Source organism: Haliotis cracherodii, unplaced genomic scaffold (assembly GCF_022045235.1).
Source record: "Haliotis cracherodii isolate W230 unplaced genomic scaffold, xgHalCrac1.p SCAF_28, whole genome shotgun sequence".
NCBI lineage: Eukaryota > Metazoa > Mollusca > Gastropoda > Lepetellida > Haliotidae > Haliotis > Haliotis cracherodii.
Window position 1 is genome coordinate 3,511,416 of NW_027266284.1, and position 72,089 is coordinate 3,583,504.

At 40.3% G+C, this 72,089-nt stretch overlaps 4 protein-coding genes and 2 pseudogenes across 5 annotated transcripts in view; 2 read left to right on the top strand and 4 right to left on the bottom strand.

Annotated features, from left to right (window-relative positions):
• Nucleotides 1-8,676: 8,676 nt before the first annotated feature.
• On the bottom strand, nucleotides 8,677-21,600 carry LOC139473356 (vacuolar-sorting protein SNF8-like). Of its 2 annotated transcripts, none has more exons than XM_071255892.1 (8): nucleotides 21,475-21,600; nucleotides 17,304-17,354; nucleotides 15,549-15,687; nucleotides 14,987-15,091; nucleotides 14,371-14,443; nucleotides 12,931-13,072; nucleotides 11,116-11,190; nucleotides 8,677-9,673 (listed from the first exon to the last, which is right to left on the bottom strand). In XM_071255892.1, exons 1-8 carry the CDS (start codon nucleotides 21,526-21,528, stop codon nucleotides 9,641-9,643), a joined length of 672 nt encoding a protein of 223 aa, XP_071111993.1. In that variant the 5' UTR covers nucleotides 21,529-21,600; the 3' UTR covers nucleotides 8,677-9,640. The 2 variants fall into 2 exon arrangements, with proteins under 2 accessions (XP_071111993.1, XP_071111992.1); XM_071255891.1 differs by having other exon boundaries at nucleotides 8,677-10,143.
• Nucleotides 15,841-17,028, bottom strand: LOC139473302 (uncharacterized; annotated as a pseudogene).
• Nucleotides 21,601-22,768: 1,168 nt separating the features above from the next.
• On the top strand, nucleotides 22,769-25,635 carry LOC139473359 (uncharacterized). The gene is made up of 5 exons (XM_071255895.1): nucleotides 22,769-22,926; nucleotides 23,169-23,268; nucleotides 23,716-23,824; nucleotides 24,811-24,978; nucleotides 25,433-25,635. Exons 1-5 carry the CDS (start codon nucleotides 22,769-22,771, stop codon nucleotides 25,633-25,635), a joined length of 738 nt encoding a protein of 245 aa, XP_071111996.1.
• Nucleotides 25,636-34,568: 8,933 nt separating this feature from the next.
• Nucleotides 34,569-37,679, top strand: LOC139473411 (uncharacterized). The gene is made up of 2 exons (XM_071255974.1): nucleotides 34,569-35,259; nucleotides 37,204-37,679. Exons 1-2 carry the CDS (start codon nucleotides 34,569-34,571, stop codon nucleotides 37,677-37,679), a joined length of 1,167 nt encoding a protein of 388 aa, XP_071112075.1.
• A 4,061-nt stretch (nucleotides 37,680-41,740) lies between these two features.
• On the bottom strand, nucleotides 41,741-43,100 carry LOC139473401 (uncharacterized; annotated as a pseudogene).
• A 17,171-nt stretch (nucleotides 43,101-60,271) lies between these two features.
• Nucleotides 60,272-72,089, bottom strand: part of LOC139473347 (sorcin-like) — a 15,857-nt gene continuing 4,039 nt past the window's right edge. Inside the window, exons 2-10 of the mRNA XM_071255875.1 lie at nucleotides 68,739-68,813; nucleotides 68,436-68,511; nucleotides 67,551-67,575; nucleotides 67,028-67,049; nucleotides 66,379-66,529; nucleotides 65,686-65,814; nucleotides 63,959-64,029; nucleotides 62,772-62,839; nucleotides 60,272-61,178 (exon numbers count right to left, since the gene is read on the bottom strand). Coding sequence (XP_071111976.1) covers nucleotides 62,813-62,839; nucleotides 63,959-64,029; nucleotides 65,686-65,814; nucleotides 66,379-66,529; nucleotides 67,028-67,049; nucleotides 67,551-67,575; nucleotides 68,436-68,511; nucleotides 68,739-68,813 — 576 coding nt within the window. The 3' untranslated portion in view covers nucleotides 60,272-61,178; nucleotides 62,772-62,812. The remainder of the gene's footprint in view (nucleotides 61,179-62,771; nucleotides 62,840-63,958; nucleotides 64,030-65,685; nucleotides 65,815-66,378; nucleotides 66,530-67,027; nucleotides 67,050-67,550; nucleotides 67,576-68,435; nucleotides 68,512-68,738; nucleotides 68,814-72,089) is intronic.

The window sequence follows — 72,089 nt, forward strand, 5'->3', positions numbered from 1 at the left end:
GAGGTTGTACTTGTTTAGCGTGGCGTTCAACGTTGAAAGACGATTTGTGGCACGAATCAACATTTACGAGAAGAATATGTTGACAGGTTTCAGGGAGGCAATAATGTTTTCTTCACGAGGTCACGTCACGATTAGAACTATGAAACATAAACCTCGTGTTTGCTACTTGCTTGCTCTTGCTCGCTCATGTCCGCTTACCTTGGTTTCAGCACTATTGTGTGGTAAATGAGGACACACGCATGTAGCAAGGCAACAAACATGCAATGAAAAGACTGTATATCCTTATATTTGAAATTTATCCTAAACTGATGATGCTAATGTTGCAGACTGCTTGTTAGTAAGTGTAAGCTCCTATACTGATGTGAAAATGGCTTCAGTGTGTATGGTTCTTATGCTGAAATATCACAACGGGGGACACCAGAAATGGGCTACACCCTTGTGAGTAGCAAACCCCGTATAATCCATGCATGGGATATAACTTTGTGTCATATTGTCGTATCAAGCGTATTCCTTGTATAAGCTACGCGTGTCATATCAATAATATTCATTGTAAAGCCCTAATCGTGTGATATCAATCAAATTCATTCTTGGTATAGCCTAAGTATCTGATACCAATCCTATTCCTGGTATAGTCTAAACATGTTGTTTCAATCCTTTTCATGTTATAGCCTATGTAAGTAATATCAATCCTAATTATGGTATAGCAGACTAATATGATCTCCACCCATTGGGCCATGCCTGGAATAACCTTGCGATGCGGCCATGTGGGAATTTGACCCATGAGACCTAAACCCCTATTTCGTATTCACACATCGTGGATGAAATACACCATCTTAGCAAATCATACATCATCTCCGAAAATATATCATGATTTTTCTTAGAGTCACAGTCATACGACTTAACAAACTGAAATAAAAAGTAATAAGAATTTAAAATCGTAAGTCGAACATCAGGACTAATATGTAAACTAAATAGATATTAAGTGGACAAATCAATGGGGAGAAGGTGGTTTGTTTAAGTTATGACATGGATACGAGCAAACCGCAGGGTGGGGGGTCGGGGGTGGGGGGGTCAGTTCAGCGTTGACTGCTCTGTTCATACGTGCTATTGATTAGCCCAATTGATCAGCCACCACGTAAACCATCATTCAACCTGACAATTCGTATAAAGAGTTTCTAACGCTGTCCATATAGAAACAGTTCACACTCGGCTAAAGCACAATTCCATATTCCCCTTGCGTTTCAACCCAATTTCCTCAAAATCAAAATCATACTGATTTGAAGATGCCGTGATCGAACTTACAGATGATTCAATTATATCAACTCTCTTGCATCACACAGGCCGCCTTGAAACGCTTCCCTACACTTTAATTAAAAATCTCAATTATCAAACAAAAATGTCAAGACCCTGTCTTTGGAGTTTGATGGGTCATCACTGGTTTATTTCACCTGTCAATAGCTTCTGCTTGATGTGATAACACCAGTGAAAAATTATACTGTCAGTTGGCCACCTCACGACTGTAAAACCGCTCTGGCTAATATCAGTTGTGGGGATAATAGGATTAGTTGTGCTTCTTATATTAGCAATTTCCCATTCAATTTCATTGTATTCTCCACTACCCTTTCATTAATGTTTTTTCATTGAGAAAATGATCATGGCTTCCTGTAAACAGCATCATTAATAGTATTTGTGTGTTTAATCATTAAAACACTTCTAGTATCCTTCATCATAATGTAGAGCATCACTGTTATGACGTTATGGACAAGGGATACAGTGTTTTATAGTTTATAGTGTTTTATACTACACAGAGTGAGTGAGTAGAAAGACACACTGTGGACAGAATAAAACCCACCTACAGAAAGTGGGTGAATAGGACAAAATCCACCTCCAGAGACTGGGTGAATAAGATTAAACAGATCTCCAGAGAGTGAGCGAATAGGATAAAACCAACTTTCAGAGAGTGAGTGAATGGGATAAAAACCACTTCCAGAGGGTGAGTGGATAAGATAAAATCACATCTAGTGAGTGAGTTAATGGGATAAAATCCACTTCCAGTGAGTGAATGAGTGGAATAAAACCAACCTCCAGAGAGTGGGTGAATGGGATAAAACCACCTCCAGAGGGGGTGTGAGTAGAATAATGAAACCTCCAGAGGTTGAGTGAGTGGGTGGAATAAAACATACCTCCAGAGAGTGAGCGAATAGGATAAAATCACGTCCAGAGGTTGAGTGAGTAGAATAATGAAACCTCCAGAGGTTGTGTGAGTAGAATAATGAAACCTCAAGAGGGTGTGTGAGTAGAATAATGAAACCTCCAGAGGTTGAGTGAGTGGGTGGAATAAAACATACCTCCAGAGAGTGAGCGAATAGGATAAAATCACGTCCAGAGGTTGAGTGAGTAGAATAATGAAACCTCCAGAGGTTGAGTGAGTAGAATAATGAAACCTCCAGAGGGTGTGTGAGTAGAATAATGAAACCTCCAGAGGGTGTGTGAGTAGAATAATGAAACCTCCAGAGGGTGAGTGAGTAGAATAATGAAACCTCCAGAGGTTGAGTGAGTAGAATAATGAAACCTCCAGAGGGTGTGTGAGTAGAATAATGAAACCTCCAGAGGTTGAGTGAGTGAGTGGGATAAAACATACCTCCAGAGAGTGGGTGAATGGGATAAAACCACCTCCAGAGGGTGTGTGAGTAGAATAATGAAACCTCCAGAGGGTGTGTGAGTAGAATAATGAAACCTCCAATGGGTGAGTGAGTAGAATAATGAAACCTCCAGAGGTTGAGTGAGTGAGTGGGATAAAACATACCTCCAGAGAGTGGGTGAATGGGATAAAACCACCTCCAGAGGGGGTGTGAGTAGAATAATGAAACCTCCAGAGGGTGAGTGAGTAGAATAATGAAACCTCCAGAGGGTGTGTGAGTAGAATAATGAAACCTCAAGAGGGTGTGTGAGTAGAATAATGAAACCTCCAGAGGTTGAGTGAGTGGGTGGAATAAAACATACCTCCAGAGAGTGAGCGAATAGGATAAAATCACGTCCAGAGGGTGATTGAGTGGGACAAACCCCAGTTCCAGAGAGTGAGTGGGATAAAAGCCACCTTCAAAAACTTGGTGAGTAGGATAAAACACCCCAAGCGATTGTGAATGCTATAAAAGCCAACCTTCTAGGTGTGAATAAGATAAAACATCACCTCAAGCGGAATGGTGTCAATTCGATTCCCGTGGAAGCATTTGGCACGTGACAACCAGAAGCAGGGTTATCACATTCACATGGTGACAGCGGCGTAAAGCAACTTCACTCACACAAAGTTGCTCACTTGGGGTAACCAAACAAAATTCTAACGTCGCTGTGTGGCGAGAGGTTGTCGCGTACTCCCTAGAGGTACCCAAACAACATTCACTCACTCACTCACTCACACGAACGTCGCTGTGTGGCGAGAGGTTGTCGCGTACTCCTTAGAGGTAACCAAATAACATTCACTCACTCACTCGCACGAACGTCGCTGTGTGGTGAGAGGTTGTCGCGTACCCGCTAGTGGTAACCAAACAACATTCACTCACTCACTCACTCGCACGAACGTCGCTGTGTGGCGAGAGGTTGTCGCGTACTCCCTAGAGGTAACCAAACAACATTCACTCACTCACTTACTCACTAACACGAACGTCGCTATGTGGCGAGAGGTTATCGAGTACTCCCTAGAAGTAACCAAACAATATTCACTCACTCACACGAAGATGTTCCCTAGGGGTAACCAAACAGCATTCATTCACTCACTCACTCACTAACACGAACGTCGCTATGTGGCGAGAGGTTATCGAGTACTCCCTAGAAGTAACCAAACAACATTCACTCACTCACACGAAGATGTTCCCTAGGGGTAACCAAACAGCATTCGAATGTCGCTGTGTGGTGAGAGGTTATCGCGTACTCCCTAGAGGGAACCAAACAACTTTCACTCACTCACTCACACGAACGTCGCTGTGTGGCGAGAGGTAATTGCGTACTCCCTAGAGGTAACCAAACAACATTCACTCACTCACTCACACGAACGTCGCTGTGTGGCGAGAGGTAATCGCGTACTCCCTAGGGGTAACCAAACGACATAAAGACGATTACATTCAGTGACCTTGACAATACCAGTGTGACAGATACTCATGGTTGACTTACCAGGCATTTAACGACAGCTTTGAGAGACGTGTTCGATGTCGTTAAATCCAAACCTTAAGGAGCCATAACACTGAACCCTGAACAAGTTCACATCGGTAACTCCTCATTAAATGGCCGAGTACAAGACTAGGTGGACAGAACCCTCATTGCCTCCCCAGCTTTAATGCTAAAAACACAAGTGGGGTTTCGGGTAAGAATATTGGTGTGTGCGGGTCATTTACTTGTCCAACGTCACCTATGCCTGGTATGGCCAGTGCATGTGATATCATTCCTGTCCTGGTATGGCCAGTGCATGTGATATCATTCCTGTCCTGGTATGGCCCGTGTATGTGATATCATTCCTGTCCTGGTATGGCCCGTGTATGTGATATCATTCCTGTCCTGGTATGGCCAGAGCATGTGATATCATTCCTGTTCTGGTATGGCCAGTGCATACGATATCATTCCTCTCCTGGTTTGGCAAGGGTATGTGATATCATTCCTGTCCTGGTATGACCAGTGCATGTGATATCATTCCTGTCCTGGTATGGCTAGTGTATCGGATATCATTCCTGTCCTGGTATGGCCCGTGTATGTGACATCATTCCTGTCCTGGTTTGGCCAGGGTAAGTGATATCATTCCTGTCCTTGTATGGCCCGTGTATGTGATATCATTCCTGTCCTGGTATGGCCAGTGCATGTGATATCATTCCTGTCCTGGTTTGGCCAGGGTATGTGATATCATTCCTGTCCTGGTATGACCAGTGCATGTGATATCATTCCTGTCCTGGTTTGGCCAGGGTATGTGATATCATTCCTGTTCTAGTATGGCCACTGTATGTGATATCGTTCCTGTCCTGGTTTGGCCAGGGTATGTGATATCATTCCTGTCCTGGTATGGCCACTGTATGTGATATCATTCCTGTCCTGGTATGGCCCACCTAGCTCTTGCCTAGAGGTGAAACACACAGTTTGTAAGGGATAACACAGTGCATAGATGTGACCACCTCATCCCTTGAGGTGAAACACACAGTTTGTTAGGCATACAGTGTTTAGATGTGACCACTTCATCCCAAGTGGTGAAAAACACAGTTTGTGAGGGATACAGTGTATAGATGTGATCCCAGTCTTTCCTTAGTGCATCGCCCTCAAGGGCCATTACTGGTCTGCTACGCAAGTCAGACTTTTGTATGAGAACAATCAGTGTTTTGATGAGCACATTGGGACGTGAATGTCATCACCAGTGTACTAACAGTTGACAATAGCCAGGGATGAAACTACCTTGATTGCATCTCGCAATGACTGTCACCGATAAACCTAGGTACACAACTGGGTGTCTCCATATTGCTTTCTCAGCGAGTCCTTTGTAGATGGACCTCATTCTGTGACCGCCTCATCCTGTACCTTGACTACAAACACCGCGGGTTTAAAACAAGAACACTTTCTCTCACTTCGGCTCGTTGTAACAAAACGGAGGCGCGAGTTGTCTCAGATCTGGAAATGACGACGGCGTGGAAGGAAAGCATCCATCAACTTTAGATGGGGATGCTGACACAGCGCTTCCTGCCAGGTGCATTATATCTTCATTCCGTCTTAGGATAAATACCTGGACCCATTCGCTACCATATCTGCATAGCCCTCTTCGGTAACCCCCCTCAAGGTTTCCCTCGCTCATGAGTCGACTAGTGAGGATCAGGTGGTACAACCTGACTGAATGTCATTCACTCATTCCAATAAAATGTGGATTCGGTGGTCACAATGGTGACAAGGTACGGCCACTGGTGAGGTGAAGGTCCAGCTTAAAAGTATCCAGCGTGGTGACTGGATGTACTGAAGCGGTTTACCTCATAAATACAGCTTGTGTGTCGTCGACAATTTCCCTGCTTATGTCAGTGTTACACAGTTTAACGCAATATTTAAGTCATGAGGCGCTGAAGAACTTATGTTCCTTCAAATCCTGTAAACCATTGTATTTTTTCATCTGAATATTCTACAATTGTATCTAGCATTATTTACGTATGTCACCTTCGCAGCGTTCAGAATAATTTTCTTTCTGAAAGGCGCTTGCAGACAGGGTGTATTAACGTGCTGAAGTCTGAGGTCTATGATGTCTTGACTATAGACGTACCTATATGATGGAATGTGATAGAGGAGTTGCGTGTCGCCAGTACATTCTCTGGCTCCAACTCTGTTACAACTGCAGTATAGAAGGAGGTATTGAGGGCTGATACCCAAGACCTACTGCCGAGCTCGATTAAGATAGAATAGGAGATATCGTGAACCCTGAGTGTGGTAACGCTCACCTTAACAACCCCCCTTCCCCTTCCCTCCTCCCATGCCGTCTAGGACCCACACATCACTTCAACAGAACACCATGAGTGACACAGGACTCTCTAGGGCGCGCCTTACAGAGACATACTGTGTTTAATTACATGCTGCAGAACATACACAGTGCGTGCACTGTAGCTGTGCACTGACACGTAAGTCAACAGCTTAAACTGCATTGTTTTTGTTCCTGGAAAAAAGTTCGAGTTATTCGGGGTTCGAGACATGAAGGGAATCGTATGCTTAATGTAGATATTTGGGACTCCCAAATGAGTTCGAGACAACAGGGAATTCGACACATTCAAGTTTCACACCACGAACGAAGTTCGACTGTATATGGAGCTTTTTCGTAATTTGGTGAAAATCCCGTTAGTCGCTGTGGACGTGGCCGAGTGAGTGTTATCGTGCCCCGATTGCTAAGGGTGTTGCTCATGTGTTCAATCATAGGTTGTCCTTGCCCAAGTTCGGTCATTTACGGGACGATGTCATCGCTGAATTCAGCGAGAAACCACTATGCTGTGTCACATGTGACAAGCAGCATTCACTGACTCCAAGTTATAGACATCTAAAACGTTATAAATTTATTGTCTAAAACTAGTTTGGGTTCCCAGAATACATGTACATTAGATGTATTTCATGACAAATAAAAAAAGAACAAACTTGAAAATTACTGAAACGAAAAACTCGTTCTTCCAATATTGAATAATCTCCTTAAAAGACACTTCAGCGTGATACAATCGATCCCCTCATGGCCCAAGCCAACGTGGGTTTAACTTCAGTTTTGTTCTCTTTGGCTGTGCTTGGGTCTAGATTGACAATGTTATATAAGAAATCAATTTCCGTTCGAAGTTTCATTCAGTATCAAGCATTCCCTTCTCAAAGCGAGCGATTGAACATCTGGTGCCCCGAGGTCTTTTTGCAAGTTCACTTTTGACATAAGCCAATCCTTATCAAAGCTATGACCTAAAACTAATAAGACCAAAGTTGTTAAAATAGGTACTTCGCGATCTCAGGCTGACTCTATTTTTGAAAAAGATAGTGGCAAGGTTCACAACTTTTGTTCAAGTATTAGGCACATGGAAATCGAAGATACGCGTCATGGTGACGGAGATTTCAAATTTTTCTGATGGCGATGCTGACGCAGCTATGTGTTTGTATGGTGGTAAAGATGTTGGTTCCACGACTGAGGTGGTATCACTTGGCGTGTTCGAGTAGAATGTTGATTCATTTCATCTGCTCAGCACACACTCTTTTAATGCTGAACAGCATTGCCCCGGTGTCCCTTGGTTCTAGCAATGAGCAGTTCAACCCCAGACAGGAACAGTGTTGCCCCGGTGTCCCTTGGTTCTAGCAATGAGCAGTTCAACCCCAGACAGGAACAGCATTGTCCCGGTGTCCCTTGGTTCTAGCAATGAGCAGTTCCACCCCAGACAGGAACAGCATTGCCCCTGTGTCCCTTGGTTCTAGCAATGAGCAGTTCAACCCCAGACAGGAACAGCATTGCCCCGGTGTCCCTTGGTTCTAGCAATGAGCAGGTCAACTGGTACCAGTTTCTCAGTCATATTTGCTAAAATCTTATTTGTTAGAGATTGTACCGAAGCGTAAACTCAGGCCTCACGCCAAACTAAACCGAGAAGCAAAAGAAACCATACCATTAGTTGATTTTATCATATGTATGATTTTCATTTGAAAATATCCTAAGTTGTGGATGTTATATAAAGATGAACTATAATAGCGTTTGGTCAGCTCTCAAATAATACTTCTACGTCTTGTTCTAAATATGATTTTGTTTAAAACTTTTAAAATTTCACAAAATAATTCGGGGGTGGGGGTGAAACGCAGTCCGCCAAATCAAGCATCGAGACCCCACTACCTCAGACGGGGCATCATGAGTAGGAAGTGGAGCCAGCAGCTATAGACCCATTTTCACACTGATAAGGGTTACTATGTTCTCAGATCGTATATCTGAGGTGAACTCTTTGGACCCAGTGGTCTGTCGAAGTTGCTTTCCTTATCGGTGCACGGATCCGCTGGATTTGGGTACAGAGTTCCCCTGACTGAGGTCTGTCTTCCCCGCACATTAAACCGAAGCGACATACAACATTCACACTATGTAACATTGTCCTCCTCACACGGGCAGTGATGAGTCATCTTCGTACACCAGACGTCAGGGGAAAGATAACACAATATATTTCATAGCTGTGTAATAAATAATTTATTACTTAATCATGGGAGAAACCAACACAGGGTGTCATGTAACTGTCACAACAAGCTTCAGTGAATGACTAGATATTCTACACTGGGACATCTTTGCCCCTTCTGATATTCAGACGATAATTATTTTCTTTACCCAGATTAAGGCGCCGGTCCCCCTGATGAAAGTAAAACATTCGACGAATATACACCGTAAGGGCATATATGACATTTATCGTACCAACAAACTTTACTCAAATAACTCAAAATATACTCTAACAACATCTACACGGAAATACAGTGCGAAAACATTTATTTTATTAGAAGTACACCAAAAACCTCAACACTTATTCCACGTTCATGATTAGGCGGCAAATGTATACTCACTCAAGTACATAATTAACCCTTGAAACACTGAATACCAAGTCTCCATGTACAGTTGAATCACAGTACGTGCGAGACATATTTTACAGGCGCTTCAGGTTCTAATAAGTCGATCTCCACAAGCATGGCTTTTGTTATTCCCGTGGTATTAAGGGGTTACATTGCATTAGAAGTTGGACCATAAGGTCTTTGAATCATGGTAAACAGATAATATATAGCATGAACTGAAATTCCGAAAATACTCAATTTTGCTTTCAGTACAAACAGAAACTGTGGTCAGCTTAATACCAGACAGTATGTTTGTTTGAGAATTATCTTCGTCTTCACTGCAAGGGAATAGGCAGGGGAATACTCGTACAACTCAACACATAAAATAAATCATTAACTATCCATCTAAAAAATAAAATACTGAAAGTTAAACACAACTGAGATGTATTCTTCGTCAGGCAAGGGAGTTTACTGACTGTAAAAGTCCAGTTTCCACCCTTGTCAAACTTGGCTGGAATTTCTGGGCTTGATCGGCTGTTATGAGTTATGTCCCTTCTATGTCCCTCCTACTGACAAATCAGATTCCACCACACTGGCATATACTTCAAACAAAATTGCGGCGCCTGGTCAAGACGATCTGATCGAAAATCAAAATACAAATTGTGATAAAACTTATATTGCGAAGTGCATCAAATCATGCGGACACCTTGATTAAAAACATGCAAGGATATTGAAAAATATCTGTTGACATCGAGAACTGGATGATGATTACGCAAATTTGACTGGACTATGCATAGACTCGTAAGTCCAGCCGCAACATAACTCCCTAATTCCAGCCTAGTTTTATAGTCAATTGCTGGGCAGGTTGCACTCTTGTCTGTCTGTCTGTCTGTCTGTCTGTCTGGTTTCCAACAAAGACTCAACATTCTGCATACACTTAAGAGATCCAAGTGTCAGTTTTCTATTTGTAACATGGCACGTTTCCTCCACATCTTCAATTTGTGATCATGTGGCAGTGCACGCTGGGAAGAGACTAGGAAACCAGAAGTGGCGCTCGCCCCCAGGGAAATCATCCACCCAGGCCAACCCCTCCTTCACCATGAAGTCCTGTCACAGAAAAAAGGAGGGGCACTGTTTAGTCAATTAGGAGATTAAAAGTTGATCACTTTTCAGAAATGCAGATGTAATTGAGTACTCAGGGCCTGGACTTCTGGACAGAGTTTCAAATGCAAAACTATTTGATTTTTGCAAATCTGAAAACCCATAATATTTGTTGTCCTTGAACATACAGAAAGGTACCAGTAACCTTCCATATCACTCTTTTTCTACATGTACTAAAACAGTTGGAATGCTATGACATCACTGTATTAGCATTGCTTATGTTTCATGACAATTGCATCAACAAAATGGGGGTCTTTGATAAATAGGATTAAACTAAAATATTACAATGATTATGATGAGTATATTATAAAGCCTTGCAAAATGTCATTTATGAACATGTCTACAGTAATAGGGTTATGTGGTACAACAGTCACACTGGTTTACAGTACCAGGAATCTGCAGGGCCACAGTCACACAGGTTCACAGTAATAGGGTTCTTTGGTGCCACAGTCACACAGGTTCACAATAATAGGGTTCTTTGGGGCCACAGTCACACAGGTTCACAATAATAGGGTTCTTTGGGGCCACAGTCACACAGGTTCACAGTAATAGCAGTCTTTGGGGCCACAGTTACACAGGTTCACAGTAATAGGAGTTTGTTGGGCCACAGTCACACAGGTTCACAGTAATAGCAGTCTTTGGGGCCACAGTCAAAGGATTCTTTGGGGCCACAGTCACACAGGTTCACAGTAATAGGGTTCTTTGGGGCCACAGTCACACAGGTTCACAGTAATAGGGTTCTTTGGGGCCACAGTGACACAGGTTCACAGTAATAGGGTTCTTTGGGGCCACAGTGACACGGGTTCACAGTAATAGGGTTCTTTGGGCCACAGTCACACAGTAACATTAGACTGTGGGATCAAAATTAAAGGTTTCCGGCCACTCCCGTTAATCACCCCCTGCTACCCACATACATACCAGCGCCCGCCGAGCTCGTTCCTCCTCCCACTTCAACTCCTTCTCCAGCTGACTCTTGGTCACGTAGCCTCTTGTCTGCAACATCACAGTGACACAGGTGACAGTCATATAGCTGGGTTAATAGAGATACACAAAACGGACAATTCGATATCATGAATAAAGTATTTGCGCTGCCACCATAGATCACATCCTTGTCAACATCCTAGAAAAGAAGCCAATGACATACTGACTGTAGATTCCTTAAAGGGCAAGTTCACACGAAAACAAACCTATTTTTCTTGTACTTTTTCATCATGAAAAGTATTTACCTAGTAGTTTCAGAGGCCAAACAATAAAAATATCACAAGTATCTAATTTATTTTATTCACAAAATCGGTTCATATTTTTCACATTTCCCGAGAGTTCTATTTCCATAATAAACACACCATGGCTTATGCCCCTTGCAATATGACGTCATTGGTGCCAATTGATAAAGGAATGATGTCATAAGACTTTATTAGACTCGTTTCACGTGGTGTATGTAGAGGTGTGTGGTTCTATCTTCTCAGATTTGCAGCCTATTGTTTTGTACGGTGTTCAAGATACAACAGGTGATGTGGGTCCTCTCTTGTTTCCACTTGATTTTCATTGTTTCCATACCGAGAAGCTTGCTCGTTTTGGTTCAAAAGCGTATGGTTTTGCAATTTCTTGAAGGTGTCAAGGGAACTTCTTCGGACCAGGCAATGTATCGGATGCCATGTTGTCTCACCATAAACTGGTACTTGATATCTTTTGCGTTATGACAAGACAGGGACCCAGTTAAAATGGCACCAATTACGTCATAATCTAAGGGGGATAACTCAGGCCTGTCTCAATGGAGACCTTTGTCTTCAACAGGAGGAGCTGACATAGTCGGTTTGTCACATTCTACCACCATCAACCAAGAAGTCAGGGGTGTTGTGACATCAATGGAGACCTTTGTCTTCAAAAGGAGGAGCCGACATAGTCGATTTGTCGACATTCTACCACCACCAACCAAGAAGTCAGGGGTGTTGTGACATCAGTGGAGACCTTAGTCTTCAAAAGGAGGAGCTGACATAGTCGGTTTGTCACATTCTACCACCACCAACCAAGAAGTCAGGGGTGTTGTGACATCAGTGGAGACCTTAGTCTTCAACAGGAGGAGCCGACATAGCTTGTTTGTCACATTCTACCACCACCAACCAAGAAGTCAGGGGTGTTGTGACATCAGTGGAGACCTTAGTCTTCAAAAGGAGGAGCCGACATAGTCGGTTTGTCAACATTCTACCACCACCAACCAAGAAGTCAGGGGTGTTGTGACATCAGTGGAGACCTATGTTTTCAACAGGAGGAGCCGACATAGCTTGTTTGTCACATTCTACCACCATCAACCAAGAAGTCAGGGGTGTTGTGACATCAAAGGAGACCTATGTCTTCAACAGGAGGAGCTGACATAGCTTGTTTGTCACATTCTACCACCACCAACCAAGAAGGCAGTGAGGACCTATGTCATGAAATCCTGTCTTGAATATATTGCTTCACAAGTTGACACTAAGCAACACATAAGTCAAATTAGTATTTGAAGTTGCCTACCAGTTGGACTTGAGAAAGAAGCATATTTTCTTTAGTTATGATGAGGTCATCAATTAAATCATGGTTTAAAGTTGAATAAAAAGAAAAAAGTTTAAATTACAATGTTTTTTAAAAATCATGGTCTAAGTGTAGAATTGATACCCCTGGACAATCAATCAGAATGCAGGATTCTTAAAGGTCATGTAATAGCAACAATAACTACTTAACAATCAATATATGTACCTGGGCTTGTGTGAGGAGAGTGGTGTGATCCATGGTTAGCTCCCCTGGCACAGACTGAATCATGAACGTTGTGCCCATCGGAATTACAGTGAAACCATTGCCCAAGATCTTCAGTTTCTTGATGGCTCTCAGGAGGTCATCTCTACAACATACCATGGATGTCAGTCAGACCTGGATGTCAGACCCTGGATGTCAGACACTGGATGTCAGACACTGGATGTCAGGCTCTGACAGGCTCTCAATGTATTTACAGCAGAAAAACATCACAAATATTACCTAAATAGATTATTATTATTATCATTATCATGATAATAAAAAAAACCTAAAAACATACCCCAAAACACTGAAACCTCTTGAAATTTGCTCTCAACTGCAGTGTGATAGTTTTCAATAGTAATGTGACCTGTGACTACTGTAACATTAAGAGACTTGGTTGGCTGCTCACCCTGAATTGACATGCGACTATTATCAAAGAGAACTGAAAGTGAATTGTAGGGCTGCAACGAATAAACTATGAGGCGAATACGATACGTATCACTAATATAGGGTAACGAATATGAATATTTATTCATGAATACAGCAACAGGACATCATGTTGAGTAATTATGTATTATATTCACTGAAACAATAACAAAATAAATTATCTGACATGGTTTGACTTTGTTATCATATTATACATTTATATACTGCACTTATCCAGGTACTAGTATCTGCTAAAATGCAACAATTACCAGTGACCTAATTACTGTCAAATTAAATATTTAACAGTCGTGTCTTTGAAGAAATCTATGTATGCATAGAATTAGTTCTTATGGGTATTTTAAGTAAAAACCACTTTTTTATGTTTTTTTGTAATATTTGATTTTTGTGACCAGGAATAATGAATTCAATTCATGAAGTAATAGGGTTCAATTCATCGAATACATGAGTGAATCATAACAGCCCTAGTGAATTGATCTGTTTAGGTGATTACCTAACTGTTTAGCTGATTATCTATCATTTGAAATTGACCACAGAACAATAGATTTAAATCCATGAAATACTTCACAAGTTTCTTAAGCTACAATAAAACATGCATGAAATACTTATACCCCTGCCATTATAACATGTCCGGTTTTGTGCAAGGCAAGAAATATTGTACGGTTTTTAAGATCTGCTCCGGAAACAAACACTACATATGTTCTGTGACTATGTGTTTAACATATCCACAAACACATATATCCATAACACCAAGCCAAAGTTCCCCTTCCTGTGATACTGATGGAAGTGATAATAGTTGCCCCACACCATGCTCACTCCTCACTCCTCACTCCTGTGTGTGTGTGTGTGAGTGTGTGAGTGTGCGTGTGCGTGTGTTCATGTGTGTTCGTGCGTATGCCTGTTTGTGGTTGTGCGGATTTGTGTGAACTTACTCTGTGAACTCTGTGTGTGTGAACTTACATACTAATGTCTTGTGTGTGTCGTCCTCGTGATGCTTCCACCCTCTCACGCAGTTCCTCGATGCTCACCAGGCCTGGAAAATATGGTACACAACAGAGATCACTTTGGCGCCTCTCTCTCACATTGATAAGCAAACGTTACACCTCATTACATCTACATCATCAAATTTCAAATAGCAGTGTTTGAAGTCTTGAATCAAAGTTACTTGGACAACAAATTAGCCAAAGCCTTGCCCCCTTTAATTATTTCAATTGGTTATGACTTTGGCAGCCATGGACACACTCATCAAATTATGACATAAAATCTTTCTCATTATCATGATTATTGTGTGGTCATCTACATCACCATCTTCATGCTGTCTAAACGATAATGTTTGGTTTGTCTGGTTAATAAATATTTCTTTATATTATTTATTAGTTTTAGGAACGTCAATTTGTTCTTATTCTATTGGGAGAGGTATCTTTCCTTGCCTACAACATATGCCATGGATGATCGCAAGTTTTCCATCTTTTGCTAAAAATTGAATTTGTAACTTTGAACATCAGACTGACAAGACATATTGGACAAGACATATGGATCACATTGCTCTCATATTCAGGTTGATAAATTGACTCACCCCCATTTCTGTGACTTGTGGCCAAACAGACTTCAACAATCTGCACCCCCAGTTCATAATAGAAATCTCCGACGCCCAGCATCTCTGCCCAGAAACCCTTGCTGGCTGTAATGTGACAAACATGTCAGATATACTCACTATAGCCCCACACAGACTGACACTATACATCATGACATACACAAACCCTTGCTGGCTGTAATGTGACAAACATGTCAGATATACTCACAATAGCCCCACACAGACTGACACTATACATCATGACATACACAAACCCTTGCTGGCTGTGATGTGACAAACATGTCAGATATACTCACAATAGCCCCACACAGACTGACACTATACATCATGACATACACAAACCCTTGCTGGCTGTAATGTGACAAACATGTCAGATATACTCACAATAGCCCCACACAGACTGACACTATACATCATGACATACACAAACCCTTGCTGGCTGTGATGTGACAAACATGTCAGATATACTCACAATAGCCTGGAACTGTAGACTGAACCCGCTCACTCACTCACTCACTCACTCACACAGCAAGCTAGTACTCACATGCCAGAGGGTCAACACCTATAGAGGCACACATCTCCTGGAACTGTAGACGGAACTCAGGGTCCTTCTTGATGTCACCTTTGTGCTTCGTGGCAAAGTCCTCCAGATTCTTTTTGAACATTTCCATTTGACTTGCCATCTGACATATACAGGGTATGTGAGGACATATTTCAATTTCTTTAAGCTTTACTATATTTATCATAAACTTCATTTGAAACATTCAGGGTTGTAGTGAAAGTTTCATGTCACCAAGAAAGTTGTTTCATGAATATTTAATTCAGACATTCATAATTCAGGTCATAATCATATTGCAGGGTCTAGTCATCATGTTGCAGGGTCTAGTCATCATGTTGCAGGGTCTGGTCATCATGTTGCAGGGTCTAGTCATCATGCTGCAGGGTCTAGTCATCATGTTGCAGGGTCTAGTCATCATGTTGCAGGGTCTAGTCATCATGTTGCAGGGTCTAGCCATCATGTTGCAGGGTCTAGCCATCATGTTGCAGGGTCTAGTCATCATGTTGCAGGGTCTAGTCATCATGTTGCAGGGTCTAGCCATCATGCTGCAGGGTCTAGTCATCATGTTGCAGGGTCTAGTCATCATGTTGCAGGGTCTACTCATCATGTTGCAGGGTCTAGCCATCATGTTGCAGGGTCTAGTCATCATGTTGCAGGGTCTAGTCATCATGTTGCAGGGTCTAGCCATCATTCTGCAGGGTCTAGCCATCATGTTGCAGGGTCTAGCCATCATGTTGCAGGGTCTACTCATCATGTTGCAGGGTCTAGCCACCATGTTGCAGGGTCTACTCATTATGTTGCAGGGTCTAGCCATCATGTTGCAGGGTCTAGTCATTATGTTTCAGGGTCTAGTTATCATGTTACAGGGTCTGGTCATCATGTTGCAGGGTCTGGTCATCATGTTGCAGGGTCTGGTCATCATGCTGCAGGGTCTACTCATTATGTTGCAGGGTCTAGCCATCATGTTGCAGGGTCTAGTCATCATGTTACAGGGTCTGGTCATCATGTTGCAGGGTCTGGTCATCATGTTGCAGGGTCTGGTCATCATGTTGCAGGGTCTAGTCATCATGTTGCAGGGTCTGGTCATCATGTTGCAGGGTCTACTCATCATGTTGCAGGGTCTTGTCATCATGTTGCAGGGTCTAGTCATCATGTTGCAGGGTCTGGTCATCATGTTGCAGGGTCTAGTCATCATGTTGCAGGGTCTGGTCATCATGTTGCAGGGTCTGGTCATCATGTTGCAGGGTCTGGTCATCATGTTGCAGGTTCTCCTCATCATGTTGCAGGGCCTACTCATCATGTTGCAGGGTCTAGCCATCATGTTGCAGGGTCTAGTCATCATATTGCAGGGTCTAGTTATCATGTTGCAGGGTCTAGTCATCATGTTGCAGGGTCTAGTCATCATCTTGCAGGGTCTAGTCATCATCTTGCAGGGTCTAGTCATTATGTTGCAGGGCCTACTCATCGTGCTTCTTGTTCTATTGCATACTGATCGTACAAATGGTGAACATAAGTACTGTCACAGTTTCACAATATTAAATGCTTTAATTAATAAATGTTCAACAAGTCTGTTGCCATGTGACATGAACATGGACATAACCATGATAACTCGTGCTGACATCTGCTATTAACAGACTGCTGTCTATAATGGTCTAACATCGTCTAAAACTAGACTATATGCATAAAACCATCACCCACAAAGAAACTGGTTTAGACAGATTCTGCTGTAGGACAACATACCTGAACAACCTGGTCCTCAGCCAGCACGGACCCCTTGTCTTTGTACCTCGCCTGGGGAGAGTAAGGGAACCTGTGTCATGACATTGTCTGTGGTTATCATGGCCATAACTTATCTACCCCACTTATACATCACATTGTCTGTGGTTATCATGGCCATAACTTATCTACCCCACTTATACATCACATTGTCTGTGGTTATCATGGCCATAACTTATCTACCCCACTTATACATCACATTGTCTGTGGTTATCATGGCCATAACTTATCTACCCCACTTATACATCACATTGTCTGTGGTTATCATGGCCATAACTTATCTACCCCACTTATACATCACATTGTCTGTGGTTATCATGGCCATAACTTATCTACCCCACTTATACATCACATTGTCTGTGGTTATCATGGCCATAACTTATCTACCCCACTTATACATCACATTGTCTGTGGTTATCATGGCCATAACTTATCTACCCCACTTATACATCACATTGTCTGTGGTTATCATGGCCATAACCTATCTACCCCACTTATACATCACATTGTCTGTGGTTATCATGGCCATAACCTATCTTTCCCACTTATACATCACATTGTCTGTGGTTATCATGGCCATAACCTATCTACCCCACTTACCGGTATACATCACATTGTCTGTGGTTATCATGGCCATAACTTATCTATCCCACTTATACATCACATTGTCTGTGGTTATCATGGCCATAACCTATCTATCCCACTTATACATCACATTGTCTGTGGTTATCATGGCCATAACCTATCTATCCCACTTATATATCACATCGTCTGTGGTTATCATGGCCATAACCTATCTTTCCCACTTATACATCACATTGTCTGTGGTTATCATGGCCATAACCTATCTATCCCAATTATACATCACATTGTCTGTGGTTATCATGGCCATAACCTATCTACCCCACTTATACATCACATTGTCTGTGGTTATCATGGCCATAACTTATCTACCCCACTTATACATCACATTGTCTGTGGTTATCATGGCCATAACCTATCTATCCCACTTATACATCACATTGTCTGTGGTTATCATGGCCATAACCTATCTATCCCACTTATACATCACATTGTCTGTGGTTATCATGGCCATAACTTATCTACCCCACTTATACATCACATCGTCTGTGGTTATCATGGCCATAACCTATCTACCCCACTTATACATCACATTGTCTGTGGTTATCATGGCCATAACCTATCTTTCCCACTTATACATCACATCGTCTGTGGTTATCATGGCCATAACCTATCTACCCCACTTATACATCACATCGTCTGTGGTTATCATGGCCATAACCTATCTTTCCCACTTATACATCACATTGTCTGTGGTTATCATGGCCATAACCTATCTACCCCACTTATACATCACATTGTCTGTGGTTATCATGGCCATAACCTATCTATCCCACTTATACATCACATTGTCTGTGGTTATCATGGCCATGACCTATCTACCCCACTTATACATCACATTGTCTGTGGTTATCATGGCCATAACCTATCTTTCCCACTTATACACAACACAGGGTACAAGTTTCAGGGTTTTACACACAAATGTAAAGAATAAACACAGAAAACAAATATACCATATTCTTTGTACCTATAGCTCGTCAAGAGCAGTTCTGGGTGTCTGTTATTTCACCCATCAATCATGACCACTGTCCACATGATCACTGATTCATTCCAGACTCTAAAGTAATTATCTTAACGTACAGTACACTACACCATGTCCTTACTTTGCAGGACCCTCATATCAACTGCGAGGAACCTTAACATCAATTACTGGGGGCCCTCTGGATGGACCCCTACTTTTGTCTGTCATGGTAAAACCCTGTAATCTAGTGACAACTCACTGTTCCAGCAAGTTGGATTTACATAATTCAAGCATATGTTTTTAAATTAACCAGTTAATGATTATTCTAACACATTTACAGAGAGACAATGACTCAGGTTCTCAAATGTCCGTAGTGGGAATGTCTAGATCTACACAGGAAATGGTCACCAGTCAGTGAAGGGTATTTCCTCCCTACAAAGTTCATAAACAACTTACTGTTTTGAAAAAACAAACAGCATTAGCATGACGAATATTACATACAATCACTAAGAAGTATGATACAATATCGGACACATAACTAGGATAACACTGAGGAGTGAGTTTTAGGGATTAAATTCTGATTGACTTAGTTGGAATTAGCATTCACAACACATCAGGGTCATGTGGGAGGCCAGCCCGAAGTAATGCAGGCTAGACGTTAGATGTTTAGCATGTTGTACTTGGCGTACCCATGGACACAGGTATGGAGTGAACAAACAAAGTTTCACAGCAAATCTCACATTCTACCCATATATCATCTATTCCGGGCATGTCTAGATAATGCAGCTCTGCAAATAAGGTGACTCAGATATAACACTATTTCAGGTACATGACCCAGTGCTGCTGATGACAGCCTTATGTAGAAAGAAAGCCAAAAGTTTAGAACATTAAATCACTACTTCAGTGAAAGATAGATGTGGACACTGGTACAGTGATGATGCTTGGCGACGTATTAATGATGATAATCAGGTTGAGGACAGGAAACCCACGACTTTGCACAAGCGCCTAAACATGCCTCTGTATATCCTGGCAGCTGAGGGATGCTATTGTGCAAATCAGCATAAAGGAGTAGTGCAATTAACCAGATGCACTTTTTCAGGTTTCAGTTAGATTCGTGTGAAGGATTGAACTGACGTTACCAGCTTAAATTTATGCTTGGCAAATGAGTTCATCCAAATATCTAGAAACTTTACCAAGGGACCATAGCCGCCATCACAAATAGGGCCTAAGGACAGTAGAGGGAGGGGAAAGGGGGTGTTTGAGTTTGATTGGCAAGTGGTGCCCAATACTAAGGATCTGCATTTGATTAGCAAGTGGTGCCCAACCCTAAGGGTCGGTGTTTGATTGGCAAGTGGTGCCCAACCCTAAGGGTCGGTGTTTGATTAGCAAGTGGTGCCCAACCCTAAGGGTCTGTGTTTGATTAGCAAGTGGTGCCCAACCCTAAGGGTCTGTGTTTGATTAGCAAGTGGTGCCCAACCCTAAGGGTCTGTGTTTGATTGGCAAGTGGTGCCCAACATGAAGGGTCTGTGTTTGATTGGCAAGTGGTGCCCAACCCTAAGGGTCTGTGTTTGATTGGCAAGTGGTGCCCAACCCTAAGGGTCTGTGTTTGATTGGCAAGTGGTGCCCAACACTAAGGATCTGTGTTTGATCAGAAGGGGGGTCTAACCCTAACATAAAGGGGTGCTTGATATGAAAGGGGGATCCAAGGGCTAAGGATAGAGTTGAGGGTAACCTACCCTCATCCTAACACAATTATACCTTCGATGAGGAACATGATCTGTTAAGCGAGAGCCACAGTCAGCAGCCGGAGCTAACTAGTGCTAAATAGCAGGTAGGGAAAACCTAATTCATTAAACGTTATTGACTCTTTCAATTTGCCTCAACTTGATATTTCACGTTAAGATGTGTTATTTCGCAAGAGTTGTGTTATATTGAATTTGCAAATAAATTACATGTTTTCTTTTTCTTCTTGTGAATCATTATTACTCGTTACCCCATATTCTATATCAAAACCGGGAATACTATGTTGTAAATTTGGGGAACACAATATCAACCAAAGCCTGCGATGGTTCGTCTGACAAGTTGCTACCAAGTTTATATGTTACGTACAATAATGAGACACAGTCCTAGTTTATACATTCAAAAACATAAACTTGACAATGATATGGTTAAAATCACTATGACATTGATAAGTAAGAATTGAATCTTTATGAATTATGAACTAATGTACACGATAATTATCCTTGATTGTGAAATTGGTGGAAAAAAATTAACTGTGATCTGTGAAAAAGGTGGTCTGAATTACATGTGAACAATTATTGTGCAGCAGCATTCCCTGCCCTCTATATAAGCTGCGCTTGGTCAACTGCATTGCTGCCACATAGACAATTTGATAAATGAGTGAACTTAGGGTTCTGAAAAATGTTCAATGTTGAACAACACTCATCAGAAAAATGTAAATTCTGAGGCCTATCACAGTGTGTAATGTGACATCTAAACCTCGAAATATACTGTAGTGTACTCATGGATTACCTCTGCGAGGTTTTTGTTTTTGATGGCAGCTATTCCGGGTCCCCGCCGACGCATGGTTACAGTGGAAATTGGTTTCTAATGACGGAAAAATTGTTCTGTCAGTGCTGCAGCCAGCAGTCAATCTTTGCTACCGGAAAAAGGAAGCAACTGATTTATCAAAGGTAGACAACTCTGGTTCGTCGCAGATTCCGCTGTGGGCATGTACTTGCGGCTTCGATTTTAGGCGTTCGAATCATCATATCAGAGATACATTTCATATCCATATTATAAACAAATAGGCCTATTTGCAAATAGATTTTCCCTGTTCTGGTTGAATATACTTCACGCCTTTCATTTGGAATCACTCTATTTTGGGGCGTATGGCAATGAAATTAATAAACTTTGAAAGACTTGTTTGTACATCAGACCCGATAGTATTATAGAAGTAGGTTCAGTTTTGTTCATAAACGACCACTTCTGAACTCAAAAACTTCTTTTTTAATTGCCCTACACAATCCACTTAATCATATATAACTTTTTGATTGTCATTCTAGAAGTTGGTTGTTGTCACTCCATCTTGATAACGGTGTAAGAATCTACATTGAAACGTCGCTATATGTAATAAACCAGAAGTTATTATCCATAAATGTGTATTTTCATACAAATTTTATTTGGATAAATCAACTGGAAAACATAATACATTTTATAAAATTATCTCATATAAGGCTACATATAACTGGAAATAAATGGTGGCGTAAAATCTTAGCGGCCAAACAAAGAGCCCAGGTTAAAATTGGTCCCAAGGAAGCCACGCTTGTCGTTGAGGAGACTGTATGTAATGTAATGTAATGTGTTGAATCGTAACGCGACATCTTTGGACGTTGCTCATAATGTCAACCACCTGTTTGTTTTACAGGCAATCCGTGAAGATCCGGGTTACAATAGGTCTTCAGAAACCCATGCTTGCCGTAAAATGCGACTATGCTTGTCGTAAGAGGCGACTAACGGGATCGGGTGGTCAGGCTCGCTGACTGGGTTGATGCATTGTCGTATTCCAATTGCGTGGATCGATGCTCATGATGTCAATCACTAGACTGTCGGATCCAGACTCGATTACATACAGACCGCCGTCATTTAGCTGGAATATTGCTGAGTGCGCCGTAAAACAACAAAAAACAAACAAATCTCACACATGATCCGAATACATCTGTCAACATAGATTCGGAGCGATTGTCCTACATTTTCTTTGTGACGTCATATCATGTTATGTTTTCTCTGGACGATGACGTCACGAAAACGGCATACATCATCCAAGATGGATGCCAATCATAAGGGGCCACCGATACTAGCCCGTACAAAGGCGCTGACTGACAGGGAGGTTTACTGGATGAGTGATGTCTTCTACAGATCGGCCTTTTATGTGGTTCTCCTGTCATGGGTTATATGTTTATCGGGCCCGCTTTTTATGTTTGGGTAAGTTCACGTAGCGTGAAATCAAATTTCGTGTTTTCCTATTTTTGTAGCAAATTATCACAAACATATATAATATATAATTTATGCTGCTCGCTGGAAACTATTTCGATATTGACTTGTCGCTATACACGTTTATAAAGCAAACTCGTTTATAGGGAGCAGCACAACAATACGGTTACAGTACATCTGAAGTTAACATTGAAAGTTTGTCAAGATGTATATTCCCTTTCTTTTCTGTTCAGCATTCCTAAATTGTTCATGACAAGTACAGATACTCAGACCAGCGAGCACGCTGAATATACTGGGGACAATGGAAACAGGAAAGAATGGATTTATCGTCACGTGCGTATTTTCAGGGTGTCTCTCCTGGTATAGTTGAAGAGGTCGCCTCTGGATGTTGATATAGTCAAAGTGAAATAAACGACAATAAGGTATTAAAAGAGACCGGTTTTGGTCCCACATATCCAGTTATAATTATAAACATTATAATATAAACATTTCTACAAGTGCATGTTTGGGACCTATGACAAATGCACAGATAGGCTAAAATGTGTCAGAAAGGCTTATGTTAGAGGTTTCAAATAAATTCCTTATCCTTCCTCGTCTTACTGACATTTCCTGATTATTAGCTAGATTTCAATGTACATGATCCGGTTACCGTTCTTGTTAGAATACGACATTTCACAAGACGGGTTTATTGAACAATAATGTGCTAGGTAGTATACATATATCATATAGACTTCCTCAGTCTCCCTGCTCAAACAGTATACCTGCATTTCCTTATCCCAGCTACGGAAGATGGAGATGAGAGATACCGCATCAGCTTTCATTATGGTGGCCTGTGTGTTGAGAATGTGGCCCCGTACCTTCTGTCGTATACAGCTCTACTCATATGCAGGTATTGTCTTGGCAGTATTACTAATGCATGACTGTATATTACATGCAAAATATGGGCCCGTGAAGATCCGGGGTAGAATAGGTCTTCAGCAATCCATGCTTGCCGTAAAAGGCGAATATGCTTGTCGTAAAAGGCGACTAACGGGATCGGGTGGTCAGGCTCGCTGACTGGGTTGATGCATGTCATCGTATTCCAATTGCGTGGGTCGATGCTCATGTTATCAATCACTGGATTGTCTGGTCCAGACTCGATTACTTACATACCGCCGTCATATAGTTGGAATATTGCTGAGTGCGGCGTTAAACAACAAACAAACAAAAAATATTAATAACAGTGTAGTTGTAAGGATATGGTTGTTTGAAATAATAACGCAGTTTCTGAGATATATTCTTTCAAATATTTATGTCGTTTCGCGCCCTGAATGCACATTAAAACAGCGTGTTATGTTCGTTGTTGTCATATTGGAGATGCGGTGAGCATTGGGCACTGTATATACTAACATTTAGTCCCAGGAATAGAGTTCTCTTATTTAAAAATACATATCTACAAAATAAAATAATATAATCCAAATACAGCACAGAATAATCCTAGAATTGCAAAATCATTCTAGACTTGAAATATTGCTGAGTGCGGCGTCAAACAACAAACAAACAAATTACATGCAAAATAGCAGGTAAAAAACTTCCGTGATGAGTGAGATGGACACGGTGACGTCACTTCCGAAACAAAGATATGTAGGCCATTGGGACAAGGGTATTTATCACAAAAATGGACTATACCCTGGAAATACTCTGGGCATTTTAGGATGCGACCAACAAGGCGATCATAGCGCTGAGACGATCGGAACTCATATACTTTAATCTACAGGTCACCAAGCATATCGCAAAGATCGCGGGCCAAGCTCTGGTACAAGAGATTCTCCGAGCTCTTACTGTGGAGGGTACATAATCAGTAAACCCCGGCTCTTTAACGTTCTATATTTGCAGGCCGGGTAATAAGAAGACGTAACCGTGTCGCTCAAACCACAGGTCCCTACTTGAAGAAATTTCGCCAGGGTTTGCGCCATCTGGCGGATGTTACGGAAATTCTTCGTCTGGAGAAGGAGAAGCTCACTCGCAGGAGGAAGAAGGTCTACACGAAGTACAGCATGGCAGGTATGGTTAAATACCTTTATCAGGAAAGTTCACAAATGTAAAGATTGTGTACATAATGTAGAGACGTTCGTATGAAGTCATCGAGTCAATGTTACCAACTACTAAATGGACTACTAATGCCATAACTATTGCTACTACTACTGCTGTTTTTCAGATTAAATTGTACACTGTAAGTTGTATGAATATTTCTTCTACAACTATTTCCTTTTCTACTACTACTACTACTACTACTACTACTACTACTACTACCACTACTACTACTACCACTACAGTAACTATTGTTGCTGTCATCTATGTTCATGCTGGTGTGCGGATGATGTTGTTAATAAAAGCAACTTTGTATAATGACATACTCCGATGCTAATCCAACTGCTGCAGCTTCTGGTTGCTCCTATTCAGTCACAAGTAACCCAAGCATGTTAAAATCTGTTGCATGTCTCCTTCGTGTTTTCAGAGGAGACAATACTTCGTGATATACGCAGTAAGGAAAGGCTTATCGGATTCCTGAGGACGCAGATGCAATGCCAGACACTTGGGTTGAAGGAAGTAACGTCATCGGTGAAAGTCTCGCGAGACCGTCTCGAAGTACAACGAGACGAAAACAAGTCTATTATAGACCAATTAGAATACTTTGCCCAAATAGCACAGTTTCGTTAGTAGTGACAATTAAACGAACACGTAACAAGTTTTATTCTGTATTGGACAAGTATTGGGCTGAATGCGGCCCAGCAGACACAAGATGTTGTGTGTGAGGAAGGGTTCTATACCGTGTCAAACAGTCAACAAGGCAGAAGCTAAAAACACGACCCAGGAAAGATTGGATACTTTATATCATAAAATTGAAACCATTTTGGACAGTTCTTAAGCTGATATATCCGGCAAATAAATAGGGATCGGGCTTGTTAACGTGCATCATTTTGTCTTTGATAACCAAAATATACACATACTTACGTAAACAGATATATAAGTACAAATTTTGTCATATCAAGGCAGTATCCAATCTTGTGACGTGAAAAGAAGGTGAATTGGTGCACACATTCTCATAGACTTGTTTACACGTTGTGATATAAACGAGGAAAGGCTTTGCAAAGTGAAAGAATCGAAATAGGAAGCTTCCTATTATTTTTTTTCTACGAGGGCAAACATATCGGGGTTCATAGAAATCGTATGTGCCCAAGGGCACATATTCTCTCACGAAGCAGTCCTCGAACTGCGATTGGCTAATCACTTCTGCCAACCATCTCGTTGTGCATGTAAATATAGATAAGCCAAGAAATCCGTACCGTAATAAATACAACCGTCATGTTTCGCGTCATGTTATACCATGTTCACGACACGTGCCAAAATTCTGGTCTCGTTTTGGAAATACCAGATTTTAGGCATTCGTTGCTAAACATAGTATGACATGGACACGGACAATGGTAAGGTGAAATTGGGTTTAACGTCACGTCCAAGATTATTGCACTTATATAGCGACGTGCATGCACGTGTGTGTGTGTGGCTGCTTGTACTAGTCCGGACTGATGCCGATTTATAGTGCTAGCCCACTTAGATACCATGCTGCAGTTTAACATGAATACCCCACTCAGTCCAGTCCTTGTTTTAGCCCCTTAATGCCGAGCGCCAGACAGGGTAACAACAAGTACCATCTTTTAACGTCTTTTGGTATGAGGCGGCCGGGGATCGAACCCTGGACCTTCCGCTCTACCCCTTGACCACTGAGGCGGTCCGACACGGACAATGTCCTCTATATATTAGTCCTGCTGAGCTTACTTCTCTATGCATTAATCAACAGGGACATGTCTCTACCTACAATATGTATTCATGCAGGAACATACTTTTGATTGATAATAAATCCGTATAAAATATTAACTGACCACACACCGGCAAACCGCACCCCAAACACACCGCACCCAATATGTGTCTGTAATATATGTACCATGAAAAGAAAATCACTTTCAACCTAGGTGTGTCTTTTTGTCTCAAGCCCTGTACACACATTTATACCTGAACACGACACCCTATTCTAATAATGTAGAAAGTCTATTTAGATGTTATGATTAACATGCAGTTCATCGTTATACATGGCAGTGCCCTATCTAATGAAAGCCGGTGGCATATGGGCTCGATAATGAGCCGATACCGGTCTCGTTGTAATAACAACGTGTTTCAGTTGTCGATAAACGAGTATTTTACTTACAAATAATCCTAATTCTATTCTTGTTGATAGTGTTGATATTAAAAGCAAATCGCTGTTGTCATTGTTTTGATTATGTTCAGGAACCTGGTGTCAGGATGCCAGCTGTAGTCCCGCTAAGTGTGTCCTCTCGATGGAAGTACTTCAGTACGTGCATATAATAAAGTGTGTTATTTATCGATTAAATTAATTTTGCCCGGCCTAAGATGAGGATTAAACGTGCTTACTGTTGTACTCAGTGGTGGAACGTGATTCTACACAGTGAGTGAGAGAGGTTTTCCACTGCTTTCAACGGTAGCTCAGTAGGGGACCATGGTAGGACGCCCAATGCAGGTCCTAGACGTTTAACATTGTAATGAAACCAAGGAGTATGGTCATGGTTCTGAACCTTGGATTCGAACCCATAGCGCCTAATGGATGAAGCTCTTCACAGTGAATGTCAAGGTCATTCTGTAACCTGGTTACAGGGGGGACGGATCCTTTGAGATCCTGTGACTATATCAGTATGTCCAACAGCATGCTTCGTATGTTAGTTTGTTGGGGTTTCTGGCCAGCTGTGTGGAGAGTAGAAGGACAGCTTTGACCTTTACCGCGTGCTAACCTCATTTGCTTATTGTTATTTCAAACAGCCATATCCTTACAATATATACAAAAAGTATGGATATTTTCATGTTTGACTACACTGTTATTAATATATTTTGTTTGTTTGTTGTTGAACGGCGCACTTCGCAATATTCCAGCTATATGACAACAGTCTGTAAATAATCGAGTCTGGACAAGACAATCCAGTTATTGACATCATGAGCATCGATCTACGCAACTGGGATACGATGACATGCATCAACCAAGTCAGTGAGCCTGACCACCCGATCCTCTCGCCTCTCACGACAAGCATAATCTCTACCCGAAGCAACACTGTTGTACGACTTCCAAATTAAAAATTCATTATGACCACAGAAACTCTTACATAAACAAATGTGCTTTTAAATAGGGATGTCAAAATGTGATGACCTGATTTAACGGCTATGGCCATTGGTCAAAATATCGAAATAAACTATATGTATCCCACTTGTTTCAACAAAATAAAAACTATTAAAGTACGATAAAAAAAATACCACAACTGACATATGCTGTTGTCTACAGAGAATTAATAACGCGCTGCAACGAAGACTAACGTCATCCATATTTTTTTAATGTTTCTTGGCGAGCGGAAGATAGGAAACACAGAAAAAAATCAGGACAGCCTTGGACTGATACCTGGCAGAATGTCCTACGATATCACGTGATTGCCGGCCGTTTTGTTCAACTTCCGATATCTGCGAGACTTTATACATAATGTCATATTTGCTGATTTGTTGTCGCCCATAGGACAAAATACAAGAACTGTGGACTCGGCGTATTAACTATAGCCCTGTTTATACGGCCAAATGTTACTCACATAAGCATATTTACTCCAGGAGTATATTTGCTTACAAGTAAATATACTTTTGCACGACCTCTTGAGGTGAAGTAAATTACTCCTGGAGTATATTTGCTTACGTAAGCAAATGCGTTTACACGACCACTTTTACTTTTACGTACGTATATTTACTTATATAAGTAAACGTGGTCGTGTAAACGGGGCTTTAGTCATATACTGTTAAATACTATTTGTTGTAGAATTGAAGATATAGAAATTTTCCGAGGTGTGTTATCGTCAATGTCTACTTCAGTCAGACTCAATCACTTTCCAAAATGACTAACTTTAGACATTAACTATAACATATATTCATTAACTTGGACTAAATTTTACCAAAGGTCATGAAAATATAATTTAACAATCAGTGACGATCAAGCCAGCACGTCATGCGCACTGTAATTGAGAAACACTAGCCGTGACGTAATGTACACTATCGAATGTGTATGTACACCCCGCGGCATATGTTAGCGAACACATATGATCAATCTGATCATCAGAGCCCGCGGGAGTACACCCTTGAAACAACATGTTTATTACACGCTTATCAGTCCCGGCACATCTGTGGAATACAATATACGCCGGTCTCACTTTCAGCCCGAATAACCAACGCACTGAAATTATTTTGTACCTGGTTCTGGAACCAGTTTAGCGGTTTCGAAAACCAACATTTATCGATTAGTTTAAATCATCAAAAATGACAAATATGTAGAAGTGTCAGATACGTTGTTTCCAAGACATAAAAAGAAAAAAACCGATATGAATTGACAGTTTATTCCCATGAAGAGAGTTAAGAAGTTTCGATTCTCTACAGTGCCTAATCTGTCTCCAAGACCCTAGACAGAAAATAAATTAAAAGGTAGTCCAACTCAAGTCTAGAATGATTTGGCAATTCTAGGATTGTTCTGTGCTCCATTTGGATTATATTATTTTATTTTGTAGATATGTATTTTTAAATAAGAAAACTCTATTTCTGAGACTAAATGTAAGTGCATGTATATAGTGCCCAATGCTCACCACATCTTCAATATGACAACAACGACCATAACACGCTGTTTAAATGTGCATTCATGCCGCGAAACAACATAAATATTTGAAAGAATATATCTCAGAAACTGCGTTATTATTTCAAACAGCCATATCCTTACAACTACACTGTTATTATTTTTTTTTATTTTTTTTTGTTTAACGCCGCACTCAGCAATATTCCAGATCTTATGACGGCGGTCTGTAAATAATCGAATCAATCCAGAGATTCACATCATGAGCATCGACCCACGCAATTCGGATACGATGACATGCATCAACCAAGTCAGCGAGCCTGACCAACCGTTCCGTTAGTCGCATCTTACGACAAGCATGGGTTGCTGAAGACCAATTCTAACCCGGAGTGTTCACAGGATGCCATTAATATGTGTGCATGTCATTTGTCGTGCTCCGACATTATGGATTGTTGCTCATTCCATCAACCACTGATCTGCCAAGTCTAGACACGAATACAGCTAGCTAGGACGTCGTGATCAAGCCGGAATATCGTTGACCTCGGCGTAAAACAATTGTCACTCAATAGTTGGTGAAAATGGAATTACAATTTACAAAAGGGGAGGTAAGCAGTAGAGGTGGGAATGCACGTTAACAAGACAATGCTACCATCTGATTGGCTCTACCCTTAGGCAAAGTTCAGCGAAATATACCTCTGACGGACACACGGGACAGGGACAAGTCTGTCTGATGACAGCCACGATGGGTGAACAGAAAGTAACACGATAGCAGGTAAGGGTTGTTTTCTTAAAGTTGTTGATATATTTGGAAATGTATACTTAGAGGTTTCGGCAGTTTGGTCTTAACTATAACTATTTCCCCAATTTCATGAATATACTAACGGTGTGTTGAGATATGTGCGACAATGTAGATTGTGATGTAGCGTGTCTTTTGGGTGACGTAGACGTCCTTTGGGTGTACTACTTAATTGGAGGAATTAGCGGTCACGACTGGCTATCACTTTGAAGAACAGATTAGGCTGTTTGAAGAACAGAGAAGGCTGCTGGGTTGATGACGTTTATTCGATGGAAGTAGAGTGAAAAGTACATTTAATTAGAATAACAAGATATTATGATACGTGTGCAACATATATATATATATATATATATATATATATATATTCATATAATCGTATACACATAATTATAATAATTCGATACGTGTACACAACACGTATGATCATAATAATATAATCGGTATACAACGGATACCGACATGACTCTATAGATGTACAATACGTATGATCATAATAATATAATCGGTATACAACGGATACCGACATGACTCTATAGATGTACAATACGTATGATCATAATAATATAATCGGTATACAACGGATACCGACATGACTCTATAGATGTACAATACGTATTTTAAGGTTTAACAGATGGTTATTAAAAAGACATTTACTACGAGAAAATATGTCTTGTAGAAAACAGTACATGGGCTCCCGCTGTCATGCGTGGATATTTAACAACATACTGTTATAACAGACAATATAATATAATGTTAACCGACTCAATTTTTCATTGCTCCTAAGTTGCAGGCAAATCATTGTTATGAGTATGTGTCACTGAATGTAGGAACGTACAAGTTATTGACATCGGTATACTAGTATACTAATATACAAAAATATACGTTCTGTATTGATCTCATCGTATACAATGGCATCTATTACATACATCTGTATATACACTCTCAAATGCTCCTAAGAATATTGATCACGTTTCCGAATTAATCATAAATATATGAAGTATTAAAGTAAGGTCGCACGTGTTCGAGAGACTTACCCCTACCCCCCTTCTTAGCCCCCTCATTTTTGGTACGAAAAACTCGCCTTATACACAGCGATATACGGTACCTAATTTGTTTTAGGCCATTATTTGAAGAACTAGACGCCTCTATTATCATCTATACCCTGTACATTCTCATTACGGTATGCCATAGTGTCATTGAAATAGTGTTATATTCTTCATTTATAATCCAACACGGATGCCGTCGAGTCTATCTGGCGTTGTTACCGAATGGGTTTACGAATGATAGTTTTCAGTAAACTCGGATCACTTGCCTGTATCGTGGACATTACTTCGTTGTTTGTCGCTGAGTGAAAGTACTTCAGGTACCAGGTATTTCTCATCCGACATGCACATGCCGCGCCAAGAGACGGCCGTCTATATGGTTATCACAGCCAATGGCGAGTATTGACACATATTGATGACTATATGTACTAATAGGAGGAAGAGTTTCCTCCGAGAAAGTAACCCGGGAGAACGTAGGAGTTGTTTTCTTAAAGTTGTTGATATATTTGGAAATGTATACTTTACAGGTTTGGGCAGTTTGGTCTTAACTATAACCACACACGCGCTTTCTTTAGTATACTGGTACGGTTGGCGTACTCCCGGTTTCCCAACATTGGAACACTTAGAACAACACCGGGATTAATGGATTAACACCTGTGGGTATGTCCCACTGTCTGTTTAGGGATGACCAACGCTCTATGGACACACTATGAATAGGGGTATGAACAAACATGCAGTCACGGATTTTTTTTATTTATATCGTATTTGATTTCATATGATTTCAATATCACAGCACAATAACATGATTGAATTTCACAATTAATATTCTAATATCACAACATATGAGCTCTACACCCTGCGCTACAACACTCCCAATAGACCCGACCATCTCTTCTTGACTTCACCCTAAACTTATGACCACCAAACACTAAGTAATCACCACCATGCTTGTTCTTTATGTAACTAATATCAACTTGTGCGTTTGCCATGTTTGCAATGAACATCCATGAATATATCCTGCATTAGTAAATTAGTGAACACGGTCACTCATATTATAAGATAACTTAACTCACCCACCAGCACCCCTACCAATAGTGTACCCAAACTAATCCCTCTATTGTTCTACGCCTGGCTGGGTTTGTTGTTTTAAGAAATGTTGGGAAACCGGGGGGACCCCGTACGGTTATCATACCCCTTGACAGTACTACACATATGGATAAGTATATATTTGTAAACCTACACATATGGATAAGTATATATTTGTAAACCTGTGGCCGGCCCTTGCCCTCAGGCTTACATTGATCCAGGGCCCGGGGATTGCGGGGGAAGACAGGTCCCCTGTATACTTCCTGCCTTAGTAGAGCAGATTATAGGGAGGAACGGGTCGTTATACTGCTAGGTGAGGTAACCGCACCCCTGTCCGCTCCCTGTAAACGATTCTGACTTGTCGCTACACGTGCAGAGCTACCGGCTGTTCCATTGTATTTTCCTAATAGATTTCCGATTTGGAACACAGCGCACTAACAACCCCGCTATAATGTACATGAATCGCAATGCCACGAAAACCGCAAAATGATTCGCTTTCTGAAATACATGACTTGAAATATATGTATATTATATGTTCGATCTTGCAACTTTCTATGTACTTCTTATCGCGGTGGAAATGTCGAGAGGGTTCGGGTTTTTGGACACCATCACTTTGCTACGACAGCGTGGGTCGTGGTTCATACAGCCAGAGTTGGCTTTTCAAAGGTTTTCGTAATATAGAAGCATCATTGTTGAATGGGGTGTGTTACATCCTTCACTCACCTACCAGACTGCACGCAGCAGGTGATCATGACAAAGTTTGAAAGACATGACAGCGACGATTGATCAACGTATATACGAAGTCATCTTAATTATCAGTTTCAACAATCCATAACATGTTCGCAAGTTGTAATTAAAATACTATAACAACTTAAGATCAAAAGTTAATCACGTGACATGTTCAGCCGCTATTTACCTGGAGTTATAGGACATGTTCAGTCATTATGTACCTTGGGTTATATGACGTGTTCAAGTGTTACACACCTAGGGTTATATGACGTGTTCAAGTGTTACATACATTGGATTATATAATGTGTTCAAGTGTTACATACCTAGGGTTATATGACGTGTTCAAGTGTTACATACCTAGGGTTATATGACGTGTTCAAGTGTTACATACCTTGGGTTATATGACGTGTTCAAGTGTTACATACCTAGGGTTATATGACGTGTTCAAGTGTTACATACCTAGGGTTATATGACGTGCTCAAGTGTTACATACCTTGGGTTATATGACGTGTTCAAGTGTTACACACCTAGGGTATATGACTTGTTCAAGTGCCACATACCTTGGTTTATGTGAAGTGTTCAAGTGTTAAATGTGTCACTGCCTCCACAAAAGGAACAAATCATGTCACCATGTTTTCTTTGAAATCCTTCTTATTTTCACTGCTATTTCCATTAATTTTCTTCAAGCCTGAATAAGACACGCACATAATGCCAAGGTAGACGGTGACTCGGGTATAATTTACAGTGTACAGGTATAGGCTATGGTCTACAAAGTTTCGTGACCTAGGCGAGGAGACAGAACTGGAGATAAAACACGCGATTTTAGTGTTCAATATTTCGCGACTCCATGTTATGTGACTTCAGTCAAACAAGACAAACAGGGCGCGTTGGGGTTCGGTTGGGATGACAGCTGCGTGGTTGTTTGTTTGTTTGTTTCAGTCCACCCAGACAACAGGGAATGAGGTGCTCACTGTATTGAAAGAGTGAGGAGTTAGTCATGTTTACACATTTAGCAGAATGAAATAAATACTATATAAAATATATTGCATTTGGTAGCAAAACAGATTTCAATGAAACATGTTATTATTTTTGCAACAAATGTTACTTCTGTAACCGACCCTCCATAATAGTTATGAATACTTGATAACTTCAGGCAATTTATCAACCTACTTCATCAAGGCAAAGTTCAAGGACAAACATCTCCAGAAAGAAGTCCGTCAAGGCACAGTTCGAGGACAAATAACTTCAGAAAGAAGTCCGAAAGTTCAAGGAAGACGCCGCCATGATGTACCGCCTGCTTATCGCAAACCATCGTTTACTGAAATATCTACTCTTTTTCTCTGTGATCCTTGTAATTCTATTGGTAAACAACACGTTAAGGGAGTACGCTGAACGTGTTAAAAGTATTGACATAACTCAGGTTCTTGAAAGCAAGGTTTTTTACAGCGATAAAATATATGACATCCATGACCACAGCCACAACGAAGTGGATAAATTCTTTGACTATTCCACCTCACAGAACTGCACTGTGCGGGACTTACTGCTCAGCGCGGATCCCTCCTTTCATACTGTAAATCAGGATGTATTTTGTGACGAAAAGGCAAAAAGCAGTGACGTCATATGTAGGTGGTTCTTCACACAAATTGGAATGAGCGACATCCATGATGAAAATGCATGCAGACGTACCGGAAGTGACTCCAAAGTACCCAAAATTGTGTATTACGTCATCTTCGGGCCATACACGTTTCAGTTCTATCATTACGTAAGTGTCGTGAGCGCCAGGCGGTTTATCAACCCTTCGGCCATCTACCTGATAGGAGACGCCCACCCCAATGGTGACTGGTGGAGACAGGTTCTGAGGGACGTTCCGGGAGTGAGGTTCATCTACAGGGAGAAGCCCCCGGGGATAAACGGCAAAACAGTCAAGTGGAAGCACCACTTGTCTGACCTTGTGAGATTACAGGCGCTGTATGGTAAGTGGCATGACTTGTAACTGTAGCTCCGGTCACTGAAGAGTTCATTTGACTTCGTTACAGGCCAGTACATGATTTGGTTATGTTTACGAGATTTATAGGAAAGCTGTTTTTGTTTTTGTTTCTAACAACTCTTCGCATATATTTCTTACACATGGGAATGATTGCATCAGTACATAATGATTGATATACAGGCAGATTATGTTGACACGGGACAGGAATAAATGTACAGCGAAAATAATAGAGAGGCTAGTAGGCAATCTCAATAAAATCAGATCTATGTTCTCGCTGCCGCTAAACAAAGATCTGAGGACATCCCATTACAGGTCACGTCAGGACGACCTTTCGCGAACTTTGACATCACCCAAGTCGACATCAGCCAATTAGAAAGCAGCTTTCTCGAACTTTACGGCACTCATTTCAACCTAGCGATTTCCATTTCTGTCTACGCTTGAAAAATATATTGACACAGTTCTCGATTAATATTTTGAAAACTTAACAAACGAACATTCCGGGATGTCTAATATATGGTTCAGAGTGTATGGCAGTGCTTCCTACGTACTGTGCAACGCGTCCTCCGTTCAAATGTTTATCCCACGGAGAGATAGACGATAATTTTGACAGAATCAGTCGTACAGGCCGTAACTGTCGTGTTACACCGTGTTAACGTTTTCGAGGTTGCATGATTTGAAAACATATTCCGAATGTCACTTTCATGATCTGGTAAGCGATGCTTTGATTGGTTGGATGAAAGGTCGTTCTGACGTGACCCGTAATGGGATGTCCTTATATATTTGTTTAGCGATAGCGAGAACAAAGATCTTATTTTAATGAGATTAGGCTCGTGGGGTTCACGAGGGGTGGCCACTGAATGTGCTGTGCCGACAGTGATTGTTGGGAGAAAGATCAGAAAAAAGATAAATCTAAAAGGGGTAACTGACAGAAGTGTTCATTTGGCGATAATGATGACTGCATGTCCATTGCGTAGGTAGAGCCTTCAACTGGTTGGTTCGTTTTCAGCCGATACAATGCCGGTTAGGCCTCTCTGCTAACAGTTTGAGACACGATCGACAAGGCCGGTCTTGATATACGTAATCTAGACACGTCTGCTAGCACTTATCAACCTGCTACACTGTTATGACGTTAAATTCAGAAGTAGATCGGCACAGTTGCCAGATTTTTGGCACGGGACTTACAAGTAGGTTCCGTCTGTAGCCTGTCGAACACCCACAGTTCCAGGAAAGTGAGTTGGAGATCACCCACGGCCAGCCAGGCCACAACTTTCTGCTTGTGATACTGTTGGCCAAGTTGGTTGATTGGTTGATTTGCTGTTTAACGCTGCACTCAGCAATATTCCAGCTATATGACGGCGGTCTGTAAATAATCGAGTCTGGACCAGACAATCCAGTGATTAATATCATGAGCATCCATCCACGCAATTGGGATCGATGACATGCATCAACCAAGTCAGCGAGCCTGACCACCCGATCCCGTTAGTCGCCTTTTATGACAAGAATAGTCACCTTTTACGGCAAGCATGGGTTGTTGAAGACCTATTCTACCCCGGAATCTTCACAGGTACTGTTGGCCAAGAGGCGAGTAACGGGATCGGGTGGTCAAGCTCGCTGACTGATTCATGTCGTGGTATCCCAATTGCGCAGGTCGATACTCATGATATCAATCACCGAATTGTCTGGTCCAGGCTCGATTACTTATACCGTCATGTAGCGAGAATATTGCCCAGTGCTGCGTTAAATAACACACAAACAAACATACTATTGGCTAAGCGACCAACTTGTTGCCTATCAAGGAGTTTTAATTAATTCATACATCCCATGAAGGGTCAAAGGGTGCTGAAGGTAACCAAGGAAATTCGTTCCAAAAAATTAAAAAACTGTATCCCTTTTGGCCATATAAGTATATGATTGTGTTTTGTCGTGGCAGCCAACGGCGGCATCTACCTGGACACTGACATGGTGGTCACTCGACCCCTGGAACCTCTTCTGGATTACGACATCACAATGGGGCTACTGGACAACGGCACCGGAATGGGCAACGCCATCATCCTGGCCAAGAGGGGATCCAAGTTCGTCAGAGAGTGGTATGAAGGATATCGGACGTACAACAATAAAGAGTTTTACAAGAACTCGCTCCACGTCCCCCGGGATATGTGGCACAAGAACCCCAAGAGCATCCACATGGAATCTGACAGACTGTACCGGCCGAACTGGTTCGAGTCGGACTTGCTGTTTAAGAGAAACGACTATCCGTGGAGGGACAACTATGCTATACACGTGTGGACCAATCAAAACCCACTCCCTAAAGGGTTTTCTGACATTAACCGTTTAAACACCACCCTCGGGCAGATATTCCGCCATGTTTTATATGGAAGTACAGATTATAAAACTGACGACACGTGAGGTAACACAACAGTTGGGCCTGTATTTATTGTTTAAGCTGTGTGGCCATGTATTAGGCAGAGTTTATGTTTTGTGTGATCGAGTCCCATGTTATTATTATATTATATTATACATTTAAATACCGCACACTTCCAGGTACCATAGTATTATTAGTTATGGTGTCTTTAGTTGCCGTATACGTGTCACGTTTTTCTGCTAACCTAATATGACACCGTATATGGCAACTAAAGACACCATAACGAATTTATTATGCCGATAAGTGCACTATTTGGTATCTTTGACGCACATGTCATGTCAAAATGAAAACTACAACCGGTATAAATGACAGGACCAGTTGGAGCTTGAACCTTCATAGAGTGAGGGCCAAACTGTATGAACGTCGGAGCTTGAACCTTCATAGAGTGAGGGCCAAACTGTATGAACGTCGGAGCTTGAACCTTCATAGAGTGGGGGCCAAACTGTATGAACGTCGGAGCTTGAACCTTCATAGAGTAGGGGCCAAACTGTATGAACGTCGGAGCTTGAACCTTCATAGAGTGAGGGCCAAACTGTATGAACGTCGGAGCTTGAACCTTCATAGCGTGAGGGCCAAACTGTATGAACGTCGGAGCTTGAACATTCATAGAGCTTGCGACACACAATTTAATTCAGTACGTGTGACTTCATGTTTACTAGACAGCCATACAACAACCAGCTATATCACGAAATAAAATAGTTCTTTCAAAAACAGAGGTGACATGAGCGTATGGATGCACAGCTTGCTCTTCTGAAACATCTTACACAACACATGTGTTCAAATAATATCACCATTAGATGAGAAAGGTCTGTAAAGAACTACCTCAGTAAGTCAGTCACTATGACAGCGCGTCGTAATACATTTACATCGAGTACAAGACGTCAAAATGGCCGACACGATAACCGTGACGGGGGAGATTTCCGTTGTTGTTAATGAACCGACGATCATACAGCTCCGACGTTCATACAGTTCTCCCTATGAAGGTCCATAATCCAATGAACTCACACAAAGTAAAGGTCAATTCTTAAATGAACGTGACCGACCTCTCGTCCATGGAAAAGTCGTATATCGTGTAAACGTCAAATTAAAAAATATTGCTATGTGACGTCATTGGCGTCACGTTGTTTGTTTGTGACGTTATCCCAAAGTATGTTCTATGACTATGCTATTTGTAACTCAGTGACCTCCGTTGTAAGCTTTTTTTCTCTGTATTTTTTTGATAAATAAAGCCTTTATTCTTTAATGAATAATGTCTTTGCTCATCACAATTAATGATATTAAAACACAAAACAGTGTCGAATAACGAATTTCTGTACCAGAATTTCCATGTGAAATATGTGAGGTGGGTGTTGGAAAATTCAAAATGGCTGTTACTGACAGTATACGGTCTCATATTAGGTCAGTAACAACCATCTTGGATTTTTACTGACGGAATACGGGCTCATGTGGGGTGAGTAGTTCTGCTCTCTGATTGGTCAATCTCACTTTGAGGCATAATAACTGCTCAAATGCAGTTCATTTGTTCCCCGACTAGTGGATCCATATGCATTCCAGTTATCATTCTCAACTCCCTGGGGAGACATACCACCCAAGCTGTCTACGGGGGCTAGAGTTTTTTGTCACATTCACCTCACATATCGGATACCCATATCTAGCTGGGTGAACAGAGGCACATTTGAACTAATTATTAAGTCACTTGCCAACAATGACACTACACGTTTTGTGTTAGAGGTGTATGCACCTATTGTGTTTCCACTATCTTGTCATCTACCATCGGACGAGTGGGTTCTTTTGAGTGCACATAGTGAACGTACTATAAGCTAGGGGTAGTGGCAACACTGTAAAGAATTGTAAACATTGTTGGTCCATAGGCCGAATAACAACCCGGTACTAGCCAGAAATGATTTCAACACCTGGCACTTTAGACCAGGACTTCTGCTCAAAAGTGTCATGTGTTTGTATGGCTGCTTGTAGGCCGCTTATCCGCTTATCCAGACTCCAGATATGCTAAAACCTCGTTTACGGACGATATTTGTGTGAAACGAAATATATACTACATAAAGTTCTTCATTTATCCGGAAATCCGGTTTCAAGATCTGGACAGTGAATTTCAATTACCAATAGTGAAAAATACACACTACTGTGCCCAGTTTACCGGACAGCGACCACGCTTGACGATGTTAGTTTTGCAATTCATCATTCCGCATCCAACATCAAAAGGGAGGGCATCATGTGGTCACAGTGTCTGATTTGATTATAAAAAGTGTTCACTGCGTATCTGTACTTCTGTTTGCAATATATTTTATTAATTGTATTTAAGAAAATCAATATTGTTTACACTAATTTCGGGGGGGGGGCGGGGGGGGGGGGGGGGGGGGGGGGGGGGGTTGGATAAAAATTCTGAGTTTCATTAAAACATTTACCAATTCAACATTAATATTTGTTGTGTTTCTTATACAGATAGGAATAGGTAAGATAACACAATTCATGATTTTGTTTTAGTGTTATTGCCACTCTATTGCTTGGCGGATCCAGTTTTGCCACTCGCACATCCAGGATACAATCGGTGACATCACATCACTGATTGATTAGTTTGGGCGATAAAAAATAAATACCAATCTATTAACGTTGTTGTTTCAAGTTGAGCGGATTACCTGAGAAAACTCAACAGAGTTCATCACGGGATTACTGTACTATGATAACAAATAGTTGTCACTTTATCATTATATCTGCGTTGACCAATCAAAGGCGAGGATTCTTCGAAACTCAGGGAAAAATTACAAATGCCAGTTTAGTGAACATGTGGAGGTGCAACTGCAACGTACGTTGTGTTATCTTCAGGATATGAATTATGGATTTATTATTTGATGGATATAACGAACCCATGAGGTATGTAAAGACTTAAGTGATCTTTTAATGTATGTTTTTAGGATGTAAATATGACCAAATTCTATGGATGATACGTTTATTTTTTTATATTATTTCCATACTTGTGTATGGATATACTAGTAATTGTGATCATTAGGCCTAACCTAAGTTATATTTGCCAAACGCATACCAAAATATTATATATATAGATCTATTTTTAGGCGAGTCGGGTCAGATTTTTTTAGGCGAGTTGGTTGCAACTCGCCACCACTGGCGATTACAAGTGATGTCCCTTCAATATCCTCCTATTGCCCAATCAGATTTCAAGTGAGCACCTTGATTTTAAACATGAAAAGATTTGGAAAATATCTGTTCACGCTATGTTGTCGGTACACATACTATGCAAATCTTGCAATCGACCGATACCTGCAGGACAGATTACGAATCGGAAGTCGACTTCGTTTCGCGAATTTGATTGGACTATGCATAGATTCGTTAGTGCAGCCACACAAAAATAACCATAATTCCGGGCTAGTTCGGCAAGGGCGGAAACTGAACTTTTTAGTCAGTTAACTCCCTTGCCTCGAGAAGATGAAGTACCAGTTAATTGGTAACGCCTTCGCTCTCGAGAAAAGGTTACAACATGACACGCCTGTTACTCATGTGTCACTTCGTTTGGGATTACACGCTACCTCATGTTGTCTCGATGTGGCAGTAGTGTTGACCTGAAGGCAACAATTGCCCTTCCCTGTCATCATCTTATAGGAGTGAGTGAGTGAATGTTATTTTTCGCTGCAATCAGCAAAACCCCAGTTATATCACGACGGCCTGTAAATAATCGTCAAATTAGGCCAAGCAGTGACTGACATCATGACACCCAGTAAGCCAGGTCACATTGTAACCATCCGATCCTCATTTCAGTTGGGGGTTATAAAATTCTGGAGACCTTTTCCCCAGCTGTGCATTTAGGTGTATCTGTGGTTGTGAAAAATTAATGTAGGTCAAGTTATTGATTAAGTCAGTTAGTTTGTTTTAACGTCGCTTTGAACAGTATTTCAGTTATATCACGGTGTGTCAACTTAATGAGGGAGGAAAGCCCGAAGTGGTGCCGAAAAACCAAGGAACTTAAACATGGCGAACTAATATTGACACGACAACATGAAACGAAATGCACTATGTTATATATAGTTATATATTGTTTTGCAACATTATTGTTTAACACATTTTCCAAATCTGCCTCCATAATTAGGCATGGGAACATCCAGTCTCTTACAATGGAGGCCAGGCTTGCACGGGCAGGACATACTGTAATGGCGGGCGATGGGGGAATACTGTGACTGGATCATGCACCAATCAGAGCTCTCGTCTTTCAGCGCGTCGCATGTATGGCTGTAGAAAGGATCCAATAAAATCTGCCGTTTCTTGATAATGGGTGAGAGAACACAGCACTGTTGGTGGGCGCAGTCGGCGTTGGTGCGACACTGATACATCATGGACGTCGTGGTCCACTTGTCACACTGCACAGAACGACAAAAAGAGTGATGAAACGTGACCACGACCAACATTACGCATACAACAGCTTAAAGTAAGCCAGTATTCCAGTCACAATCAGGCAAACTAAATGGGTGATATCAACTTTAGCAAACCCTCTACTGCTACTATATTTCAAGACCGTTTGAATACATTTGACGACCAGTGCAAACGTCAAAATTAAACAATATGCTGCTGCTATGGCAAACCAAACATCCAGTGGCGGATCCTGGGTTGTTTCTAAAACGGGTGCACAGTATCCAAGTCACATAGTGAAAAAAGTTGCAGCTCTTGGTACAACATCCAACTGTAATGTATGCACATTAATAACAGACCCACCCGTGAAGATCCGGGTTACAATAGCTCTTCAGCAACCCATGCTTGCCGTAAAAGGCGTCTAACGGGATCGGGTGGTCAGGCTCTCTGACATGGTTGATGCATGTCATTGATCCCAATTGCTTGGATCGATGATCATGAGATCGATCACTGGATTGTCTGGTCCAGACTCGATTATGTAGATCGCCGTCATATAGCTGTAATATTGCTGAGTGCGGCGTAAACAACAAACCAACCAACCAAATACCAGACCCGTAGGGGGGGTCATCAGAGCTGAGGGTGGCGAAACATTCATTTCTGTAGCTGAGGGAGGGGTGTGTGGCACAAACAGCAGATGACAAGAAGAACAAATGATTTGGGGGAAAGGAAGGAAAAGCATTTTTAACGAGGGACTATGTACAATGCCAATGTACACAAAGTCTGTCCGAACTCTAGTCTGAGGTGGCATGATTATGTGCCCCCCTAAACTAAATTCCCCTTTGAAAGGTCATTTAGGGTAATTAGAATTCCCATGATGTTCTACCAACGTAATATCTTACATTGCGAAACTTACCGCAACAATGCCAAGTACAACTGCAATCAAACACAATGTCTTCATTTAGAACAGCCTTGTAGTTGTCTACAATTGGGTCATCTGAAACAATCTTATCTTTCAACACTACCGATAACATGTCAGGGCAGATAATGACAGCTTTCTACAGGCATGGTAGTCAGCGAGTGAGTGGCATTCAGCAGTTTTCTGTCACATCAATCGGGTACATCAAGAATGTAACATTATGGGTAATTCATGAAGAGAAAACTACCTATGAAATAATGTTGAACAAACATCAATAATAGGCCAGTAGTATAGGTAATGATGGTTCTGGCTCACTTCCACTGGAGCGGGATTCATATACTTATACCACCACTACAGGAGGAATTTTTTATGCCAAAATGACTATGCGATTCAACGATAGTCATGAGATTAAACTAAATTGACCACCACCTGGAGTCTATGATATAAATTTTTATAGGTAATGGGGGTTCTGGCTCACTTCCACTGGAGCAGGATTCATATACCTATACTGCTACTACAGGGGGGATTCAACGATAGTCATGAGTTGTATTAAACGAAACATCAATATTAATTAATAATGAATAAAATTTACTATAGCCCACGAGGATATTGGAAAGGTATAGGAGCAATAAAAAAATTAGCCACCGCGGCTAAGGTATCTAAAGATGTGGCCAAGGATTGGTTAAAGAAACAAGCGTTGTGGCAAATATATTTACCGGCACCGCGTTATATACCGAGAAAGAAGTTTGATATTTCTACGACGAATGAAGTTCATCAGGCTGACCTCTTGTTTCTTCCCCACGATAAGGTAAAACGCAAAACGTATAAATACGCTTTAACAGTAGTGGATGTGGCTAGTCGATACAAAGAGGCTGAGCCATTAACATCGAAAGAATCAACAGAAGTAGCTAATGCACTGAGCCGCATATATAAACGCGGACCACTAAAATGGCCTAAGCTATTTCAAGTAGATCCCGGTCGAGAGTTTATGGGATCGGTAACTAAACTGTTAACAAAGCACGATGTCAAAATCGTCCGTGGTGAAAGAGAGGCCCACCGTAGTCAAGCCATTGTTGAAAGATTTAACAGGACTCTAGCGGAACGTTTGTTTGGCTATCAGTATGGGATCGAAATGAAATCCGAGCGATTGAGATCAACCGAATGGGTGACACGATTATCAGCCGTTGTATCAGCGCTGAATAATGAAGTAACAAGATTAATAGGTAAGAAACCATCCGATGCGATTAAAATGAAATCCGTGACTTCCGAATCTTCAGCACCGAGGAGAGGCAAAGAACGAAAACTTCCGGATAGAGTAAGGGTAAGATATTTATACCAGCCCGGTGAACTCGAAGGAGGCCTACGTCGCGCAACCGATCCCATATGGTCCCTTAAGACGTATAACATTAGTCGATTGGTTACGAAAGAAGGAGAGCCTATTCTTTATTATCTTCAAGATGGACCGGGTAGGGCATTTGTACGAGAAGAATTGTTCATAGTTCCCGACGGTACGGTATTACCACCATAACCATAAGCATAGGTAGTTACACCATCATTATCAATCCATCTCTTTGTATCTAAGGGGGATAATGATGTCTTGTTCATTCTTAATCCATATATCCTATGATCGTAACTTCTTAAAGAGTTCATCTCGTGTTTGAACGTTCTACCATTGAATAATGATTCTTTATACTGTTCGTGTTTGATATGCTTTTTTACAACATACTTCTTAACACCCTTGGCTTTTCTTATCTCTCCATTATCAGACTTTTTTATAGAATACATCTAAGGTCTTAATCCTACATACTCCGCTATAGGAGTCCCAGCACATTCATCCTTCATCTTACCTAACACCTTTTTATTTACAACGCTGTGCAGTGGATTATCTTTAGGGTAATCGCTCGTGTCATACATATCTATTTTTTCTGCCATATCTTTATACACATCCTCGGTTTGTATTTCCATCAACAAAGAATCTGTGTCGGTATATAACACCTCGCATCTATCGCCGTATTGCTTCTTAAGTTCGTTGTAATAAAAGTCATACATTAAGTGTTTTGACAAGTCGAGAATACTCATACCGACGTACACCGGTCTGTTGAATTTTATATTACTCTTCTGCATATGCAACGCGGCTAAGTCGTTATCGAATATCTTGCTTCTGTTAAAAGCTGGACTGGCTATAAGTTTCCTGAGTCTTTCTTCCTCATTACATCTGACTAATTTAACATCAACACGCTTCCTTAGATTCTCCATAGTTTTACCGAATACCGAGTTATTCATGAGCTTATACAGATTCTTTTCGAAATTGCTGGTGGCTATCTTTCTTAAATCTGTGTTCAACCTTATATAGGGCTCCATCCAAGGGCTTTGATCGAACTTAAGAACTCTGTGTATTTTCTTTAGTTTCATACCTAACGATAGATACAACTGGAGATTTCTGTAGTGAACTATATATTTTGTCTTATCCATCAAATTTGGTACTAGTTTTTCTACGTTAGCTAACCTATTATTACCCATCAATGAACGTTGATATTCCGACATCCAGTCTTTATTAACCATTAATCTTTCTTTAATCATTGATCTTTATGTAAGGAACTAGGATATTCCAAGTCAACTTCTAGTATGTACCCTTTATTCTCATCATTCACATTGATATTATGGATATCATTCACTTCGATATCATTCACACTGACCCACTCAAAACCACCCGTGGGTAAAGGTTGACTCATAGCCCATCCGTACAAATTGTTAGCGTCGAGATATAATATATGCGTGTTGGGTTTACTCGGATCGTATCCTTCCACTAATTTATTATTAGCCTTAGAATACCTTTTCGCTGTCATCGATATACCCCCTCTTAATCCTTTCTCAATAAACAAGTGCATATCGTAATCTGTGAGTAGTTTTAGTTCTACTCCGGTCTTCTTCAACAATGCATCCCACGATAGTCCGGGACTGGAATAGTACCATGCCGGGTCCAAGCCGTATTGTTTCAAACACGTCTTTCTAAATATCTCGAATATATCGGCTAGTAACAGTACATCGGTTTTTAAGTACAGATCGTGATAATCACCTAAATTCTTACAACCTAATTTATCCCAGACCGTCAGAGCGTGTTCATAATCGGTATCTGTTATTCTAGATTCTGTTAAGTTACTATAGAATGATTCGAGGGGTGGTAATTCAGTTTCTTCGAATCTAGACCAATCATCCATATATTCGTAAGGATATACACCTTTTCTCAGCAACAAATGACGAGTTATCTTATCGGTATATTGATTTGTTATAGCGAAGTCATCGGGATTGTTCGCTTTAGCTAAATTGTCCAGGGAAGATAACAGAAACTGTACGGAGTCTATGAATCTAAGCCCATTACTTTGCTTTATTCTAGATTTCCCATCCTTGTCCCTATAATGTATAGGTTTAGTCAACGAGAACGATATGTATTTTTCCATGTTGTTAGGAATGCACGTTAAACCGCCGTCGGTCTTTGAGATAGCTTGCATAATGAGATGTGAATCGTATCCTCTAAGGTTATGAAACACAACGGGGATGGGTATTGTTTGAGCATTCATTTTTAGTTTCAAGTTACACTCGTTATGAGCGGCTCCGCGATAATTACCCGTGACGTGACAATGATCTCTTACGGAATCCCCATCCAGAGGTTTATTACAAACGTGACAACTCGTTGACTTCTTGTGGGCCCTCCAATCATCTATCGTCAAACGCATGGGTTTCTTACACGATAATTCTTCCCTGATTATTCTCTCTTCATTTTGTAAATATTCTAGGAACTTTCCCGCTGCATCGGGACCTCTGTAAATCACGGGAGTGTTTGTTTTCCCATCATACCTTACAACTATATATCCAAACCCACAAGGAATATGTTCTTGAGTTTTGTAGGTAAAACTACTCTCTTGATTATTATGGTTGGTATTTTCTATGGGTTTGATAAGCGCTTCGAAGTCGGCATAAATTACGTACGGTACTGGCATTTGATTACAATAATGTTCAAATTTTAATATATTTTTTCCCTCTTTAGGCACATCGATCCTGATAGCGGTCTGTCCAACGCCTCTACAGTCTTCTTTATGCGCTTCTAATAGATCTTGTCTGCTGTACCCATGCAGGCATCTTTCGCAGAAATATTTCTTTCTAGCATGTTTTGTTTGATCGTATAGCACCCTGTTTAAACTCTTTATCCACGTAAATGATATTTTCCATCTTTTTCGATCAAAAATGAATTGATTCTGGGAATATGTTCCGGAGCGGAGCTTATCCTGTGTACAACAATTCCTTTAGAATGTCCGAAAACATTTATAGCTAAATTATTTTGCTTTTCCACCTTATCAATTTGTGATATTGGTGTAGGTTCGTCTATACCATCGAAGTTGAGTCCATCGTTTTGGGGATAGCTAGAAGGTCTATCCGCATTTTTGTCTACGGGGAACAATGCAGATCTTATCATCATTCTTAAACAGTCATCGGATTTATTTTTTACGTTAATTATGGCTTTTTTCTTCTTATAATACGGGGGTAAATCTATATAAGATCCACCTTTGAAAGGCATGTAATTCGCTATATCTAAATATAAACTATCGATTCTATCCACACCCCAACCCGAACCTCTATTAGTCCAGCGTTCTAAAGTTTCCTGTATCCTCTGAATTGATGTATCTAATGATGCGTTTATAGTATCGGATTCGGTTATAACTTCTTGATTGCTTCGGAAATATGGTTCGGTATATTCGACGCTATCGTCTGCGTTACTTTTACTCAATGTCATTTTAATCGTCAGCTGGTATTTTATACTTTGTAAATCATCTAATTCCTCGTTAATTTTACTCGATATGATGGGCTTAATATCGTTAACATCCATGTTGGAATTAATATCCATCTTCCAACCTCTTAGATATTTACCAACGCCGGCGGATGTGGGTACAAATATTAATTCTTGTTGTTGTTGATTATCATCATCCTCGTCGTGTTGATTATTATCTAGTAAAGCGATCAATTCAGCTCTTCTCATTCGAGAATAACCTCTCAGCCCACTGTTTCTCGCTCGAACTCTGAGTTCTCTAACAGTCTGTGGTGGTTCCAAACCGAGTAAGGTAATCAATTCAGCTTTTCTCATACGAGAATATCAACGTAGACCACGTTGCTTTGCCATAGCTTTTAACTCTCTGACAAAAACCATTGTGGTTGAATGGTATATGCAAAATGATTCATTTGTCTAATTGGTTGTTTTCATATATCTAAATACGTATCCTCCCCAACCTATTCCTCTCATTGATGTAATCTCTCTTCCTAGCATAAATAATCTGATTCCTGACCCTATCAGCACCGTGTTTCTTACATAAACAATAATGACCTTTGACCCCTATCCCGCATTCAGAACACTTATAGTTTATGTGTCCACGCTTGATGTAATAATTGTGTATACCGCAGTAAACATCAACACAGCGGCGGTTACATAGAGTCGTCTTCCCCATGAGTGTAAACTTGCAGTTATTCATGGTATATACATCTATCATATCATTTGTCTAAATGCAAATCACATCTAAACTATTGTATAGCTGAAAATCAATACAGCGGATAACCCCATAATAACAAATGCGACCTCTCGGTCTTTCTGAGCCTCTGACGGTGTATAAAACTGACTCATTGTTGGTCTAGGTATTGGGTCGAGTTTTTTCCCATAAACGAGGTAGTATTCGTGCATGGCAGATTCGACATCCTTAAACGTTTGAATTGAATGTCCTTCCTTAATCAGTTTTTCATGAATAAAGTCTAATCTCTTCATTCTCTGCTGCGTATATTGTAACTGAGCTGCTTGGTATTGTGCTAATGCTTTATTATGTCGTTTACGCTCCTCTTCAACTTCTTTAGCGTTTGATTCCCTCATACTGGAAAATAAATAATTACTCCCCGAAAAAGCTAGAGCATTAACAACAGCTCCACCGACCATCATCGCAATTGATGCCATATAAAATATTCAAATGTTCAATAATATAAAATATTCAAATGTTTAATTACTTCATTATGTCTTCCGGGATAAGTCCTTGTTTGATGAGCATATCCTTCGTTGCCATTGCTAATCCAATATCCAGAATCATCATACCTATATCAAATCCATTAAAATCTAGCTTGGGAGGTGTGGCTTTAGTAAGCATTTTAGCCATACGGGCATAGCCAATGGCCAAGCCGGTGACCACCGCTGAATGATACGTCGCGTTTACCAACATTTTACCGTCTGTAACTGGAGTAGTCATGCTTCTTATAGCATTATATGAGGACTAACCTCTAATTGAACTTGTTGTTGCGGCGGGGGTGACGTTTTCTTTTCTCCGGTCTTATAAAAGAACCATACAGCCGCTATACCAGCAACTCCTACTAGTGCCCATGTTTTAATCGGATTTGAATTATATATTAATTTTGCTTTGCGCGCCAGCCCTCCCTTCCTTCCTGCAGCTATTTTTTTGGGGTTCTTAGTAACTCTGGGTTTTAGTATTTTCTCATTCACTTGTGGTTCATCCTCATTCACTTGTGGTTCTGTTTCCGCAATCTGTTGTTGCGTTTCCGTAATCTGTTGTGGTTGCGCAATCTGTTGTGGTGTCACCTGTTGTGTTTCCGCAATCTGTTGAGTCTCCATTTATATTATTTAGTGGGCACGTATGTTTAAATTGACAATACCTAGCCGTTATTAAAGCTGTGGTGAACGGAGCTAAGAACATTCCGAATCTATGATAAAACTCACAGCTCACTGAGCTTATAGCGTGTTCGATGAATGGGTCTTTCTCTAGAGATTCGCATAAATACATGCGATGTTCTGCCGGGATGGGGAGAAACGTACTAGCTACGACTATGTATAGTTGTAATATAGACGACCCTATAGTTTTAGTCATGGTAGCTCCCAGTCTAGACTCGTAACGCGCGTACAGTTTTTTAATCTCTTCGTCGGTCATGTTATCAATTTTTTCGATGGTATAATTTTCTCCCAAATATTGGGAACATTTTCCACCGGCTACCAAAGCCGCGAGTCTTTCTCTATGTTTATCTGCATGTTGATGTGTATCTACATTTTGATCAGATTCTTTGAGCATTTGTTCGATGAGTTCGTCGCATTCCATAATGTAATACCTAAGGAGATATTTAAGTCTAACATAATATAATATGACATATCCAATACATCCCGTAATAATGAACTGTTGCGAAAGAATGATGATTTCGAACCACATTTTATGTAATATTAACCGCTAATGTTCAATTTGCTATAATTTTGCTACATTTTTGCTACATTTTGCTACATTTTTGCTACATTTTGCTAAGCAATTGTGTAAGCAGCTGGTTGATCGGTTTTTAATACGTGTTTACAGTGCTTCGTTGCTGCTAACACTTTTCTGACTTTGTCACGTTCATTCTTGGTATAAATGACGTCATTTTCGCGTAAACATTCCTCGAATGAATCTCGATCTTTGCAATGAAACAGCGCTACCCATTTGGTCTGCTCTCTGAGATCTTTCAGGACAGAGTTGTATTTTTGAGTAAGTACCCAAACGCTATGTTGAGTATGCCGTCCAGAGAATGCTAAATACGAAAGCATATCTTTCTTTTTTGTTAATTCTTTACTCGCGCTGCAGTCGTCTATTACGAAAAGGGTTGATTCTCCTTTGTATTTTTCGTGACATACTCGGAGACAGTCTTGTAAACGATCGCCCGGATCGACTCTGTGTATTCCGTCGTCATTCATTACCCAATCTCTCGATAAGTATGTTTTATTCACGCTTATAGTCGGGCACAGAATAATAATATGATCGAAAACGTCCCGATAATGACTTTCTAAAATATCTAGAATAAAAGCTGTTTTTCCGCAGCCCGTTTGCCCGCATATGATAGCGCAGTGCGGATCTTTAGGTAAAAGATTATCAATAGATTGCTTGCACGAATCTCCCATTTTGTATATTAAGTTGCGCATCCATAATCACGTACAAATATATGTTTAATTTACCAGCTGATTCCTGGAGCTTCGTTATCTGTATGGTGACACCCTCGCTAGCATTTTCTATTCTCCTCCCACTGCCGTGTAGTTGGTCATCGTCCGTTGTTTGCATGTCGAGCCATAGCGCGTACTTCGAGGTGAGGTATTCACCCATCGATACACTCCCGAGAGACAGATCTTTCACGACCGCGTTAACTTCCGGAGAGCGTTTTATAGAAGGAAGTTTTTTAATCTCATCCCACTGGTGATACGCTAGCATTCCTTGGCTATATAGTTGATTAGGAACGCCCTCGATAGTCAATTCTACTTTCGTAATCTTGGGATTGTAGAACTTCTCGGTATTTCTTTTAAACGCATCGGAGGGGTCCTCGAACAACATTAAAATACCCTTCAACGACCTCGTGGGGACGTTTAGATTGATATTCCACATCGTATCTTTTTTGTCCTTCGTGATCTTTCGGTGTCGCAGCACGCGATCGTACAAAATGGCTAAACTTCCCGAATACTGGTTACGAATTTGTCTGGCTAATTCGGGATCCGTTATCATATCGTACTCGAGTGAGATATTGTCAATGGAATAGCTAGCTTCTTCAGCAGCTCTGATTACTCTACCGTAGTCGTTAAAAGTGAGTTCGTATTCTAACCTATCGCCTAGGGATGCTTGATAAAAGGGCATGTGGGAATCTAGTAATTCAAAGTCTAGGGGAATATAGAATCGGTTACCTAATGCGTCGGCAACGGCCTGATCTTTTTCGTTGGTACCAACACCACTAGAAGCATCTACGCGCAGTCTCAAAGTGTTCTTATTACAAATACCTTGGTACTGTAAGTTTTCCCGCTCTTTATCCGTTCTCCAGAGATCCATGTAACAATAGTATACATCGCTATCGTCGATACTCAAAACCTCATTACCGCTAATTTTAATAGCGATTTTCTTAACGATAGCACGACCTAAGTTCTGAACGGGCTCCCTGTTAACGTCGGCAGAAGTCAAAATAATCGTAAATGCTAGTCGGACAGTTCCCGGAACTAACACATCGTGTGCGCTGAGATTAGGAAAGCGAACCAGAAGCGTTTGATTCTGATCGATGGTACTAGGATTATTAGTTATAGTTACAGACTGACGAATTGCTTTGACCCCTAATGGATCTCGAAGTCTGCGTTGTGGGTTTAACTTGCGTCCGTATTGCGAAGACATTGTTATATTGAAAACATGTACTCTATGTTTAATATAAAAATGACTGATTTTGAACATAATGACTTTGATCTAGATAACATAACTGATACTAGTACAATCGAAGAGGGTACTGATGAAACCAGCTTTATGATCCCAACCGTAAATGATGAACTTTTAAAACCAGCCGTTGATGATTATTACGATGCATTAAAAGATGATAAAAATTATGTTACTCCAATAGGTCGTGAATATTCAAAGTTTGAGATAGATAGTAAAGGAATATTGCGACTGCGTGGCGCTCCGGATATTGATCTTATGCATTCTCGTACTCGTAAGCCCCTAGCCTTGTCTACAATAGCCGCTAAAAAAGGCATCGGCTTTGTTCGTGATGAATTAGGTTTTGTAGACTACCGACGACTTCCCGCGAAGACTACTAAGGCTCTTCAGACTATGAGGAAAGAACTCGTTAATACAGATGATTTGGAAGCAGCCTCGATGGTGGCCTCGGACGGACTCGGAGAAATCTTAGATACCTATTACGATAATTCAACGTTACAGGTACCACATTCGGAGTTCAGTATTAGGGAATTACGAGGTCTTGACAAGGCAATGCAAACTATGCGGGGAGAACTCATCAATAATATAGCCAAGCTATCCGAAATCGACAAACACATAGCTCAAGAGAAAACAAAACTCGAACAGGCGGGCGATGAATTCAGTAGACGCCGCGTTGCTGAAAGATTGCGTAACCTAGAAGAGGAAAGATTGGCCCGCCTCGAAGCGGCTTCCAGTAATAGAAAGGCACTTCGTTCGCAAATCAGTCGTATTCGAGAAACTATCGATCAAGTCCTAAACGATGATACTACACTGGCCGATAAAATTAAAACATTGTTCAGAGAACAGGGAATAACAATTGCTAGTATTTTAACCGCGTTGGGATTTATTATATCGACTTTGACTCTCTCATTAACAGGTGGTAGTACAGGTGGTAGTACACCGCCTAACGATAAAAACGGTATAAGAGAGTGGATAAAAAAGCATTTAAAAGCATTAGGTTCAGCACTGGGAAAGCTAGCTGAGAAAGCCGCGGCTGCACTCCCCGGTATAATTGGGAGTGTTGTTTCCTGGCTATTGAATTTATTAGCTAAGACCACCACTTGGCTTAGTCAAAACTTGTGGGGGTTGATCGTAGCAATTGCAGGGCTGTTGTACGTATTCGCTAAGAACTATTTAACCAAATCAGTTCGCTAACCAAATCATTAGTAAACCAACCGAGACTCCGCCCACTACAAGCGCTGTTTTTTCATCGATATGTTGTTGATTTTTAGCCGCAATATGCGGTGACACTTGTGCGTCAGTAGATGTTTGTGCATTATTAGATGGTTGCGGCTTGACTATTCCCTTTTCACCCGTGATCGTTTGCGTTATTAATTCGACATTCATATCTGAATTTATACCTGGTTTTTGTTGATCGGTAGCGATAACAATTTTATTATTATAGCCTATCACTTGACCGATCTTAAGTTCCATATTACTCGGAGACATGTATAGTCCCGGCGCATAAACAAAGTCCACTTTGGATTGAGCGTACTGTAATGCATCTTGAAAACGCTTTATAGACGATGGTATGTCAACTGGTGAATTAATGGCGTCCTCCACGTTTGAGACAAACTGTTTTTGCGCATCGAGCGCCGTCCCAGAACCGATAATGGACGTTCGTGTTTGCGATTGCGCTCCGAGAATTGCCCATACATAAGTTCTTATCGATTCATTAACTCTTACAAATCCTGGGTTAGTAAAATTATTTTCTGTTTTATCATTAAGGAATTCATTCCAAGCGTCTGCGGTATCGTTCATTTGTATAAATTTTTTAACAATATAAATTAAACCACTCTTAAAACTCATAATATCCCCTCTCCAATCGTTACTATAAAGTTCCCAGCCTTTATACCAATCACCGGTTTTATGCCAATGATCATATATTCTTGCGTAAAGTTTGCTGGTACTATACAACTTACCAAAATTAACTGGAGGTTTATTAAGTACTTTATATACATAATCGCTTTCTTCTTTGACGGATTTATTTTCCTCTGTGTAAGGAACACCTAGACCATGGTTTGATCCTTTAATACGCCAATCTTTACTCGTAGAAACATTAAATTCCTGACAAATACGCTCATACGCGGACCTATCATAATTATTATTTGTGGAATTCCACGCTCGATCCTGCGGTAATGGAGCACTAATTTCTTTAAGTATACGTCTAATCTGATAGTACACGTGAAATGACATAACAGACTTATTCAGTTCAAATCCTGGAGCGTAAAGAGATACGCCACATCCCGTTGTGGCACACCATATGGCAAAGTTTAACTGGTTCTGCCAAAATTGCATCGGATTGTGAAACCAATCGTGCACCATTTTATCGCTAGTTGCCGTGACCCTGTACTTTTCAAAGATATCGGGGAATTTAACTAAAAATTCAGCACCAGAGGCAGTTACTATAATCGATTGATTAGTAATGTAAGTTGATTTCATATTTAAGTTATGATATAGTATCATTGTATGTTTAATATGTATGTTACACTCCCGGGAATAACAAATGGCCAGTCTATTGAACTGCTTCAAACTATCGAAAACTCGGATGGACAACTCGAAGTAGCTCTATGCGATGTAACGTATTACCAACGGTGGACCAATATAAGTGCTGCGAGAGGTAATAATAAGATATTTATATTTGATGAACAAAATAGATTTAATAGAATTACTACTATACCTGATGGGTATTACAGCATAAGCTCACTCAATGATGAATATTTTAATTCTAATGATGAATTTTTAAAGCCTTATGGAATTAGTCTCACACAAAATGAGTCAAATAGGACAGTGAAAATTTACAATGAAGGATCAAAAATACTTATTAGTGAGAACTTAGCAATTACACTTGGATTTAGAGGAGAAATAACATTACCACACGGCTCAAAAGCGATTGAAAGGAATATCGTACATGATTTAGTTCCCTATAAAGAGTTGTTCATTCATCTTGATCAAATAAGCACGACGGATAATATTCAACTAGAAAGTCCTTCAACTCTGCTCAGAAGTGTTCCAGTGAAAGATGAAAAATACAATAGCGGTAGAACGGAATCTTTCTCATTATTACAATATAAAAAATTGAAGCGGGGTATTATTTCAGACCTCAAAATTTCTGTATTAGATGTAAAACACCAACCTGTGCATGTAGGATACTTAAGTGTAACACTCCATATTATAAATAATGGTTGATTCCATATTTAAGTTATGATATAGTATCATTGTATATTTGATATGTATGTTACACTCCTTGGAATAACAAATGGTCAGTCTATTCAACTGCTTCGTACTATCGATAACTCGGATGGACAACTCGAAGTAGCTCTATGCGATGTAACGTATTACCCACGGTGGACCAATATAAGTGCTGCGAGAGGAAATAATGAGATAATATTAACACATGAAAGAGATAGAATTATTACTATACCTGATGGGTATTACAGCGTATGCTCACTCAATGATGAATTTTTTAAGCCTTATGGAGCTAGTCTAACACAAAATGAGGCGACTGGGAGACTGAAATTATCCCCTGGAGGAATGGGTGTAATTCCTTACAGGAACTTAAGAATTACAATTGGATTTGCAACCAATTATACTATAATAGTCGATTCATCAAATGAGGGAAATACATTACCCGATTTAGTTCCCTATAAAGATTTGTGCATCCATCTTGATCAAATCAGTACAACGGATAATATTCAACAAGAAAGTCCTTCAACTTTGCTCAGAAGTGTTCCAGTGAAAAATGAAAAATACAATAGCGGTAGAACGGAATCTTTCTCATCATTACAATATAAAAAATTAAAGCGGGGAATTATTTCAGACCTTAAAATTTCTGTATTAGATGTAAAACACCGACCTGTACATATAGGATACTTAAGTGTAACACTCCATATTATAAATAATGGTTGATGCATCAGGCCCTGGAACGATAAGACAATGTAATACAATTGCGCTTTCCGATCTCGGAGACACAGAAGGATTCGATAAACCCGGTACCAATGGTAAGTTATACGCTTTACACTTACACGATAATGTATACAAGCGGAAAGAAGTTACATTCGCGGGTAATCTGGAAGATTTAAGCGATGTCGACGTTAGTAGACTCCTTAAAACCACTCCGTACAATATCATTTACAACAGTGAGAATAAATGGACTATGGTCGAGGCAAACATCAAGTGGCTACTGAATATCGTCATTACCCCACCTTATGCGATGATGGGTAAGGGACATAATTTAACTAAGATAATAAATAGTGGCATCGTACTCGCGGCCTATATCCCGTCAAAACGAAAAAGTGTGTTAGTCACTCCCCTGCCAGAAAAACCAGGTCATATGTTATATAGTCGTCCGGCAATCCAAAATGTTAGTTTAAATTTGGTTACCGAATTCGATGATATTAAACAGAACTTGAGTGCAATACCTAATATTTCTACGCTTATTATTGAAGTCTTGTTCGGAGATGCACCGGTAGATGCCTTCGAAATATTACCAGGTCTATCGATTAAATGGCTCAAGAAACACGAGCGTCAACGTTGCAGTATTATTCATGTCGGTGCATCACCCGTTACATCCCTCGAGGGGGTTCAAATTATTAAAAGTGGTAGTATTTCTCTTTCTAAGATATTCTTGCCGTATAATATACATTTGATAAGGTTGATGTATACTCTCAAAACATTTAAGCAAGACCAATTAAAGACTATTATATATTCGTAATATACACTATGAGTTTATATCCAGCGCTCGATGAAATGAAGGAAACTGTTGATGGATTTCGATTACATCAAATAAGCGACATAAAACATCGAATAGAAAAGGATAGGGAGTTGAGACTTGGATTGTATAAAAAGTATCGCAGAGTCGTGAATGCTCTGGACGGGGTTGACACCGCTCTTGTAGTAGCTGGCATGGGACTCGGTGTAGCCGGTGTCGGTTTACTATCAACTATAATCGCCGCGCCTATCGTGCTCGGCATGGAAGTAACCGCCGGAGTCTCGGGACTGGCAGGAATAGCCATAAAATTCATTTCTCGTAGGTTGCAAAAGAAAGCATTAAAACACGATAGTATTCGGATACTCGCCGATGCAAAGTTGAACAGCATCGAGGATCATATTTCGACAGCAATGGCCGATTGTAAGATATCCGAGGATGAGTTTCGTTTAGTGCTGTCGGAACTCACCAAATACAATGAAATGAAGCAGGAGATTCGATCAAATTCTCGTAAGACCAATGGTATTAGCGAAGACGAGAAAAAAAAGTTCATAGAACAAGGGAGGCAACAAGCGCGTCAATTATTCCGTGCCAAAACCAAAGAACTGGTTGGAGATTAAAAATAAATTGCTTACTATCGTGTGATTACATTTAGACAAATGCTTACATAAATATATAATAATGGAAAAAACTATTAAATGGAGAGAATTACCACAAGGGTTTTATTATATCAGTGATGTCAAACCAACCAAATACGGTAATCAATTGTTTCTTATCAATTTACAAAAAGAGTGTAGTTATATAGTCTGGTCTCCTAGTAAAATGAACGAAGAACTTAATAAAAATGTTGAATATCACTTTATAGATAAAAATAATGAAGAATATTTTTATTACCATTTAGACTCATCTAAAGCAATGATTGGACCCAGGTATTGGTGAGCTGGAGCTGAATCTCATGACTATCGTTGAATCGCATAGTCATTTACACATAAAAAATGCTACCTGTAGTAGCAGTATAGGTATATGAATCCTGCTCCAGTGGAAGTGAGCCAGAACCCCCATTACCTATAAAAATTTATATCATAGACTCCAGGTGGTGGTCAATTTAGTTTAATCTCATGACTATCGTTGAATCGCATAGTCATTTTGGCATAAAAAATTCCTCCTGTAGTGGTGGTATAAGTATATGAATCCCGCTCCAGTGGAAGTGAGCCAGAACCATCATTACCTATACTACTGGCCACTTATATTGTGCTATATTCCCACACAACACAGGGGCCTGCTCAAAGCTCTACACTATTATTACCCCAGTCACTGGATCAGTGAGCACTCGATTTCATTCTCAGCTCCCTAGGGAGTATAAAACCCAAGCTGACTGTGAGGTGCTAGGTTAACACTCACAAAACATCTCATCCTACCGGGTATCCACTCACAGCGGGTTGAACAAAATCACTTACCCAAGGATACTAGGGTTAAGTCGGACATGACAGATTGTGTTTCATCGTACTCTGCTGCTTACACTATAAACAACTTGCTTGCATGGCAACGGCCGTTTGTTACATGCCATCCCGATATAGCTGGAATATTCCTGGCAGTTTCAAGCATTCACTCACTCAATCTGTGTGACCAGACTGTGTGTCTTCATCAGCTCAACATGTTGATGTATATGTCTGAGATACTGTGTTTCAAAACAAAATGCCCAACAATAAGAAATTCCCACCTCTTTATTGATGAAATGTAGCAACCAGGTGGACACTTAATGAACATCATCCATAATATCTACACTGTGCAGTTGTAGTTCACTAACACCAGTGTGCTACCCTATAGAGGAGTCCTCAAGGTTAGAAAACATACCGTGCAGCAAACCTACATAGTGTAAACTTAGTTAAAACATGGACATACAATTTCATTTCAGGACAGTATTCAAGCTTCCAGAATCAATAGTCCAGGCTGTGTGTTGTATAAAGGATTTGAAAACAAAAGAAAACAGAACCCGTCTTTTTCCATGGCAAAGCACCTGTGCCTAATTCCCAGTCAAGACACCAGCATCCTATCCAGGAGGCTGATATGATTTACACAAACCTAAATCTTATGATGTCACTAGTACTATCATAAAAACACCAAATGTATCAGAACAGCTTCTCCCAGAGTTTGTCCTTCACTGGGACCTTGACCTGTATAAGGTCAACAGATTCAGGTCTGATATTGAAGAAGGACATCTAAAAAGTTTTACTTCTGAAACCAGTGAAAAAATTGTTGTAGCCAGATATATTTTGTTATTGTGCTTTCATCTGACATGAGCATGATGAATAAAAGGCACTTTAGTAAAAGACCAGAGGCCAAGATAGCTTGTATAAAGCTTATATCTCTTGCATATGCTAACAGCTTTTCACACCCAAAGGATGAAAAATACAAAGTCTCATCCATCTACAATGCTTCTTGAATTATCATCATGTCATGTAACAATGGTATGTCAAGATTATTGACCTTGAGAGGGAATGTGACTGTATTATCATGTCTCTACGCTGTACTTGACAAATGAATTGTATTTTACTTATTAAAAGAAGGTCACAGTGTCTTACTAATTTATAAGTTTTTCAAAACCTGCCATGGATAGAATAAATCCCACTTATAAAATCAGGTAGCTGCAGCATGAATAGAAGCTTTAAAAATCGTTTTGAAAATCACACAAATTTCTGTAAACAGTTCCCTCTTTAGAATGTGTTACACCATGGCTTTGAATTAAGTTGTGAGATCAGCAGTAGACCTTTTAGTAAACAATCACAGAAGTAAAACAAACAAGAAAAGTACCGAAGTTATATACAAATATGAAGCATTAAAAGTACCTTTGTATATTAGTACCATTCAGCTCAAACAGTGTTTTTCTTGTCACCATCCTTCTCCTATTCAAGAAAGTATTCTCAGGGTTTTCCTGTGACTAAAGGATATAATTACTCCCCAGGGGGTTTATTCATGCCACTGGGCTACCATGATGGATGTTGTGTGGAACAACAAACAGAAACAACATACCTGGTGAAAACAGGACCTCCCAGCACATGTGTCACCATGTGTTACCATGTGTAGCCTATCATCACTGACACTACCTAGAGTAGCAATGCGCTGTCATTGATACAGTAACACTGCCATAAGTACCAATACCCCTTTCAGAGGTTATTACATGCGTTCCTAATGTTCGTACTATTATTGATGTATGTCAAGTCATACCAGTACTAACAATTAATCAATGAGGTATGTCCCCATACCATGCTATGGATACATGGACACGACCATGAGCAGATGAGTCGTCCTACTCTATCAGTGATGATTTAACATGACCAGTTGTCATAACCCTCTGATTGATGTATTCAAATTTTCCAGCATCACTTTCATTTAAGAATATGGTTATGGAACATTTGAAAGAAATAATCGTTGAATATTCCTGAATGCTGAATCAGCAATTTTACAGCTTTTTCAGAAAGCAAAACTATTTCATAATTTCCTTGTAATTTCTCCAGTTTTACACTTCCAGACTTTCAAGTGAAGTAGAAACCCATGAAGATTCAGGGTTACATTGTGCACTGTTGTCACCTTCACAGTATCAGGAAGTGATCACGAACAATCTCATCGAAATCAGATCTCTACACTAAGATCTAAGGACATCCCATTACAGGTCATGTCAGAATGAACTTTCACAAACTTGGACCAATCAAAGAAATGAAGAACAAGAAGTTGACATCAGCCAATCAGAAAGCAGCTTTCTCAAGCTTTACAACACTAGTTCAACTTCCATTCCAGACTATGCTTCAGAAATATTTTGAATAAGTTCTCGATTTAAAATGTGAAAACTAAACCAAAGAAAATTTTGGAATGTCTAATAGATGGAAGAGATTGTATGACAGTATTGAAAGACTCCGTGTTAACCTTCTCAAGTATGCATGTTAAGAAAACACATTCCAACTGTCACTTTCATGATCTGGTAAGTGAGGCTCTGATTGGTCTGATGAAAGGTCGTTCTGATGTGACCCGTATTGGGATGACCTCAAGATTTTTTGGCAGTAGCGAGAACTAAAATCTGATTTTGATGAGATTGTCATCTCTGAACAATGATAGGACTCCAACAGTCGCTGGTAGTAGGAGTGCTTTATTCCACACATGGCTCAAGATGAATGCCTGGTTGACGAAGTGGATCTTTGGTTTCCATGGTGAGTATCTAAAATTAATCAGGACAGAAAAAACTCAACAGTAGGCCAACACATAAATTTGTTGTCTTATTTCACATTTGAAGAAGTTGAAAACATGGTAGAAAATTCAAAATATTTGTAAAAAATAACAAAATCATTAATGTTATTTCAGGCACATCACATACTTTATGTCTGTATAAGTGTATATACTTGTCCTGTCTCACACTATGCATTTCTTATATTCTTCTACGATCCTATGAGGAAATGTGCTTAAACAAAGTTTCCAGCTTAAAAAAACAACAATTCACCCGAACGTATCCCCACATCACTATGGTTACCATCCAATAGCCAGGTCATGTACATGAGCCGTGCACATCGACCTTACACGACCTGATCACATGTCCAACTCATTCTCTTTCTAATCGCGGTGTTGTGTTTTTGGGCGTGTATTTCCCTTCGACTTTGCATTGTTTGAATGTAACACCTTATAGTATGGGGAAAAAAGGACCAGTTGAGCCCCGCATGTAAGCTTTGTCATCATATTTACTCACTTTGGACCCTCATACACTTTGTTGTGACTGCAGCGGACAGTGTAGTTTGACCTCCTGGTGTTCCGAGCGAAATCACCTGTGCTCTTAACTTACTTCCATAAGTGTCGTCACAGGGAGATGTACCGTTGGCCAAAGTCTAAAACTTAATTAAAAAAGTCCAAGTTGGCTAAACTGTCTCCTGTTTAACCTGGCAAGTCTTCTGCTTCCCTCCCTCTGTTCCTACACTTGAGGATAGCTTTGATGAAAGAGAATGAGTTGGCAGAGATGGACACCTGATCACATGGTGTAAGGTTGACATGCATGGGTAACCATGGTGATTCAGGGATGTGTTCAGATGAATTACTCTTAAGAAGCTGGAAACTTTATTCAAGCACGTTTCAACATAGGCTTGAAGAGGAAAGAAGGAATGCATATTGTGAGACATGATAAGAACATAAGTATACAATTTATAATACAATTTGTACTTTTTATAATAATACACGCAAAATGGCTGAGAAATTGTCAGTAATAACATTTTCAAAATGGCAACCACGGCCAACTATCTATAACTTGGACCAATTTGCACTAAACAATCTTAACGCCTCAAATATTGCAAATTGCTAAAATTGCAATCTTAGCTTCGGCTACAATAACCATTGACTTGCACAAAGTGATTGTTGGCTATGAGCACTGAAAGACACAATGTGTAAGTTTACAGTTGATCCGGACAAATCTTCAGCACCAAAGATCATTAATTGTAGAACCTGAATCAACTTGACAAAATGGGGTGCAAGGTCGTCTGTTACACAGAAATAGTCTGCATTATGTTCACACATGAAGAATGCATCACAGAGTCAGAACATTAATCATCGCAATAGTGAGGCTACAAGCAACTGGTTATCTGGTAAGCATTTTCTTAAACTGGAAACACATGTTTCCTTGGGCTTAAATTTTCCATGTTTAACTGAAAAGACAAAGAAATGTTTTAATCATGGTCTCTCACTCTGAAATTCAGGAACTCCTTTCTGCTGAATCCTTATGATATGAAGTTTGTGTTATGTTTTTTGTGGCCATGTTTGTCTCCATACTTACTGGATGATATATGATGGCCTCAGTAGGATGGTTGGAGAATATCAAAGACACATCACACATCTCAGGAACTGGAACATTTGAATGCTCTTAATATACATCTAATTACAGGAATAGCTGAATCCTTCTGTGTCATGGAACTAAAGCCACTGGTCAGGGGCTGAAGCCTAGTCAAATATCTTTCATTGAAGAAAGCTTCAGCTATGACAGCCCATATGTCATGCATAAAAGCTACTGAAAATGATGCCAAAGTACACAGTCAGATTAACAATGCATGTTTTTGGCACAGACTGAGACTGGCAATGGCTGAGATTTGCTCTGGTGAATTTAGAATGAGCCAGACAAAGCTACAATCGGTACTCTGATATCCCAGTTACATTGGAAAAGGTTTCAATATGTAAATAAATTTGGGTATCCTCCTCAGCATTAACAACAGTGAGTCACCCCTGGAACATGTAGAACACCTGGCCCACATGGACAGGATTACATGGACTAACTAGACCGCATGGATGGGAATGAGACTTCGCTGATTTAAACACTTGCATGTTTTGTACTGATAACAACACTAAATGAATATGTAGGTTAGGTAAGACTAAACTGTGTCACACAACTGGTTTACCAGGCAAGACGTTTTCAGGAAGCATTTTCTAATATTTGAACATGAGCAATTAAGTCTTTGTTTGAAGCTGATTTTCTAAGGCGATGAAGTTACGACTGTACAATTCACGGTATCAGATTCATCTTGGGTTACTGACTTGCTTGGAGTAGGATTTTTTCTTGAATGAAATAAATTAGCCTTTTTCACTTCAGTTAGAATTTGATTACGGTATGTCAGAAGTTCTAAACTTGAAAGCAAGACATAGAAAGAATGAAGGCTAGTTGTCATCAATTTGAACATGTCTGATAATTGCCATACAAATATTTCAAACCATAAATTTTGACATTTTCAGTGGACCAAACCAATGTAACAAAGACCCATATTCTACATTGTCCTTTTAAATCTGTAAAATAGTTGTCAAAAGACAACATTTTAATGTTAACTTAATTTTAACTACTAACCCATATCATGGTACCAGATACAAGTCTATTTTCACTCCAAAAACCTACATATAGAAGCCCTCATTTTCTACCTTTTCTCTCTGCCTGGATATAAGCACAGTGTTAATGTCATCCTCAGAGCGTCTACTCACATCATCATAGCCAAACATGCTCCTCCCGGTCTCCCCTCCGTTGGTCAGGGCATCCCTCTTCCTGAAGGCATCTGGAGACAAACAACATCAGTACCAATACAGGTGTGATAATATTTGTCAGTTAAATAGAGAATCTCACCCGAGTTTCTTTTGATATCAAATATATCAACACAAGTTGATAAAAGTGGGAGGCTAACTCCAAGGCTTGCCGAGGATTCTTTCCACTTTTATCATTGAGTGTTGATATACAATGTATTTGATATCAAAAGATACGAGGGTGACATTTATTTATCATCCAACATCATTCTTCCAACTCTTTCAGTTTGTAGACAGTAAAAAGCAGTGTCTTATGTGTAAAAAGTACTGCTAACAGCTTCAGTAGCAGAGCCATAAGTGATGGCATTTGATTGTGATGTCATGATAACCAATGACGTCACAATGGTCTGCAAAGCATTGTGATGCAATTTCATACTGTGTAGATATCAATTGATCTCACCCAAGTGATGTCTCCTGTGGGAGCCATTTATGGATGATAAACAGTGCGTGTTGTATGCTGATGTCAGATATTTTCCAGCTCACATCTGCCTGTCAATCATCAAGTCTGGACCAGGCAACTACTGGCACATAATGATAAAGATATCCTACTACAACCACGACAGTGAGGGGTATCACAATATGCATGGACCATATGTCACAGTAGATTAGCCGAACTCATAGTTAATATTAATTTGGTCCTTGAAATCTGTATCAAAATTTTATGTGCAGTAAATAAGCCAGACCACCAACCAAATGTTCTCGTCACAATCCATCATCGGAAATACAATATCCACAAATCCGTATTGAATTACGCAAGTTAATACACATGAACGCCACCACATGACCAGTTATCCAAAGGGATTTAGTGCCTGCACACTGAAGGGTACAACCATTGTAAACCAAGGACAAACCAAAGAACCCAAGTGCATATGGTTTGTCAAATTTTATATTTTCACAAAGACAGTTACACATTTCATGGCATATGTTCACTGATATGTGTAGACCTTTTCAAAGGAAACAGATGAGAAACTGTAATTTGCTGTACAAACTGGGTAAGACAAATCGTGGCACAGGTACCAGGTTAACCCCAAGGAATACAATGCATACTGCACTACTTACTGCAGCTTCCTGAGGCAAGGCAGTTAAAAGTCCACTTTCCACCCTGACTGGACTAACAAGTCTATGCAGAGTCAAATCAAAATCGTGTAACGAATTCGACATTCGGTTCGTAAACTGCTGTCCAGATTTCGATCGATTGAAGGAATTGCAAAGCATTTGTACCGATAACTTAGAGTCAACAGATATTTTGACTCATTTCCATATCTTTTAGTGTTTTGAATGAAGGAGCTAACATGATTTGATACACTTAGAGAAGTAAGATCCGTTTTATTACAATATAGATCTTAATTATCGATCAGATCGTCTTCACTAGGACCCGTTTATTTATTTGAAGCAAATGAAAGTGATATGAGAAGTGGAATCTGATTGGTCAATAGTGGGGACATAGAAGGGACATAACTCATAATAGCCACTGGTGTCGCTACGATCAAGCCCAGAAATTCCAGCCTAGTTCGACAAGGATGGATACTGGAATTTTACATTCAGTTAACTTCCTTGCATTAGGAAGATTCGGAAGATGTACTTATTGTGAGTGAGATAGATTATTACAGTTATCCAAACTGAGGCCTTACCAGTATATGCTCGTAGTCTCACCGAGACAGACACAAAATCATCAAATGCCACCAGACAGCGCCCAGGGGGGACAACTCTTGAGTATCTCTTTAATATTGTTGTGAGAGCCTCTTGTGAAATCTGATAGCCTTCAGGGGAGAGAGTGACAGATGTATGTATTATTATGTTTCAAACACAGGATTAATGAAAACTGAAATAACATTCTGAAATTTATAGCAATTTGGACAGTATTACTTTACAGATTTATCAATGTTTTACACAACAAACCAAAAGACATATGATGTAAGCTTGGTGCTGCTAAATGGATATTGGGGTGAAAGAAAGTGCCATTAAATTTTTTTCCCCGTTTCAAACTGCTTTACTGATCTAATAATGAGATATGAAAATTAAACATTTCACCATAACTTGAGAAAATAAAATAATCAATGTTTAGCAGATTTGAATTTTGAATGAAACATTTAAATTTAAAATTAAACATTTTTTACTTTTTTAGACTATGAGTCCATCATAAGCATCATATGCACCAGTACACCTTAAATATTCCAAGAAAAGAAGAAATTTCTTCTTAAAGAGACAAAAGATGTGACATAAAATAAGGACATAATCACAGTTACTTTTATCTTTGACTATGAATACAACCTTGAATAAAGCAAAGGAAAGAATACAAGTTGAGTAAAACCCAAGCAGCCTACCAAACAGACCAGTGATGACCCTGACCAGCTCGCCAGACTCCATGAAGCCCGAGCGGTCAGCGTCATGCTGACAGAAGACACTGTACCAGGCCACCAGGCACTGCTGAAGCTCCAGGAACTCTTCCCACTGCATGAAGCCATCCTGTGATCTCTGGACCAAGCTCAGGGAAATTGGTGTACCATGGTGTAAAAGCCTTTACTTAAACTACTGGGGTTTTTAAAATCATAGAGTCAGGAGCATCAGTGCTCAAAATACACAAAACAATACACATATTAGGAAGGGTATTTATGGATGTCAACTTATGAAGTTGACATCCATAAATTCTCTTCCTTATGTGTATCACTCCTAAATGGCATTCATAGATGAATGCACATATTATTCACCAAAAATCTACCAAAATAATTCAGCCAGACCATTGGACATGTCTGTTGTAAAAGTGGATCATCAGAAACAAAAACAGCTTATCTTGGCCAGTTGAGCACCTGGGTATTGATATCCCTGATAAGAGGCTTTGTGGATATCCTGCCATGCTACCTCCAACATCTACCCTATATACATAACACATATGACTTTACTCTCCTACAGGCAGTAGGTATCGTTTTTCCACTTCCAGGGCAGAGGTGCCAGTACATCCTGCGTCAAGGATACATCCAACATGGCGATCATTATGCTGGCAAGAAATAGAAACAAGAAAAGACATAAACCTGACCAGAGGAAGCAGAAACTAACTATTCTTAGTTTTATTCTTAGCAAAGTCATGTAAAAATGTTACTCCACTCCGTCAGAAGTATTGTAGCTTACTCCATAAAGAAGAGAGAAAGTCTTACTATTCACTGTCAAATCCATCTCTGTGCCTGGATCAAACTAATGCTGTCCATTACTTTGTGTTAGTTGTGTACAAGGTAGAGAATACATGTCATTCATCACACACATGGGAATCTCACAGAGGTTCACTGTATCCACGTACAGCAGTACAGTACAATCTGTCCATTACTTTGTGTTAGTTGTGTACAAGGTATAGAGAACACATGTCATTCAGCACACACACACACACACACACACATGGGAATCTCACAGAGGTTCACTGTATCCACGTACTGCAGTGAAGACCTTATAGAATAAAAATGAGTTTATAAACAGGTGAAATAAGATTTACAAAAAATGAAATTACCTGCATAATTCTCGACTCCAATTGACTGAAATGTCAACAGAAAAACATTAACACGATGAACAGCTGATTACAAACTGAAAATCTTTACAAAAATATCCTGGTTTGAACAATGTCCAAACAATTATGTAGATAGAAATGTATTTTTAACATTATTTATGTATGTTACCATGCAAATCAAATAGACATCACCAACAATGACACAATGCATCTTCCCGAGGCAAGCAAGTCAACTGACCTCAAAAGTCCAGTTTCCGACCTTGCCAAACTATGCTGGAACTTCATAGGTCGATTGTAGCGCCATAAGTGGGCATTACGAGTTATGTCCCTTTTATTGATAAATCAGATTCCACCTTTCACATGACTTGTATTTGCTTCAAACAAAATGGCGACACCCAGTCAAGACGATTTGATCAATAATCAACATGATCAAGATCTATATCGTAATGAAACGGGCCTTACTTAGTGACGTGCATCACATCATTTGAGCACCTTGATTAAAAACAAGAATAGTTGTGGAAAATATATTTCAATGCCCAGTTCGAAATCTGCATGTTGAAATCCATGTTGTTTACGAACCCGATGTCGAGTTCGCTGCACGATGTTGGTTGGACTATGCATAGACTCGTTAGTCCAGAAAGTAACTCCAGAATTCCGGAAAGGTTGAAAACTTTAACTCCCTTGCCTCAGGAAGATGGACACAATGTTGCTGGTCATCACTTGTATGTCTTTCCTAAAATTAGTTTAACATACATGCATAATAATTTGTACTTAATGTGTCATAATGCCATTCCTGCTCATCACCCCCCTACACCCACACCACTAATAGATCCTCCACCATGTCCACAGCTACCATGGAGGTTTTGTCTGCCATTCCTCTTGCCTCACCTCTGAAAAAATTCCTGATAGTCGGTGTGTTGTTGAGAATATTCACCAAGTCCTCAGCTTGAATTGCATTTCTTCCCTAAGAAAAAACAAAATTTGGACATTATCTTGACTATGCTGATAACAACTTTCACAACAGGTTGACTGAACCATTTTACTGTCCAGTTAACATGAACAGCCATTAAGTTGTGATACAAAGAAGAAGGTTATAAGAAGTGATTTATTGTAAAAAATATCCATATTCATGATGAAAATGTTGTTGAATACTACCGTGAACCTATATTGTGATGATTTTACAGATGTTACCTGGTTTTCAGGATTCTTGGACATCTCGGACATGAAAACATGGCGGAGTTCATCTACACTGTTGAACTGGAAAGCCTGAAATACAATTTGAAACATTTTCTAAACAGAACTATGATAACAACTTAACAACAATGTTACAAATTTGCCTGAAATCCAATTTTATTAATCACTTTTTGATCCTCAAGTTGAACACTTTTTTTTTCAAAACATATGTTTACATCAGCACTGCTATGGCAATTTCTAAGCACTCATCATGCTTATACGACATGTATGTTGTGTGTAATTTAAGGAACTGCCCAATCCGTGATATACGCAAACATTTTGCATAGACCCTGAGTCTGGGCCACGCCCTGCCCAAGTCAATACATAATGAGTGTTGCTCAGTCCCTGGATTGGGCAAGTAACTACTGTGTGTATCCCCAGGTTGACACTGGTTGAGTAGCAGCAGGTACATATTCTGAACGTACAATTCAATATTCCCAGGTTGACACTGGTTGAGTAGCAGCAGGTACATATTCTGAACGTACAATTCAATATTCCCAGGTTGACACTGGTTGAGTAGCAGCAGGTACATATTCTGAACGTACAATTCAATATTCCCAGGTTGACACTGGTTGAGTAGCAGCAGGTACATGTTCTGAACGTACAATTCAATATTCCCAGGTTGACACTGGTTGAGTAGCAGCAGGTACATATTCTGAACGTACAATTCAATATTCCCAGGTTGACACTGGTTGAGTAGCAGCAGGTTCATATTCTGAACGTACAATTCAATATTCCCAGGTTGACACTGGTTGAGTAGCAGCAGGTACATATTCTGAACGTACAATTCAATATTCCCAGGTTGACACTGGTTGAGTAGCAGCAGGTACATGTTCTGAACGTACAATTCAATATTCCCAGGTTGACACTGGTTGAGTAGCAGCAGGTACATATTCTGAACGTACAATTCAATATTCCCAGGTTGACACTGGTTGAGTAGCAGCAGGTACATGTTCTGAACGTACAATTCAATATTCCCAGGTTGACACTGGTTGAGTAGCAGCAGGTACATATTCTGAACGTACAATTCAATATTCCCAGGTTGACACTGGTTGAGTAGCAGCAGGTACATGTTCTGAACGTACAATTCAATATTCCCAGGTTGACACTGGTTGAGTAGCAGCAGGTACATGTTCTGAACGTACAATTCAATATTCCCAGGTTGACACTGGTTGAGTAGCAGCAGGTACATGTTCTGAACGTACAATTCAATATTCCCAGGTTGACACTGGTTGAGTAGCAGCAGGTACATATTCTGAACGTACAATTCAATATTCCCAGGTTGACACTGGTTGAGTAGCAGCAGGTACATGTTCTGAACGTACAATTCAATATTCCCAGGTTGAAACTGGTTGAGTAGCAGCAGGTACATATTCTGAACGTACAATTCAATATTCCCAGGTTGACACTGGTTGAGTAGCAGCAGGTACATGTTCTGAACGTACAATTCAATATTCCCAGGTTGAAACTGGTTGAGTAGCAGCAGGTACATATTCTGAACGTACAATTCAATATTCCCAGGTTGAAACTGGTTGAGTAGCAGCAGGTACATATTCTGAACGTACAATTCAATATTCCCAGGTTGAAACTGGTTGAGTAGCAGCAGGTACATATTCTGAACGTACAATTCAATATTCACAGGTTGACACTGGTTGAGTAGCAGCAGGTACATGTTCTGAACGTACAATTCAATATTCCCAGGTTGACACTGGTTGAGTAGCAGCAGGTACATGTTCTGAACGTACAATTCAATATTCCCAGGTTGACACTGGTTGAGTAGCAGCAGGTACATATTCTGAACGTACAATTCAATATTCCCAGGTTGACACTGGTTGAGTAGCAGCAGGTACATATTCTGAACGTACAATTCAATATTCCCAGGTTGACACTGGTTGAGTAGCAGCAGGTACATGTTCTGAACGTACAATTCAATATTCCCAGGTTGACACTGGTTGAGTAGCAGCAGGTACATGTTCTGAACGTACAATTCAATATTCCCAGGTTGAAACTGGTTGAGTAGCAGCAGGTACATATTCTGAACGTACAATTCAATATTCCCAGGTTGACACTGGTTGAGTAGCAGCAGGTACATGTTCTGAACGTACAATTCAATATTCCCAGGTTGAAACTGGTTGAGTAGCAGCAGGTACATGTTCTGAACGTACAATTCAATATTCCCAGGTTGAAACTGGTTGAGTAGCAGCAGGTACATATTCTGAACGTACAATTCAATATTCCCAGGTTGACACTGGTTGAGTAGCAGCAGGTACATGTTCTGAACGTACAATTCAATATTCCCAGGTTGAAACTGGTTGAGTAGCAGCAGGTACATATTCTGAACGTACAATTCAATATTCCCAGGTTGAAACTGGTTGAGTAGCAGCAGGTACATATTCTGAACGTACAATTCAATATTCCCAGGTTGAAACTGGTTGAGTAGCAGCAGGTACATATTATGAACGTACAATTCAATATTCACAGGTTGACACTGGTTGAGTAGCAGCAGGTACATGTTCTGAACGTACAATTCAATATTCCCAGGTTGACACTGGTTGAGTAGCAGCAGGTACATATTCTGAACGTACAATTCAATATTCCCAGGTTGACACTGGTTGAGTAGCAGCAGGTACATGTTCTGAACATACAGTTAAATATTCCCAGGTTGACACTGGTTGAGTAGCAGCAGGTACATATTCTGAACATACAATTCAATATTCCCAGGTTGACACTGGTTGAGTAGCAGCAGGTACATGCTGTGAACGTACAATTCAATATTCCCAGGTTGACACTGGTTGTGTAGCAGCAGGTACATGTTCTGAACGTACAGTTAAATATTCCCAGGTGGACACTGGTTGAGTAGCAGCAGGTACATGTTCTGAACATACAATTCAATATTCCCAGGTTGACACTGGTTGAGTAGCAGCAGGTACATGCTGTGAACGTACAATTCAATATTCCCAGGTTGACACTGGTTGAGTAGCAGCAGGTACATGTTCTGAACGTACAGTTAAATATTCCAAGGTTGACACTGGTTGTGTAGCACCAGGTACATGTTCTGAACATACAGTTAAATATTCCCAGGTTGACACTGGTTGAGTAGCAGCAGGTACATGTTCTGAATGTACAATTCAATATTCCCAGGTTGACACTGGCTGAGTAGCAGCAGGTACATATTCTGAACGTACAGTTAAATATTCCCAGGTTGACACTGGTTGAGTAGCAGCAGGTACATGTTCTGAACGTACAGTTAAATATTCCAAGGTTGACACTGGTTGTGTAGCACCAGGTACATGTTCTGAACATACAGTT

Excerpts from the sequence above, each read along its gene's own strand:
- LOC139473359 (XM_071255895.1), top strand. The coding sequence starts at position 22,769 with ATGGATGCCAATCATAAGGGGCCACCGATACTAGCCCGTACAAAGGCG. Across the intron at positions 23,269-23,715 it reads AAGAATGGATTTATCGTCAC|CTACGGAAGATGGAGATGAG; the intron begins GTGCGTATTTTC and ends TCCTTATCCCAG. Across the intron at positions 23,825-24,810 it reads ACAGCTCTACTCATATGCAG|GCCGGGTAATAAGAAGACGT; the intron begins GTATTGTCTTGG and ends CTATATTTGCAG.
- LOC139473411 (XM_071255974.1), top strand. The coding sequence starts at position 34,569 with ATGATGTACCGCCTGCTTATCGCAAACCATCGTTTACTGAAATATCTA. Across the intron at positions 35,260-37,203 it reads GAGATTACAGGCGCTGTATG|CCAACGGCGGCATCTACCTG; the intron begins GTAAGTGGCATG and ends TTGTCGTGGCAG.
- LOC139473356 (XM_071255891.1), bottom strand. The coding sequence starts at position 21,528 with ATGCGTCGGCGGGGACCCGGAATAGCTGCCATCAAAAACAAAAACCTC. Across the intron at positions 15,688-17,303 it reads CTGAGGACCAGGTTGTTCAG|ATGGCAAGTCAAATGGAAAT; the intron begins GTATGTTGTCCT and ends TGTATATGTCAG. Across the intron at positions 15,092-15,548 it reads AGGTGTTGACCCTCTGGCAT|CCAGCAAGGGTTTCTGGGCA; the intron begins GTGAGTACTAGC and ends GTCACATTACAG.